The sequence below is a fragment of the Beta vulgaris genome, chromosome 5, assembly GCF_026745355.1.
Source record: "Beta vulgaris subsp. vulgaris cultivar EL10 chromosome 5, EL10.2, whole genome shotgun sequence".
Classification (NCBI taxonomy): domain Eukaryota; kingdom Viridiplantae; phylum Streptophyta; class Magnoliopsida; order Caryophyllales; family Amaranthaceae; genus Beta; species Beta vulgaris.
In genome coordinates, this window is record NC_079206.1 from 27,023,785 (window position 1) to 27,095,873 (window position 72,089).

At 35.4% G+C, this 72,089-nt stretch overlaps 4 protein-coding genes and 1 long non-coding RNA gene across 11 annotated transcripts in view; 1 reads left to right on the forward strand and 4 right to left on the reverse strand.

Moving 5' to 3' along the window:
- The first annotated feature begins 5,501 nt into the window (after positions 1 to 5,501).
- Positions 5,502 to 9,850, forward strand: LOC104893419 (uncharacterized). Its single transcript, XM_010679527.3, has 2 exons — positions 5,502 to 5,659; positions 7,742 to 9,850. The coding sequence occupies exons 1-2, from the start codon at positions 5,636 to 5,638 to the stop codon at positions 9,689 to 9,691; spliced, it is 1,974 nt and encodes a 657-aa protein (XP_010677829.1). The 5' UTR covers positions 5,502 to 5,635; the 3' UTR covers positions 9,692 to 9,850.
- Positions 9,851 to 10,840: 990 nt separating this feature from the next.
- Positions 10,841 to 18,397, reverse strand: LOC104893418 (uncharacterized). 2 transcript variants are annotated; one of them, XM_010679525.4, is made up of 10 exons: positions 18,264 to 18,397; positions 17,325 to 17,583; positions 17,010 to 17,214; positions 16,564 to 16,654; positions 16,297 to 16,442; positions 14,118 to 14,361; positions 13,896 to 14,000; positions 13,558 to 13,740; positions 12,510 to 12,714; positions 10,841 to 11,474 (listed from the first exon to the last, which is right to left on the reverse strand). In XM_010679525.4, exons 2-10 carry the CDS (start codon positions 17,545 to 17,547, stop codon positions 10,987 to 10,989), a joined length of 1,890 nt encoding a protein of 629 aa, XP_010677827.1. In that variant the 5' UTR covers positions 17,548 to 17,583; positions 18,264 to 18,397; the 3' UTR covers positions 10,841 to 10,986. The 2 variants fall into 2 exon arrangements, with proteins under 2 accessions (XP_010677827.1, XP_010677828.1); XM_010679526.4 differs by having other exon boundaries at positions 17,325 to 17,578; positions 18,264 to 18,373.
- A 6,338-nt stretch (positions 18,398 to 24,735) lies between these two features.
- On the reverse strand, positions 24,736 to 27,473 carry LOC104893416 (uncharacterized). The gene is made up of 3 exons (XR_790065.4): positions 26,751 to 27,473; positions 25,923 to 25,984; positions 24,736 to 25,270 (listed from the first exon to the last, which is right to left on the reverse strand). It is a non-coding gene; the product is annotated as an uncharacterized LOC104893416 (long non-coding RNA).
- An 847-nt stretch (positions 27,474 to 28,320) lies between these two features.
- On the reverse strand, positions 28,321 to 32,009 carry LOC104893417 (hypothetical protein). Its single transcript, XM_010679524.4, has one exon. The coding sequence runs from the start codon at positions 31,636 to 31,638 to the stop codon at positions 28,522 to 28,524; it is 3,117 nt and encodes a 1,038-aa protein (XP_010677826.1). The 5' UTR covers positions 31,639 to 32,009; the 3' UTR covers positions 28,321 to 28,521.
- A 30,881-nt stretch (positions 32,010 to 62,890) lies between these two features.
- Positions 62,891 to 72,089, reverse strand: part of LOC104893415 (probable cyclic nucleotide-gated ion channel 5) — a 20,557-nt gene continuing 11,358 nt past the window's right edge. For all 6 annotated transcript variants that reach the window (XM_048644666.2, XM_048644665.2, XM_010679520.4 and 3 more), the window contains 2 exons: positions 71,533 to 71,769; positions 62,891 to 63,922 (listed from right to left, as the gene is read on the reverse strand). In XM_048644666.2, the coding sequence (XP_048500623.1) occupies positions 63,227 to 63,922; positions 71,533 to 71,769 (933 nt within the window). In that variant the 3' untranslated portion in view covers positions 62,891 to 63,226. The remainder of the gene's footprint in view (positions 63,923 to 71,532; positions 71,770 to 72,089) is intronic.

Here is a 72,089-nt window from a genome sequence, read left to right on the forward strand (position 1 = left end):
GTGATTTCCTTTGTGTCTACCACTGGACTCACAAAATGCTCCGGGAAATTCAAGACTCTTACTCTCTGCACCAGGATAATGTCATAGAGGCCACTGTCTCTACTCTGGATTCTCAGCAGCAACAACAACTGATGGCCATTAAGCAAGCTGATACGGGGATCAGGAACAAAGTAGATGGTGTTGTCTCCAAAATTTATTCTGTGGTCACCACCTCTTTAACGCCCAAGCCCTAATTTCTTTTAACTTTGAAAATTGGACAAGTTTTTGTGGCTGTAATATTCGTTATACAATTTTTTTTGTTCTCTCTTTATGTGTCCTTATGAGACACATGAAGCACTCTAATCTCTACTATTTTCTGTTTACTCTTGTGCTCTGCATATTGATTATTCTCTGCTGTCCATATTGTTGCTTTCTACTTTTCGTCTTTTCTTGTGTTTGGATGACTAATATTATAAGATACATGTTTGAGCTACTTGCTTGCTGCCTAGACTATTGACTCTCTAGTGCTGCAGGTAGGGGTGATAATGAGCCTGACAAGCTCGCGAGCAGCTCGGGCTCGGCTCGGTCAAAGCTCGGTCAAAGCTCGGCTCGAGCTCGGGCTCGGCTCAAGACTTAAACGAGCCGAGCCGAGCTAGGCAAGGCTCGGCTCGTAAAGCTCGTGAGCAGCTCGTTTATTATTTTATATTAAAAAAAATATTTATATTAAAAAATATTTTATATTAAAAAAATTTAATACTAATTTATATTTTAATTTAGATTACAAATTATATATTTTAATTTGTGATCCAACTTCACCTCTACTCCACTAGGCACTAAAGTCCCACATTGGTTAAGAAAACAAGGATCAACCTTATTTTCTTTATAAATAGCTATTACTCCTTACTTCAACTTAAAATTTAATTTTGTATCTCCTTGGTTGGAAAACAAAAACTATACTTTATTTCTTCATAGAGGGAATGAAGTATATTTTTAAATAGTTGATTATTTAACTTAAAATATTTGATAATTTTTTCTTTAGCAAAACATGGAGTCCCACATTGAAATTTTAACAATGCTAGGAGGGATTCCAAGTTATAAAAGCATATGTAAACAAAACAAGGGTATAATTAGTTTTTTTATTCTTAACAAAATATGGAGTCCCACATTGAAATTTTAGCAATGCTAAGAGGGATTCCAAGTTATATAAGCATATGTAGAATGAGTTTGTTTATCTTAAACAAAACATGGAGTTCCATATTGAAATGGGGATAGTGAGTTTGTTTTTCTTTAACAAACCATGAAGTCTCACATTGAAATCTTAGCAATGCTAAGAGGGAAATCAAGTTATAAAAGCATATGATGGGTGAGTGAACAAGCTCACCTACTTCGAGCCAAGCCGAGCTCACTAGTCGAGCCTAAACGAGCTCGCGAGCCGAGCCTAAACGAGCTCGCGAGCCGAGCCCCAAATTTCCATCACGAGCCGAGCTCGAGCTCGGCTCTCCCAAGCTCGACGAGCTCACGAGCCGAGCCGAACCTGGGAAATTTTAAACAAGCTCGAGCCGAGCCCAGTGCTATTCGGGCTCGGATCGCTCGATAAGCACCCCTAGCTACAGGTTCATCACTTAGTTTTGATAATGACAAAAGGGGGAAGAGATGTTATTGGTATAAGTAAATTTTTTTTTCCTTAGTTCCTATGCATGTTATTCTCAATCCTGTTCTTAGTAAATTCTGATCTTGTTCCCAGTCCTAGTTGAGTCTAGGTACTTAGGCTGTGTGTTTTTTTTTACTAAAAACGAGGGCTGTTGAAGTAGGTCCTAGATTTTAGGAACTACAACAACCCACAACTGCCCACCTACTTCTAAGGCGTGTGATAATGGCTGAAGTTTCGGAACCAACGCATAACTCCCAACTAATTCACAAACGGCTAGAATATGGAAGAAGTGAGGCTGAAATTCAGCTCCCACTATGTTCGTGGAGAAGATCATGGGAAATTTGTTATCTACAAATAATTGTGTGTAAAGAAATTAATAGTTAAGCTTTCAGAATTTTATTGTAATATTTTCAGTGAAAGTGTTTTAGGTTTTATTTCTTCTTTCATTATTATACACTGTATTAGAGATTGGGTTGTGTGACAAAATCTGTAATCATTTCGAGAAAAAGAGAAAGAGAAAGAAAAGAGAGAAAAAGAAAGACTTCGAGTAAAGTCAAGAGAGAAAGTCACTTGTTTAGGGGGAACAAGGTGACAGGGAACAAGTTCCTAGAGGAACAGAGAAGGTCCGAGTTTAGGTTGTACAAAAGAGAGTCTTTTGGCCTAAAGTTTATTAAAGAGAATTGAGTCAAAATCCCTCGTGGTCAAGGTTTTTCTTCCTATTGGGCCTAGGAAGTTTTCCTTGTAAAAATTCTCGTGTTCTTATTTCTTTCAAGTTTATGCATTTATTTCTTTCTTAGATAAAGTTTCTTTTATTTCTGCAAAAAGATAGAAAATCTCCCCAACTACAATTCACCCCCCCTCTTGTAGTTGCTCAAGTGTTTGTACTCGACTAACAGTTTAATGCTCAATTTTTGTTATTCTTACATTGTTCATTTTGAAATAATAATTGAAAGTAAATAAAATGAATTAAATAAAAATAATAAAGTAAAACCTTGGCAAGTGAAAGCTGATAATGACGGGGTCTGTTTTAGCATCTGTTTCACAGCTTTAGCGTCCGACAATAATCGGACGCTAACTCTGAAATTTCGTATGCTAAATTTTTAGTGTTCGTTTAGCTGACGCTAATTGGACAACTAGCGACCAGGGGTTTTGCATCAGCCTTTTAGCGTTCGTTGACGGACGCTAATCTCTTTAGCGTCCGATCCCGTATTTTTAGCGTTCGATTTTGGCGGACGGAAAATAGTGACATTCTTGTTGTGTGGATTGCGCTTTAAAAATGATAGAAAATAACACTACGCGTGACGCAGAAGAGTGCGCCAAACGCACGACTCTGTGTGACTCATAATGCCATGTCAGGCGCAAATTGGTGCGCCTGATACAATTGGACATGTGCGCCAGGTGCACTGCCTTGCTTTTGACATGTTTTGATAACTTTTTTATAAAAAGTGTTTTAGCGATTTTCTTTTATCTTTTAACTCTGAAAATCCGATTTTTAATTATAAAAATATAGTTGTTAATATTTATTATAATAAAATAATTAATTATCATGAATAATTAATTATTGGGCTTTTTCAAAAGATTGGACTCAAAACTTTACTTATGGGCTCAAAATACATTTAATTATCAGGAATAGTAAATTGGCGTTAAAATAGGATTAAAGTAAACTTTAATAGTTTTGAAAATAGTTTTGGGGTGGAGTTTCGAACTTCTCTCTCCTTGGTCGGACCAATAAAAATCGCGATATATTTCATCATCGAATCATTAAATGGAGAGATACTACTATGCTTCTACAGTTAGCCCCATAAATCTAATTTAGTAAACCCCATAACACAATATCAGTAACCTCGACACAATATATGGATTCTTGGGCAGATATAACAACTAACACATATGTACACCTACCAGTAATCCCTTGTAAATTATTATGAGTAACCTCATACATGTATAATAAGTAACCCACCAGAATACAACCTTATTCGTACTTTATCAATAAACACTACAAAAAAAACTATCAATAACCCTTACAGTACACTATCAATAATACATATATAATATTATTAGTAATCCCTCAAAAAAAAAACCAAAGATGTACTTACATTATTATTATAAAAAGAGACGAAGAGAGTATTACTTAAGGAATGATTGTTATTATTATTATAAATATCGTATGAGTTTTAATAAATTAAAATTTTCCTTCCACACTTTTTAAAAAAATGTAGATAACTCAATCAATTAATGTAAAAAGGAACATGAGCTTGTACGAGACATGATATAACGCTCATTTTTAGCGGCCAATGTCCACTAACAAGAATAATATTGTCATTTTAGAATATTTACATACACAAACATAGATTGATTAAACAATAACAAGTGTATCAAACACATAAACAAGGATTGATTTATCAACAAACAATGTTTTGAACACACAAACAAGGGTTACTTTTGAAGGGAAAAACTGAACGAGACATACAAATCGATGTAAGTTTTTACTTTTTGGTAGAGATCTAACGTTTACTTTTTGACAAAAACTTGCATTTTTATATTTTTATTAAAAAAGTTTTTCTTCCCATTAAGGTAACATGAACAATAAAAATGAAAGGAGAGCGTATTGTGTCAGACCGTCCGACCATAATCTTTGGTCGGACGACTTTCAGTTGGTTTCAATTTTTTTTCAGTTGGTTTCAAAAAAATTTCAGTTGGTTTCAATTTTTGTTCAGAAGACCAAATGAAAGAATATAAATACCAACTGAAAGAATAAAAATACCAACTGAAAGAATAAAAAAAACCAACTGAAAGAAAAAAAGAACTAACTGAAAGATTAAAAAAAACTAACTGAAATAACAAAAGAACCAACTGAAAGACAAAAAGAACTAACTGAAGGAATAAAAAAAACTAACTGAAAGAAAAAAAGAACTAACTGAAAGAATAACAAAAACTAACTGAAATAACAAAAGAACCAACTGAAAGAAAAAAAGAACTAACTGAAAGAATAAAAAAGACTAACTGAAAGAAAAAAAGAACTAACTGAAAGAATAAAAAAAACTAACCGAAAGAATAAAAAAACCAACTGAAAGAAAAAAGAACTAACTGAAGAATTAAAAAAACCAACTGAAAGATAAAAAACAACTAACTGAAAGAAAAAAAATACTAACCGAAAGAAAAAAGTAAATTCCCCCACTCTTCATTCTAGCAACAGTAATCTTCATCACATCTTAATCAAAATCATCTAACCTATTCATCAAACACATGTCGCTTAGCTTCTTTGATCCACATCTCACTGTACCACATCAAAATCATGATTCCTTTTCTTAGGTTATGATGATTTGATCGGCGAATTTTCAGAAGATTGAGGTGCTGGTTTTGTGGAGGGAAGTCGAAAATCACGTCACAAAATTGAGGGGATCTATTTGATTCTTATTTTAAGAGAGCATATTTTTGGGTTTTAAAATTGTTTCCAACAAATTCAGAGTAAAAATACCAGAAAAATCTCCAACAAAAGAGTGAATTCACTGTGTAAAGAAAACAAAAATAAACAAACTAAAATTGTATAGTACCGGGCTCATCCCGTCTGACAATATGCATTGGGTCAGACGGTCTGACCCAATACTTTCACAAATGAAAAATAATTGTGAGTAGCGAAAGTGCCCGCTCACTCGCTCTCAGAGCGTTTTATCACCGTTGGGGATGCTTGTACCGCGTAAAATTGTTCCCTACGGCTACGTTTTACACCAGGAGAAAAAGTAGCGAACAGAAACCATTCATGACTCAACCAGCACAGAAACGCGACATTAACCCCAGTGTTTCTATCACGTCACCCATATTGACGTGCCAACCAAACAGAGATCCAAATATCCAATGTCTATGTCGGTAACAACTAAAAATAACACTTTTACTGTTGCACTTGCAAATTGCAATTGCACCCCCAAAATCTATAAATAAGCCCTTACTTTTCAGTTTAACATATCTTCTCTCTCCAAAAATCACAAGTCTTAACAACCCAAAGCCATGAACAAAGAGGAAAATCAAAAGGTTTGACTTTTTTTAACTCAGTTCTTCATGTATACTATCGGTTTTGCTTCTTTTCATTTTGATGATCTTGTATAATTTTGTTAGGTGGGTGTGATTTTTTGTAATTGCTGTTTTTGGTTTCAATATTGACTTTACCTACTAGTAATTTTCATCTGGGTGAATCCATGTTTAAACTTTTAAGAGGAATTCTGTATTGGGGTTTTTGATTTAATTTTCTTAAGTTGGGTTTTTTATGTGTCTTTTTGTTTTTGATTTTTGTGGGTTTCATGTTTTGATCATCTTTGTTCGTTAATTAGCTCATTCTATCTGTTGTATCAGTCAATTGTAGCTCCAAGCATATTTTAACTGAAAATTGATCAGGGGTTTTCAGCCATAGAGTAGTAAGATAGATTTACTCTTCGAAATTAGGTCTGATGATGTGCAATAAGCGAAAATGCGAATACCAGTTTCTTTTATTTGAAGCAGCAGCTGCAACTTGTATAATTTTAATCACCTAAGCTTGATTTTCGAATTATGTATCTGATAATATGAGCAATGATCGGTTTATATAATTATATCTTACGTGAATAAATCTCTTCGTCGAGGCCACATTATGTATCCCTTTTCATGATACGATTTAATACAATATGATCTGGATAAAGATGCCAAGATTTCCTTAAATTTCTACAGCCTTTCATGATAAGATTTCAGACTTAAGGCTCCGTTTGGTAGGGCGTAAAACATTTTCAGTGTAAAATAATTTTCATGGAAAACAATTTACAATGGAAAACACAATTCCAAAATTAGTTTTTCGTTGTTTGGTTCGATGTAAGAAAAATGATGAAATGAAAGGAAAATGAAAGGGAAAGTAAGGAGGTAGTGAGAGGAGTGTACAAGAGAGATAAGGAAAATAGTTTTCCCTTCATTTTGAAAGGAAAATGGTTTTCCATCATTAGGAGAGTAATTTTACTCTAAGGGAAAATGGTTTTACACTCTTTTGCCAACCAAACAATGTAAAACTGAAAATAGAGGAAAACAGTTTTCCGGGAAAACGTTTTACACCCTATCAAACGGAGCCTAAGTGTGAGATGCTGATGATGTTTTGCACCCAATACTTTTTTCTAAGGTTAAGTGTTGAAATTTTGATGTATAGAAACATTTGAGATGGTAATGATATTGGCCTATTGCCTTCAATATAGCAAAGCTTTTTGCATCTTTATGAGAAAGATCTGCAATAGTCTTTCATTTTGGGCAAGCCTACATTAGACTTCGTGTGTAATGCAATTTGGTCTTCTTTATGGCCATCTTTTATTCTCTAACCTATATTGGAGCTTACTGCTTAAGTAATATATTCTAAAAACATCCAAACCTCATGATTTAGTCTTCGTTTCACCCGCAAATTGATTGTGTGATTTTGTCACAGCTGATTAGTCACCATCATTTCCCCCTCCAACCTAGACATCATAATAAAACACATTTAGCCTATTATTTAATATAAGGTCTTGAAATTTTGGCAGATAATATACTGCTCGAAGTAGTCCCTTTTCTTATAGTAACAATTTTTGTAATGACTTTTTCTTGGTGCCTTTTTTTTATAAAAAAAAGATTATATTGCTGTGTATATTCTGTTTTGCTTATGTATGGCCCCATACAAGTAACACGTTTCTATGTTTGAGCCCTGGTAGTTGGACTATGCGGTTTTAGTATGGTGATGTAATTGATATTACATAAAATTTTCTTGATTTGGCTAGACTATAGTGAGTTTTACTGTTAGTTTCGTGTTTATTGTTCAGTTTGCAATTTTTTGTGTAGAGTTTGACTGATCTTTTCAGTCTGTATACAGTCTTTGTTTTGGATGTCTGTAACCATCGATTTGACTGCTTTTGAAAGTAAGAAAGGTTATCTTGATAACTACTAATGAGAATTATATTTTAGCTGTTTTGTATCTGATTTCAGTTCAATCAAATAATTCTTTCCCTCTCTTTACTTTCCCCTTGATAAATTTACACTAAATATTGTATAATGATCTAAATATGTATAGCATTTCATCTTCATGTTACCCTGCTTATTTGAGATTGATGTTTGGTGAACATTTTTCTGCAGGAAATAAAGGTGGGAGATACATCTGATTTTGTCATGGTTGAAAAGGAAGAATTGCAATGTAAAGAAGCTACCCATGATTCAGAAAAAGAAACACTGAAAGAAACTGATGTTCCAGTACAAATCAAAGTGCGGGAAGCAGAGACAGAGGAGAAGAGTAGCAAAGGTGAACAAGAAAATGAAGAGACGACAAATGTAGACAAGGAGAAAAATGATGGTTATTCTGAACTAGAAGAGAAAGAAAAGAGAAGTGAGAAGGATGCTAAGGAAGCTGAAGAAAGTAAAATTGAGGAGCAACTTCAGTGCCCAAAGAATATAAAAGAAGAATCAGAGCGAGAGCAAGAGATAGAAAATGATACCAATAAAAAACGAAAAAAGAAAGAAGAGAAGCATATAGGTAAAGATGAGGTTGAGGACAGGTCTGCAGATGTAAAACAGGAGAAAAAAGAGGACAAGAAAAACAAAGTAGAGAAGAAAATTGAGAAGAAGCAGAAGACAGCCAAGAGTGGAGACGAGAAAGCAGAAGAATCAGGGGAAGAATTAGAGAAGGACAAAGACAAGAAAGGAGACAAGAAGAAGAAAAAGAAAGACAAAGAGCAAGAGGATGCAGGTTCACTAGAGGCCGAGTGCAAAGATGGAAGAGTGAATGCAAAAGACGAAAAGGAAGAGAAGAAGAAAAAGAAAAATGAAGATGAAGATAAAAAGAAGGAGAAGAAAAAGAACGGGGAGGATGGTCAAAAGAAAGAAGTATATGAAAAGGAGAAGGAAATGAAGAAGAAACAAAAGGAAAAGAAGCCTAAAAGTGAAGATGAACAGAAGAAAAACAAGGATGAGGTTCTGGGAAAGTTAGAGGAGCTGGAGGAGAAGGGATCTAAGAAAGCTAAGAAGAAGGAAGTCAAGGTTGAGAAAGCAGAAGAATCAGAAGAAGAATTAGAGAAGGAGAACGACAAGAAAAAAAAGAAGAAATCTCATAAGCATGAGGTTGAAGAGGAAGCAAAAGACAAAAAGAGTGGGAAGAAGGAAAAGACGGACGATGGTGAAGAGAAAAAAGTGAAGGAGAAGAAGCTGAAGGAAGACTGTAAAGAAGGGTCAGAAGAGGAAGAGAAGGAAGAAAAGAAGGAAAAGAAAGATAAGAAGCACAAAAGCAAAGACAGAGATAAGGAACACGAGGATAGTGTAGGGTCATCAGAGAAAGAAAACAATAAAGATAAGACGAAGATGAAAAAGGTTGATTATGAGAAAGGTGGAGAATGCATAGAAGAGAAAAAGGAAGAAAAGAAGGCGAAGAAGCACAAGGATGGGGATAATTTGGAGGAAGAATCGGAAGGTGAAGCAAAAAAAGAGAAACTGAAGAAAGATAAGAAGCTTGATGGTGAATCTCATGTGGAAGATGAATCAGCAGAAGAGACCAAGGAGGCGGAGAAGCAAAAGAAGAAAGACAAGAAAAAACCAAAGGATCCTAAGAAATGCAAGGATGAAACTACCACAAGGGAGAAAAACAGTGATAAAGAATCAAAGGATATTGATGAACAGGACCAAAAGAAGGAAAAGAAAAAGATAGAGAGGGCAAAGAGTAAAAAGGACGAGGAAGAAGTCAAAGATCTTGTGAAGCTAAAGAAGAAGCTGGGGAAGGTTGAGGGAAAGATAGAAGCCCTTCTTATAAAAAAGGCTAACCTCTTGTCTCTCGTTAAAGAGGCCGAGGATAAGAACCATGAGTTGATCGAAAAGGTCAAAGAAGTTCAGGGTGCTACAGCTTCCACAATTCAAACAGTTCAAACAGGGCAGATGAAGGAGGTGGCGACAAAGAGCAATGATCAAACTTTACAACGCGAAAATGTTGTTGTACTTGTAGCTAAGGATGTAAGTGTTGAGAAGGAAGAGCATGGCCATATTGACCCTCCTGAGAAGTGTAAAAATTTAGCTACAACTGAAGGCGAAAGTCAAGCGATGTAGGATTTTGTTCAGCTATTGCTTGTGACGAAAGCGATGAAGATGGTTGGTGAGACACTTGTATTCTATACTCCGTGTTATGTGTATTGTGTGTGTTTACTTTTTATGAAATATATATTCAATGATGTTTCATATGAATAGAATATTGATAATTTTGCTGTATGATCATCGTGAGTTACTCTTTTGATTTTCCAGCCGATCATTATGACTCTAATTTTTCACTGCGACTGCATCATGTGGCATTGAGATCTCAACAAACTTTTGTTTGCCCATTCTTTAGTATCACATTTGACCATTACATGAATTTATTCCAGAGTTGTGCATAGCACCTAATGGTTTTTAATTACATGCCATATTTTACTCTCCCTACAAACTCTTAAGACTTTATTCAGCACCGTGTGCGCATGTGCTATTGAAATATGCAGGATTGTATTTCATGTATGTACTTCTGAAATATTAAGTATGGAAACTGTAAAACGTGATAAAAGAATCTAGTGTTATTGCATAGCAACAATTGATGTGATACCGCCAAAATTTTGTGTTATTTGATGCATCTCAGAACTTGAAATAGCAAACTAGTTGTGCATTGCTGCCTCATTTATCCAAAAGCAAGATGAAGTGTTTCTTAGCTTAGGATTATTGTTTATATCTTTCAACTTTCACAATGGATGGCGTTTTCATGGTTTGCATGCATCTGTATGATTTACGAAGCACATATTTAATCATTGACTTTATAGTTTTTTGAGATTCATTTTTGCATCAAAGTTCAAACTCGATGCAGTATCAACATAGTTCACTGGATCCTTATTCTTGTTTTCTACTTTCTTTTTAGTTTTCTCTTGTTGCACTTCCCATTATACTTCATCCCTTGGCCCATGCTGAATTTAGCGAAGATTGCAGAAATGTAGCATGGAGCAGCTCTTGTTGTACTTTTAACGTTAGAGATGCCAGATTCTCATAATACCAGTAAAATAAGTCAGTTCTCGTCATTTCTCTGTTTAATGCTTGCTTATATGTGTTCAAACATATCTCTGTTTTTTAGGAATGTCTGATGCATGATATAGTATGCACCTTTCTGTTGACAATGAGATGCTCGTGTTTATTTCTTCTAAATATTAACTACCTAAGCATTTAAAATAAGCGGACTACCAATTCAAGAAAAGATCACGTTACCTATCCATGGCACAATACAGATCTTTCCTTTTGCTATATCATGATATTTATTGTTCACAACAAAAATGGGAAAAATAGAAGAATGACTAGGTTTTCAAACCAAGGCCAAAGGCTACCTGAGGATTCTAGTATATCTTGCTAGGCTCTGTGGTAAGTCCGAACCCGAATGGGAAAAGTGGGTCATAATGTGGATCACCTACATTCATAGGAAGCTGATCAACGGTCTTAAACCAAGTCCTAGTGCTCTTGCCTGTGAAACCATAATCACCAAACAGAGCATCAGCAACACCCTGACCCTCTGTTCCTGGTAGCCAAGCAGCTACAAGGGCGGTCATCTTTGAAACATATGGCTCGATTACGACAGGCCTTCCTGAAACGACAACGACAACGCACTTTACTGCCCCACAAACATTTGTTATCGTGCTGTAGCCTGGGTCAGCTATCGTTAAGTTCAAGCTGTCACCAAATGTCTCGGCATAGGGGTGTTCGCCCACCACGACAATGGCATAGGAGAACTTGTTGGACTTGACAAAGTTGGTGTCAGGGTTCTGTTGGTACACTACTTCTGTCTTTGGATCGACTGTGTTCTTTATGGCAGTGAGGATTGTTGTCCCTGATAAATTTTGCAACACTGTTGTTAGTCATCTATGCACACCAAAAAGCTTATTTAAACACAATCGTAGCTTAATAATTAAGGATTAAGACTACCACAACTGTTAGTTTCTGTACAGGCAGTTGTCAGAATAGTAGGAGAACTTCCTAGTCAGGCACCTTAAGGTTCTTTATCTCTTTGCAGAGGTTCCTTCAGGATATCTATCTATATCGAGGTATGCCATCATATCGTACTCCTTCCATTTCAAAATTATTAGTCGACATTTATGATTTATTTTTATAGAATTACAATATTAATATATATGACTATTATTTATAGTTAAAATACCAAAAAAAACAAAACAAAAATGTTGTGAATATAGGAGTAGTTATTAGAATAAACTTGAATATCATATTAGAATTGGTTCTATTATTCATGAGAGTTGTGCCTTTGTAAATTTGGACACTTTTACGATATCAGTTTAGGAGGTGAAAGAGTAAATAACCGAGTTTTCAACTAGATGATTATTAAGTGGTCGTAATAAATATTAACATGAAAATCTAGTGATACAAAATAATTCTGAACTCACATTTTTAATTCTAAAGATCATTATGAGCTGCTAAGTTTCCTAGTAGTCATATTTCGAAACCTAAAAATTTTCATACTAACAACTATCTTTTGGTCTTATAAAGTGACAGGGTGCTGAACAGTATAATGACCTAAAGATATTCATCAGAATTCAGAGCTTTAACTAAAGTTTAATTCATCGAGCGCAAATGACTTCACTCAGGCCCTATCGTTGAATTATCTTTTCCAAATCCTTGATTTTGTGAACAGTGGACACTTCTACTCTTGCACGTCACAGTCTCACATGACTTCAAATTAAAAAAAGTCAAAAGCTTAGAATATCCCGCTAGAAAAAAGGTAAAAAGTCCAAGGCACGTGCAGAAAGTTAATGCATCCACATATAAATTAAAAGAAAGATAAGTGCAAAGATTAATATATACACATGTATTTGACTGTTGAGTGTGGAGTGTTGTTGAGAAATAGTGATACCTTGAGTGAGGTTGTTTCCATCAAGTCCTTGCCATTGAATAGTCCATCCACCACATTGGTAACCCAGATTATCAGCATGACTTCCGGCCACAAGTATCTTAGCTGCTTTCTTAGGAAGGGGTAGCATTGGCTTTTCACCCACCTTTTCATTCTTCAACAGCACCAGTGATTTCCTCACTGCTTCCCTTGCTATTTCTCTATGTTCCTGTTTATTTAATAAGAGCTATGTTACTTAGACTCTTGGAACGAGTATTGGACATGGATATATATACAATGTAGGACTCGCTAAGACTCGAGTATTAGAATACATGATTTTGTACAAAATTTGTATTTGTACGAGGACATGTCATTTTAAGTTCCTGAAAACAGTTTTTAATAAAATAAATCCAAATAATAAAACATGAAACTAAAAGGATATTAGGTGCTGATGAGAGCTCATTTCTATAATGTCAATTAGATTGATCAATTGATGCACACTAATCAATTATATTATGTAGGCTGATTGGACTCTCCTAAGCCAGTAAAGCTCCTCTTGACTTCTATCTAGTCTTCTTTGCCCACTGCCCTTCCACTTCGGGTGTAAAAAGGCATAAATGTACTTTTGATGGGCAGTGGTGGCCGTAATAGTAATGAATTCATAGGCAGTTAACTGAAGGAGGTCTCTTGCCAATATCAGTGGCAATGTTTGTTTTATTCTCTGCCAAATTAATAACACCCTTTCTTCATATTTTTTTCATTGCCACTGTAGAGGTGGCATTGAGTGGTAATAAATATTTTTGAAGAATATCATGAGCATGGACACAAGACTTTTGTTACATATCTACATATAAATTCATTACATTTACTACCATATATTATCTAGAACCAAACATTGTCCGAAACGTAGGTCTGGTGATGGGTATTGATGCTGTGCACCATTAACTTCGGCACGACAATGGTGTCTAGTGCAGTACCAGAAATCCCAAGTCGAAGTAACATAGGGGTAGAGAATAAATTTATGATGCTTCATGGTAGTACGAGTCTGAGAAAATAAATGAAAAGTACAAACCTGACTTCCAAGCTGGTGGACTAGACTTGTATCAGCCAATGGGTGCTCAAATAAACCCATCTGAAACTTGACCCTCAGAATTCTTTTTACTGCATCATCAATTCTGCTCATTGGGATATGCTTTTCTTTCACATGGAAGGTTAGGTCATCAATGAATTCTGTATAATTGTGAGGAACCATGACCTGCATTGTTATCATAAAGTTTTTGCATTAGAGCAGCTTATCCCAATACTAAATGAAGAATAGGTATTTCTCTAGTTGCGTTTCTAGTGCAGTAAGACCACATGAGCAATGTTACTCGATGTGGAATTCAATGACGAGAATTGATGAGTACTAACCATGTCAATGCCGGCATAAATTCCAGCTTGTACAGACATTGAATAGTTAGTATGTGGTGGTGAAGTGATCCTGTCAAGGCCTTCCCAGTCGGAGATCACAAATCCCTGCAAATTGTTCATATTCAAGAATCATGATGTAAGTAACAGAGATGTAACACACTCTTATATGAACAGTCATTTGGAAGAAAGTTTCTGTTTGATATATTTGGCTGAAAAACGTACCCTGAATTTCAATGTGTTCTTAAGGAAACCGGTTACAAGATTATGATTAGCATGCATCTTAACACCATTCCAGCTCGAGTAGGAAACCATGATTGTAGAAACGCCGTTGATAATTGCGTTATAATAGCCTGGCATATGAATGCTGAGTAACCCATGAAAGTCTATAACTGTGTTATTCTCGTTAATTCCCGTGGTTGTGCCACCATCACCAACGTAGTGCTTAGCGCAAGCAGCAACCTTGTTCCTGAAAGTAAACAGATGATCAAGACAAGAATAACATAACGCACTCTCAAGCAGTGGAAGGTATGACCGCGTGCCTGTTGAAGAATGAGTCGGCTACTATAGGAAGTGACTTGGTTAAGGGAACCCACCGGACCATAGCAAAAGCGGACTCTTCATAGGGCAAAATTGTCACTGCTTATGGACCGGAATCTGGGTTATCTATCCTGACCTCAATCGTCACCGATGTTTTTTTTCCTGCTCTTCTTTTATTTATATGTATGAGTAATCAAGTTACTTATGTTGCTAACGTTTACATCTTTGGAAATGGAATTAATTCAAATGATGTGATTCGTCAGTCCCCAGTGAATGTACAAAGATAAACACTATGTTGTCTATATTAGCGCGGTTGTTGTCGACTTGTGCTAATGCTATAATACTCAGACATGGGTACTCAGTATCGGACGCAGATATGCGTTCGGACTTTGCTATTTTATGAAGAAAATTCAGGACTTCAACAAAAAATTAAGTGCCGAAGTATCAAATATCCGATATGGTATTTGAGGTTAGGTGAATAGATATTTGACAAATAGTTTTTTTTTTTTTTTTTTTTAATATTTAGATTTTAAGCAAGTTGGGATATTTTATCTGAAATCAATTTTATTGAGTTATCTTATTTTCTTTCCCGTGTAGATTAGTGGTGGTCCAGATCACTTCCCTGTCAAGCCACCAAAATTGGTTCCTTATGTTTGCTTCACTTGACCACTAAGGGCCTGTTCTCTTCGGCAAAAAACAGCTGAACTGAACTGAACTGAATTGAACTGAACTGATCTGAATTGAACTGAACTGAATTGAACTGAACTGAACTGATCTGATCTGAACTGAACTGAACTGAATTGAACTGAACTGAACTGAAATGAATAGTGTTATGTGAGAGTAAAAGTATTGTCAAGAGCTGAACTGAACTGAACTGGTCTGAACTGAACTGATCTGAACTGAACTGAATTGAACTGAACTGAACTGAATTGAACTGAACTGAACTGAATTGAACTGAACTGAACTGAACTGAACTGAAAATAAGCTGGGGAGAACAGGCCCTAATTAATTGTGTCCTACATCCATTTTCTGCCCACCTTCTTAGAAAGTCAGAAATACATGCAAGGCATCCTTGACATCTACTGAATAAATATCTGCTGTCATAACTCATACTCTTCCGTATAATATTCTTTTCTTGCATTTAAAAAGAAACGGAGGAAACATGAGACTACGAAAGCAAATACTACATATAGAGGATGAAAATTGTATTGGTGATATTGTAAGTCTTGTATTTGGACTTTAAAATGTATTACGACTTATTACTTTTTCACTTCCATTAAATAGAAAGATCACCATTTGTTGATTTCATCACCGTAATCAAGTTATGTTTGATAAAGAATGCTATTAGATTCATATTTGCTAAAAATTATCTAGACTTGGCAATTAGCAGCTAGTTGATCGCATTATCTGACATCATTTATATATTTTTTTTTTTTGTGTGTTTTAAAAGGGTGAGTAAGACAAGGCAGTTGAGGAAGATGACATTTGAAGATAATATCATAGTCAGAGAACCGACAGTTGAATTAAGGGTCTGTTCTCCCCAGCTTATTTTCAGTTCAGTTCAGTTCAATTCAGTTCAGTTCAGTTCAGATCAGTTCAGTTCAGATCAGTTCAGTTCAGATCAGTTCAATTCAGACCAGTTCAGTTCAGCTCTTGACAATACTTTTACTCTCACATATCACTATTCATTTCAGTTCAGTTCAATTCAATTCAGTTCAATTCAGTTCAGTTCAGTTCAATTCAGATCAGATCAGTTCAGTTCAGTTCAGCTGTTTTATGCCGAAGAGAACAGGCCCTAATTGTTAAATGACCAAGTTGAAGGACGCAAAGTTTGAAAAGATTAAAGTTGGACAGAAGCACTTACTGTCCAGAAACAAAGGGAACACCCTTTCTGGAGTTGTGTGGGATTTCACCCTGTAAACCTGATATTATTTGAGTCATCTCTTGGACAATTTTTGGCTCTTCACTATAACTCTCATAACACCTCCCCCATCTAGGATCTCTGCAAACCTGTTTCATAGTAGCATATAATATAATGTTGCAGTTGTACTATGATTGAAGATCTGAAATATTTTTACGAAATCAAATCTACCAATCCCACTTATTATAACTAGTTTTATTTCAAACGTACCGCGATACAAGGTGCAAAAACATATGGAATGCCAGTAGCTCTAACTTCTAAAGCAGTTGCAGCACCAATTCTTTTAACAAGTTCAGGGTCCCTGATTCATAGAAAAATCACCACAAAACTGTAAGATTTCTATCACCCAATCTTTGGGTTTCAAATAGCTAGATCGTCACAATATGTGATAATTCCTCTGTCACGAAATTATGCTCATCAACTTTGATAGGGTTTCTTTTACTAAAGTTTTAGTAAAAAGCATAATCATGCGAGATCTTACTAGATTTGTTTTGTTAGATTTGTTTTAATTGTATACTATAAATATCATCTACTCTATAATTTTTAATTGTACGTAATTTTATATACTAATGGTCTAAGGTATGTAAAGCGAGACTACAAACATAAATTGTGAAGAAGATTACGGGCACTGAGAGAGTAACGTAAATAAAAGTTACCTAGTAGCTCCCAAGCCTACATTGTGAGGGAAAATGGTGGCCTTGTAGACATTGTTGTGACCATGAACAGCATCAATCCCATAAATCATAGGAATGCCAAGACGAGTCGAGAGAGATCCAGTTTGGAACTCATTAACCATATTGATCCAACTCTCAGGAGAAGCCTTCTCAGCAGGAACACTTCCTCCTCCACTTAGTACACTCCCTTCAGTCAACCAACAACACCAAATTAAATTTCCACATAACCAACTACTGACTAAGAATCAATTAATTAAAGAAAACAAAAGAGATTAGCAATGTCAAATGGTATTGTACCAATGAAGTAATTCTTCATGACTTCACCAGAGGCAACACTCCTTTCAATTTGAACCATCTGCCCAATCTTTTCCTCGAGGGTCATACGACTCATAAGATCCCTGATTCTAGCACCTAATGGCTGCTTAGGATCTTTGTATTTCAGATATTCTGCATCTGCCATTGATGTGCAGTAACATAATGACAACAAAATTGCCACCCAATAGATGGAATACTTGGCCATGTTGTTGGTGAGATACTTACTTTCTTACTCCCTTCACTTGAAAAATGTAAAAAACAAAAAAATGAGTTACAGAAATGATGCTCAAACGTTCATGAACATGGGTTTCTGTATGATTATTTACTTTGAGATCTCATTTGAGCACAAGATGAAAGCATATATAGAATCAAATAATAGCAAGATATAGCAACCTGCATCATCTTACCCCACATTGTATGTAAAGAAGGCTGCATAAATCAACCAAATTATACAGAAAAAAATTAACATTAAAGAAATGGGACCAGGAATTGAAGTTGTTGAGTCTACATTCAAAATGTTACAATATACAGATAATACAGTAAAAAAAATTCTCCTCTGTGATCAGACCCTTGTTTATAACTACTTATAAATTCACAAGTACAAGTAATTTATAGATTAATATGCCTGATAGAGAATACAATTCTCTTCAATTTAGGATGTAGATTAACAGGAAAGATAATATTTACAAGATATATCCTAAAATGAAGAGAATTGTATCCTCTATTAGGGACAACTTGATCTAAAAGAATGAAAAGTATAGAAAACAATCACAAATATAGTCCATTGTGAAATATGACTTCTTATATTTGCCATGATATGTCACTAAGTAGTGCAAGAGATTTAACTTAAAGAACAGTTTGAAACAGCACATGAAAGAAGACTTGTTAGATAAGGTAGAGAAGTTGGAGCAAAAAACTTACAAAGGAGGGAACTTTCTGGTTTTATCTACTTGTTAGTCGCACTCGATTTTGTACATAAGAGAAAGAGAGAAGAAGAGGGAGAAATTTAAATGAGATGTGAGTTGGAATACTGTTGGATGGCATGGGATACATGAGTGGCACGAGTATATATAGAAAGTTTTATTATCAGCTCATCTGATCTCATTGTTGACAATTCCAATAAGGATTACTAAATTTGGAATTACATCATTACATGTGATGTGATTTAGATTAGGCCTTTTATATTCAGATGGAGATTAACAAAACTATCAACCTCACTTTACTATACACAAATCAATCCAGTAAAATACCTGAAATACCCCTTACAACTTCATTCACCATTTCACCATCTACCCATTTCTCTCAACTTTCTCCCTCTACCATTTCTCTGGGGGTTTTGTTAGGGCTATACCACCATAATTTCTAACAATGTCTCCATTTTCAATGTGATTTTTCCATAACAAGACAGTAAATTGAGTGATTTCTCCATTTTCATCTTCCTCCTTTCTCCATTTTCGTGGTTTCTCCCTCTTCATCTTCCTCCTTTCTCCATCTTTCTCCATTTTCGAAAGGATGAAGCTTGCGGGTGGTCGAAATCAATGTGAGTTACGATTTTGAAGGAAATTGCGAAATTTCATAATTGGGTTCTCTTTTGTTGCGAAATTGGTGATAAATGGTCCCAAATCCGTGATTTATATCTGCGAAAATGCTTTATTTATGTGAAAATGCTTCAATTAAGATTTTTTTTCCTTTCCTTCGCGAACATGTATGTACTTTTAATGGTAGTGCTTAAAAATTAAAATATGATCATTGAACAAGTGTTGTATGTTATGTTGTCTGCGTTGACTTGTTTGATTTGAAGTCTAAATTCAAGTTGTTAGAGGGGAAGCAGTGCATTTTATTTTTGCCTATAGTGGTTCATCATAATATTGGGTCTCCTTCATTCATTTGTATTTTTGAAGATTCGCACAAATTCAATTCCAGTACTTGCCTTTCAGAATTTGGGAATAATTAGTTCTAAACTGAAAAATCTTAATGAACTCACATTGTCTCAAAGAAGGGTGTCAAGAGGCTCTTTCATTTAGGGGCCTGGAAATTGGTTTGGTTGTTATTTGGTTTGTTAGAATTTCATATAAATTGAATGAAATAGCAATCACTATTCCGTGTATATTGAACAAAATAATTAGTCCGATTTCATGTAACTGGTATGAAGTAGTTCCTCGTGTTTCATATAAATTGGATCAAATGGTTGTTATTGTTTCATTTAAGTAGGATGAAGTAGAAAGGAGGAGGAGGATAGAATATTTTAAGAGAGAGAAGTGTTTTTTTATAGAAAGTTTATGATAGTGAGGGTTTTCTGGGTTGCTTTAGTAAAGTTGGTTGCGTTTAATAACCCAAAAAAAATACCTTTCTTATTATGTTCATTATGACATTGTATATGGGATAGGGATTATGAGGATCGAATAAGAGAGTTGGATAAGGATAGAGAACTTGTAATAGCCTATACTTTAAGCAGGTTTAATAACGACTTTATAAATGAGATTTGATAAGTATAATAGCTGATATTTTCAGACACGTTTTAGTCAAAGTTAGCTATGTTCATATTAGTAAAGAAATTACTTTAAGAATTATTATTTATCGTTTAAAGTAAGTTTCAAGCACAAATAAGTTAGTTTGGATTTTATATAATAGAGATATTGAGTTAAGGATTTTAAGCTTTGAAATAAAGAGAAACCCATTTTTAGTTACAATTTATCTCTCCTCACTCATGTCATCTACTCTAGATGCTAGAGCATTACTCTCTCTTCTTCATAACTTCTCAATCAAGTGCCAAAGTGTATTTTTTTCATAGATCAATTGTTCTCTTCAAGATTTCAGTTTAATTACCCAAGTGGTTAAGAATTGGGAGAGACCCCAAAATCAAAATAAAACCCCAAACAATAATTTTCTCTCTCCTATGATTTTATCCCCCCGTATTATACATGTTCAATTTCTGCATTCTGGAGTCGTAATATGCCAAAATGTATTGCATGAAAGTTGTAGATCTCGAAACATTATTGAACTTAGATCCAAAAATCACTCGATTCGGAGTTCGGAGCTATGAGTTACGACCTTTGCAAGTTTGGTGTTACTACCTTCATTTCTCTCCTCTGTTTTTTTTTTTTTCCGACAATCTGTTGCCTCAATTATCTATAACATGCAATCTAATTGTGCTCTTTGTTGCTGCATCAAAATTGTAGATCACTTCGAGCTAATGAATTTGGGCACAAAAATCGCTCAATTCGGATTTTGGAGCTATGAGTTACGGCTTTACACAAGTTCAGCACTACTGCTGTACTTTGTGTTGCCGCTGCTGCCGTGGTCAGCTTTGTTTGCCAATGTTGTCATTGCTAACTTGTTTGCTTTGTTGCTGCCATTGTTTTGGTCTTCCTTTTCATATGAAGGTATATACTAATTTTTCTTAATTCCTCCTCTCCTTTGATTCCAATTCAAGTATGGTGCAATTGGATTTTATATTCTGATTTTAGAAATAAATTTGGTTCTCAATTTTGTTATTGATTAGAAAATATAGTTATGATAAGAGTTGTTAAACTTAAAAATTGAATATTTTATCTTTCTTAATGGATTGAAGCTTCTAATATGAATTAATCATCTTAAGTAAGTTTATAAAAACTGATTTTTATAAATTATGTTGTTAGATAATACTCTCTGAAATCAGAATGATATTAATTTGAGATAGAATTGATGTTGTGAGTTGGATTAGTAGAATGGGTTGTATATAAGGGTTGTGGTTGGTTAGTTAATGGAAGAGTTTAGAAAGTATGAGTAATTCAATTTGTTTAACTAAATTGTTGTGAGAATAGTTAATAATTGTTGTCAAATTATTGGGAATCGTTTCAAGGTACACACATGTCCTTCCACCTTTGAATCTATATCCGTGTTTTATGTGATTTCATGGGCTGAGCTTAATAAGCCTTTTAAATACAGAATTATTCAAAGTGTTATTCGTGTGTTTACAAGAGTTGTTACTACATATCTGGTTTTACGCTATGAGCAAAACCTATATATGTGATGAGTTTTACTAAGTGATATTTTTATGAAGAACTGATTGGAGGTAGTTGAATCCTTCAAAAATATAGATGTGTGATATTATTAAACCTACTTGTTTCCATATCGAATTTATAATAATTTCTTATGCTTAGTAAGTTGATCTTTTATATGAAAGTGTAGCTATGTGAATTAAAGCAAGGATCTTTAGTATATCTAACTATATAAGTGGTTTTACAACAAGTACTCCGATTTACGATCTAAGCCGGGACGTCGACTCGATATCTTTATGAACTCGCTTTCGATTTAAACTATAGTTATATCTGAAAGTTTCAGAGAAAAAGAAAAAAAAATTGATCAAGGATGTTGAGTTAAAATTTCAGGTTTAAGACAATTGTGAAAACAATTGTGATATAAGTTTTATATGGAATTCTGAAAGTACGAAAGACTCTTTATTATGGTTTGAGATTTTGATTATATATGCTCATGAACTTTGAAAATTATGAATTGAAATTATGAGCAAATATGGACTCGTGAAATTATAAATCAAGTTTTTCTAGTTCTATTAATGACGAGGAGGATCTTTATTCCTACTTAAATTTTTATGAAGAAGTTCTCATAGGAAAAAGTCTCTCAAATTTGGGTCAATTTAATGAACATTATTTTCGGATTTAAGTTCGGAAACACGTAAGTCTAGTAAAACAAGTTATATCTTTATAGAATATCGTGGATGAATTATGTTATATGGAGTTTGGAATCTAAGTTAGAATGAATTTGGTGTGAGATGGGTAGTTTTGTTTAAGAAATACAATTGTCGCTTTGAGGATAATTTTAGAAGTAGTCAAATATCCCAAGATTTACTTATGCCGTATAAACAAGGCTGAATGGTATCACTCGAATATATCTCCGGAAATAATATGGAGCTTAGTTATATAAGAATGAAGATTTGTGATGTCATATTTGAAGGATGAAGTAATTGTTGGGAGGTTCTAACTAAGAATAATGAAGATGTTATGTGGTGGACGTAGATTAGATAGTTAGGGAATAGTAAATTTGTGTGTGAATTTCAAAGGTCAAATATTAATTTATGAGTTAATGGAGTGGTTTAGATAGGTTTGTGAGTTCAAATGATGTGTAGGATTTGAGATATGAATGTCGTATCAGTGAAATAAAGGATCCATGTCTTGGTGATGGTTTAGAGGAGTTCAATTAGAAAGATATAATTTACAATACTTATGTAATAAAATATCATATCCGCAAAGGGGTCAAGTAAAAGAGTTTGGAGCATAATTTCTTCTATTGGATGAGTAAGATTATATAAATGGAAGTTGGAAAAAAATATAAATCTAGATAATAGAGAGCATGGTAATTAAAGTTATATAATAACAATACTAAGCGTTTGGTGTTAAGACTAATATGAGCTTTCAGTACAATTACATGGGAACGTATGGTTGTGAATTATAAATTTAAGAAAGATCAGGACATCGAGTTTAAGTATTGGGAAATACTAAAGTTCAGATGGAAAATTGCATCATAGAATATTCAATTATAACATGGAAATATGGAGTGAGATATTTTGACTTGCCATAGTAATTGTAGGTGATTTATGATAATGTAATAAGGTTATATTCTGACAATGAGAGTTCGTGTATTTGGGATAAGAAAACCTTTAAGGGGAAAATTCATATCATGAGAATTTTGGAATGCTATAATTTAGATGCTATAAGTTAAAGACGGAAGTCCAAGTACAAAGAGAAACTATTATGATGAAGGGAATTGCCAAAACGTGTTAGAGGATACTCCCTCCGTTTCCTAAAGATCTTCCCACTTACTGTTCCTACAGATACCAAGGAAAATCAAGTTGTGTGGGAGATGGTGTGAGTAAAGTAGGAGAGAGAAAGGGGTTAAGATAAATAAACAAATAAAAAGGGGTTAAAGTAAGAAAGAGAAAGGGAGTAAAATTGAATTAATAATGTAATGGTGGACCATATGATAGTGACATGAGAGGTAAATGGGAAATTTGTTTTGCCAAATAAGGAATAAAGCAAAAAAGGGAAGATCTTTTGGAAACACCCTTAAACGGAAAGAGGGAAGATCTTTAGGAAACGGAGGGAGTACCTTATAGTCTAAAAGTAAAATATTATAGGTTAATTGTACGAGCTTAGAATTGGGTCTCGATAATAGTTAATTATCTTATAAGTCTTTGAGAACATATCTTACATTTTGATTATGTTATGGGTTTGACTGCGGAGAGACATTTGATTTCGAATACATTTTATGTATATTAATTCCTTTAAAAGAATATTTGAGGTACGTGAGATTATTTGAGATTCGAGTCTGTGTTATAATAAGATTATTGAGGTTAAGGTATTTTGGATATGTTAATTACATTTCAACTTTATTTTGTTTTATATTAATTTACGGACGGAAGTTTAAGTCGTTAATACACTTTGGAATTGAGTATGCGATAAGAATTGAGAACAAGAGTATAAGTTTTGAAAGATATAAGTTTGTGTTATTGAGAAAATAAGTATTATGATATAGTTATTGTTTTATGGGAAAAATAAACAACATTTATGGAGCGAGATGCTAAATATGTGTTATGGAGCTGGTATTTTTCCTTTGTGTAGTCATTCCTAATTTGAAGTACCGAGCAGAAGTTATGTTCATTTGAAGTTTAGTGTTTTTGCTGCAATTATTTTGACAAAAGTTCCACATGTTCAAGTTAACTCAATCCTTTTAATAAAGTTTAAATGAGCCCAGTAAGGGCCTATATGACTTTTACAAGCAGTCTAGAATTGATTATTTCCTTAGATATTTACACCTAACTAATATGTGAAATTGTTGACGTAAAACAAAATATTTTAAAAGAAGATTCAAGTCTTGCAATGATTAGCGACATTATAATAGTTGTGATTCTTTTTCCTCTCCATGGATGATATATGTTTTCTTTGGAACACGTATGGTATTGATAAACTGTGCATTTAAACTATTTATGTAAATAAACTATGGATATAAGTGGGTAAAGGCCGATACCAAATAAGGTACGGTATGAACAACAACCCTTGGAGGATGAGTGATCTTCTTCCAAATCCTCGCTGGGTGGGTGAAGTCCAGCAAATAAATAAAAGTGGCACATGTCATGGTTAAGGCTTGCAAGCATAAATATTTAAACGGTAGAGTGACGGCCTCCATTAGTTTAGAGACAATCGGCTCCTTGTTTAAGGAGCCCTTCTCTATTGCTTCACAAAATTTTATGAAGTACTGTACTTAATTCAAAAATCAAACAAAAAATTATAATATTAGAAATCATAAATAAATTCAATAAAATTTCTATTTTGTTCATAGAATTTAACTTTCAAAAGTAAAAAAAAAAAAACAAAAAAACAAAAAGAATGGTGAGAGACTTAAGTGACAGAAACTAAACTAATCAAATTTTGCAACTAAAAACAATGATACTTTGTATGTCTAATGTTCAAATTTCGACTCTTATGCCGACGAAAATCGAGTTTCTATTTCGAAAAAAATTCAAACACGCATCGCGTGCAAAAAATTCTAGTTCATCAAGAAATCAAGGCACATATCACAGTTATTTGTTCTTTTTACGTTTTCTCAGTAATTGGTTCCTTCTTTGTGTAACCCCCCGACTTCTAAGCATCACTATTATGTTAATTAATTACAAAGATTAGCAGCGGAAGACCTTCCTAGCTTAGTCGGTGCGTCACTGCCGTACTCTCCACACAGGAAAGTACAAGACAACATTCTTTCATATAACTAAACCTTTATAATAATTATAGTAATTCTAGAAATATATGTAAATAGCTTAAGCATAGCTAATGTTACGTAATTTAGTGATCATAAACTTGGATTATATAACCGTCATAGTCGCATTAAAGTAATTTAATCCTCACTGTTACGTCATCCCATCTCCGTATGCATACCTAAAACAGAAAAACAAAACGTCATGAGCCGAGGCTCAGTAACATACTACTCTAACAACATAAATTCATTTCAATTCATTTTATTTGCAAACAGGGAGAAGAGAATATAGTAAAACCATTTCATAAACATACACTTCGAATCAGGAATTTAAAAGTCATTTCCGTTCATATTATCTCCATCATCACATTTCATTATCAGAAAACTACCTTTGGTTACTTTGGCGAGTACATAGAAGGCATAACCACCGAGGATATTCATCCCCCATCAGAAGGTGGCATATAATGTCAGGCAAAGCCACCGAGGACGTTGTCCTCCATCAGAAGGTGGCATATAATGCCATAATGCGGGTGCCACCGAGGACGTTGTCCCCCATCAGATGGTGGCGTTGCCGCCATATAATAGAATGACACGTGCACGACCCAGAGAACGTAGTATTGCCATTCACCATCTTTCACTTTCATTTATCATGTTTCGTTTCTTTTGAGTAGTTTTCAGAAATCATAATAAAGTCATTTCATAACATCATCAAATCATTTACGTAGCCAAACATTTCATATCCCGCACACCATATAAAACATAGCATAAACATTATATAAAATCACCATAAAACGTAGTTGGAAGGGGAGTGCGGGTGTTAGCAGTAGACGTTACCTGGAATCCTGCTGAACAACCTTGATAGTAGGGGAAGGCTTGTAATATGTCTTCCTTTTAATCTAATCAATTCACGGATTAATAAAAGACTTATTAATATTTTATTCGGAATTATGAGGTTACTGCTCCATTCCATCATGTTTCCATTTTAGGAGGTGTGTAGGAGTTTTATATATTAACGTCTTTGATGGTTGATAAAAAGTCGTAGGCGCCCTTTCCACTTAACAACTTAGCGCCTAAGTCGTAATTCATTATTCATGATTATAGACAATGTCTTACTATAATCATTTCGTATTTTATAAATTCAAAATGTTATAGTTTTGTTAACCTTTAATTCAAAACTTCACTATTAGTCATAGGGTCCCTTTAAACATATTATTCGTCATTTTATAAATTAGAACAGTGGTCATTGATCTTATGGTTCATGATTATACATACTCAATGACTTGTAATTATAAAACTCATACTAGAACTCTTTCGCTCTTGTAGTTTAATTAATATATACATACACAAATTTAACAAGTAAATTATGTTACTCTTTCGTTAATATTTTAGAGTTATATATATGAAATATATTGTTAAGTATTATCACATAAATTATCGTTTAATAATTTATTAGTCACAATCTATCTTATAATAATCAAATTAGAAGGATTATATATATTGAGTTTTATTATATTTTAGTTACTAGCTTAAGAAATCATAATTACTTAACCATCTCAAATAGTCTAATAATTTACTGATTTAGTAAAGTCAGCCCAAATAATTTATTGAACCTTTAAATCCAAGCCCAACAATATAAAAAACATACTTAAGTCAGGGGCTTACATACTGCTTAGCTTCAACTGATGAAGCACGACCAAGGAGGGCAGAGGGCTGCAGCGAATGGGGTCGGAGCTTCCGGAGACTGAAGGTGAGGCGAGGCAGCAGGGAGGTAGTGGTGGCACGGTGGTGGTCTGGCGGTGCAGCAGACCAAGCAGAGGAGAGAGAGAGAACGAATTGGGCGAGAGAGAGAACGAATTGGGCGAGAGAGAGTGAGGAGAAGCTGAGCGAGAGAGAGAAGTGGCGGTGCGGTGGATGGTTGTTGGTTCGCGCAGAAGCAGGCGACGCTACAGGTGGTAGTGGTGATGGAGACGGTGGTTGTCGGTGGAGGGTGGTGGTGCTACGGTGGTTGGACGAAAATAGAGGAGAGAGAAAGTTGCGAAAAACAGAGGAATTTGAGGGTGGTTTGGGTGGCGTTTTCCGGTGGTAACTCAGGAGGATTGAGTGTTTTTGTTAGTGATGACTGAGTGAGGAATGGTGGTGGTTTGAGGGAAGTAAACATGGCGATTTATAGCCATTATTGTGCTCCAATTGTGCCCAGATTGAATTGATGAAATTGAATTACAAAAATGGGTTATTGGGTGATTTAGGTTGAGAAATGAATTTTTATTTGAAGATGAGTTTGATTTTGTGCAAGAAACCCATTTTGGATTTAGAAATCCATGGGTGGGTTGTTTGTGAAAAGAAAACTGAAATGGGTAGAAGGAGAAGAAAACTCACGTTTTCTGTTTTTCTTCAATTTCTTTTTGTTTTTCTTTTCTCTTTTTCTTTTCCTTTTTATGCCATCAATTTGTTTAGTAATTAATTTGTTATTTATTTGTTTTCTTACTTTAACTAATGAAATCATCTAACATAACTTATTATTAAATAAAAATTTTAGCCGCTAATTATTATTATTTAATTTAAGAAGTTTAAATTTTCGGGATATTACACTTTGTGGTCATCATTAGTCTCACAGGCGGGTGCTAGTTGAATCATTGTAGTAAGGGCTTAAAGTCTAGACCTAAATTCGTTTTACTAATTCTGGTCATCATGCTAAACTTGTTGTTACCATTCTCCTCGTCGAATCGGAAAGCTAGCTTATCATCTTCAACCTGACATTGCTCAAGTCGATGTTAAATAAGGTTGATTTTGAGAATTTTCAAGCATTTATTTCCATGAACGCTTTTGTTTAACGGAACTTCTAACAATTTTTAAATCATGTTAGTATTTTCCATTTGTTAATTACTTTGGCGTTTTAAACCATATTAGTGTTAACTTGTCTTAAGATATTGGTATCATGGTAAGGGGTTTCCATGGAAAGAGAGAACTTCTTGTTCTTATTCCTTTGGCTTTTGCATTTATTCTATAAAAGACACTATTGCTTCTCTCTTTTGTTGTGTTCCTTGCCTCACAAGTTGTGGGTTCGATTCTCATCAAAAGGGGTTGGAACGGAGGCTTTAAAATAGGTTGTATTTAGGTATCTTGTAAAGAATGTAAATGTAATTTATCTTAGCAATTTATTTTTAAAAAAATTATAATGCTTCTATCAGTTTTCCTATCTCTTCTTTCATGCACCAACAAGAGGATAACAGAATAATGGAAATATTATAAGATTACAAGTGAAGACATACTTTCTTTCTTTTTGATAAAAAGTGGAGACATACTTATAGATCACAATTACTAATCATGATCGAAATAAATAAAGACAACATATTTATAACATACACATTTAAAGTAAGATTCACTTCTAAAACATCAAAAATATAGATGGGTATTTGAAAGTTACATTAGTAATCTATAATATTCGATCAGATTGCGAGGGTAATCTCCTTATGAAATTGATTGCCGGAGAAGGAGCACGATCCCTAAACATTGGGTGGCGTAGGTAATAGAAACCTGAAGCCAATGCTACCATCTTTGATGGAACCAAATACAATATAATAGCCACAACAAAGCACAAGCCAACAAATATCCCGGTGGCACGAGGATCCCGCCATGTCACCAATGCTTGCACACGTTCTCCTTGTGTTGCTAGATCACCCAATACCGTTTGCACACGTGCCCCTAGTGTACGAAGCTTATCATAACGTGTACGAACAATCTCTGATGGTCTATTGCTTGGTATTATATCAAATTCTTCATCAAGCTCATCACGATCAATATTTTCAGCTAATGAAATCTTTGGATCAAAATGAGGGAGTGGGTCTCGAGAACGGAACCTATAGTTCCATGCACCGATCACAAAGACATAGAACGCTAATGTAGGAATGATGAGGTCAGGGAACCAAACTAGCACTACTAGCAATGCATGCACAAGTATGGTGGATGTGGGGTTTTTCCATGTTCTTGTATCCTCAACCCATTTCACTATATCTATCATACCAGCAACCAAGTTGATTATTCTAAACCAATTTGCACGAACCTTTCTCATACTAAAAGTGTGGGAGTCTGCATCCAACATATAACGAACAATTTCCTGACGAAGTGGTGGCTCTGATCGTGATAAATGTACAACTAATATCTTCACAGCTGCATTCCTTAGCATCTCCTGTTGTCCCAGGGCTAGTGGCTTGATATGGTGCATTAATGGTAATAACGGTTGAGAGTAGACATTTAGTACATCTAGACTAGGCATGCTTCTCACAAATCTTACGGCCAATTCTATGTCACCCATCTTCTTCAATCCCATAGGAGTTAGTGAAAGTAAGGGATATGTATTTCGGTACACTCTTCCAGTTTGAAGAGTGGAGATACGTACACGTACTTTTCCAATTCTTAAATCCGGATGCATGCCTTCGAGTGGTTCTTCACTTTCAAAAATTCCCGAACTATCAAACACTCCAATGGTTAGAACTGTACATGGGTCATAAACTTTCCATGTGTATTGTTCATTCCACTTTGGATCCAAACAATCGGACACAGTACGAGTACGAACCCACTTTGGACCATACTTGGCTATAGCATAAGCATCAGTAGACCCTTTACCGTTCACCGCCTTGGCAGGAAGAAGATTCCGACACCCAATGATCCCTAACTCTACCATCCCTACAGCAGCCTTCCACAATTGTCTTGCTGTGGGGCGATAGTCACTGCATACATGAGCGGCTTCCTCCATCACGTGATACCCACCATCAAAACACAACCTCAACTGAACTCTTGCTTTATACATCTTGTTTCCATCACAACTAGGATCATCAAAAGTGAACCACTTGCCTAGCACGTTTCGATCATCCACACGCCTCTCAATCGTTGTTAAAGCCACCCGAGCAACGCCAACGACAATAGACCCCTTTGGTCCCCTATGCTCCAATGTCAAGACCAATTGATCCCCAAATGGCTCAGCTGCTACAAACATTAAGTCCTCATTCCAAATCGGGGAGCCGTTACGACTAGCTGTCGGCTTAGTCTTGAAAATTTGAAATCCAAGTTGGGCCTTGACTTGAAACATAGACTCCTTGGACCCAAACAAGATATCTTGAGCTTCCAGTATAGTTGCTCTTAAGTACCACAACTTTGGAGACAAGTAGACCTTAGCCCTTGAACTCACACTTCCAGTGGTATCCGTCTTCCAAGCATCAGGAAATGAGTCATCTGCCTGAGTACCCACCCAGGTTGCAAGCATCAAGTCCCCTGAGTGGGCCCCACCTCCCTCCAACCTGTACCATTGTGGGGCCAAGGGACTATCTGGTGGGTCCCGTAGCGGAATCTCCGTCGTATCAAAACATATCCCGCCTAAAAACTCCCTCATCGACAACCCTTCCATTGGATCCGCCGCTTCCGGATGAGGTGGGTCCCACACTGAGACCTCCAAAATAGTAGACGAATCCGGCGAATCGCGGGCAAAAGCAAATGTCTGGCCCCACTCAAAGAAATTCGTTTTCCGGGCAGGCTTGGAAACCACACGGTGGGTGGAAGCAACTATCTTCACTACAGGACATCCATTAGTAGGAAGCGATCTAGCCTTAACAACACGAACAAACAGGTAATGCATCTTCTCCACCAGATCAAATGTTGTCCGCTCAATAGGAACACTCTCAAACGACGCCGTCGACACTGATCTCGAGATCGCCGGTGTTGGCGGCATCGACGGCGGTGGCTTCAACCCAGCGTCGTCAGCAAATTTCACTTCAGGAATTGTACCCGAAACTGCTGAAGCCATCATTTCAACCTCTGCTGCTGCTGCTGCTGGTGGTGGGTCCCCCATCAGCGTTGATGGTTCTAGCGAAGGTGGTGGTGATGGTGGTGGTAATTCTTCCTGCTCTATTTGATCATCACCTTTTCTCTGCTCATCCTCACGTTGTATTGTTGGTCCTTCACCCACCTCATCACTCCCTACCACTTCCTCAGGTAACTTAGCAGACAAGTCACCACCAGATTCCGTTGTCGGCGCCGCAGAAGCTGACGTGTCAACAGGGGGTTGCTCTTCCGTCTTCTCCTCCATCACAGGAGATTCCTGCTCCGGCAGAATCTCCGGCGGAGGAGGAGGAGGTGGTGGTGGGGCCTCATCGGAGTAATAAATTTTGAGGCCAATATCTCCCTGTATCCAACTTAACAAGTACTTCTTCTCAAGAGGGAAGTACATCAAGGCTTCCTCGCCTTTTTTAACGAACTGAAACGAGGCCGAACTTAATCTAACCCTACCCAAGTGGTTATGTCTACGGGTGGGGCCATAATTCTTGTCGTGGTAGACCTCAACTTCAAGGGTGTCACCGAACACGGTGGATGGTCCACCCATATTAAACTCTAGGGCTTCATTCCATGCCGGGTTAAGGTCTCGGACCACAGTTTGAGTCCGTTTTCGCTGCCCGTAGAAGTCCACCACCACGTAGGGACTAGATGTACCATGCCCATCTTTTGGTAGAAGGTTTTTTGCGTCTACAACTTCTACTATTAGTTTCCTCACCGTTGCCATTCTAAACTCTAATATGGCTGCCCAATTTATAAATTACAATTTTGGGAAAGGAATATAATGTAACAAAGCAAAGAATATAATGTAGTGGAATATTTGTAGTTATGACGTCAAAAATGGGAATTATATAAGCTAAGAATATGGGAGAGGAAGAAAAAAAGAGGAAGAGGTGGTGTTGGATGAACTGGGTTTTTATAGGGGAGGTCTGATGTCTGAGGTCTGATGTCTGTTTGTATTTTGTATGTGTTTGTGAAAGGAAAAGAAAGAAAAAGAAGGTTTAATAAAAATGAAACGGAGGGTTAGCTAGTATTACCTTCATGTGCAAGTATCAGAGTTACCTCATCTTTTACTTTTGCTTTCTTTTGGGAGGAAAATATATCACTCATATTGAGGGTAAGAGTGTCTTCATATGTTTGTCTCTTTGTGTATTCCTTTCATTTCCAATTATCACTTATTTACTTTGCAGTATGTTATTTTGTTTCCTTTTCTTTCCAATTATCACTTATTTACTTTGCAGTATGTTATTTTGTTTTTTAAAGTAATGCATATGAGTTCTAATATCAGTTTCTGAGGGCAAAGAGTTTCATGATATATATACACACGGTATTAGTAGAGCATACTAAATTTCACCCAAAAAAATTAAATTTTGTACATAGAAACTGATTAAGTAAAACTCACTCATTTATTCTATATGTTAATTCTACATATCATAAATTTCACCCAAAATTATATAAAAACAATATTTTATGGGATATTGGCCGATTAAATTTCGTTATACAACTATACATTATATTGTTATACTTCTTCTGTTTCGTTTTAAATGCAACGAATGAATATTTTGTATATTATAAAAATACTCATTTGTTGTATTTAAAACGAAATGGATGAAGTATTTTTTATTCTACTTTTTTGGGCCCCCACTGGAAACCTCTTAGTAAGAACAAGGAGTCTAATGAACCAACACCTCTTGTAGGTAAACCCGTCCAATTACATAGGTCAAAACTTGAGAGTAGGGGTTCATATTGTGAATAGAACTATAGAAGCACCCATAGGCCATATAGTAGTAGTACCTTGTTGAATGGCAACTTTAATTTTCAAAAGAATTCTACCTATAAATTTAGGATTAATCTTATCTACATTGATGTGTATTCTAATTTTTACCACGACCAAAAAAGTTAAATGTTTAGTTAATAAATAAAAGTTGATGAAACTAAAGTGCATATTAAATGGAGTATAGTAAGCTAGACAGAATTTTTATATAGAAAAAGGAAAATGAAGACTGCTTTATTGAAATAAAATGGTCTTTTGTAAACTTTATGGTTGGCAAAAGGCAATGGCTTGGCCGGCTTTAAGATGCAAAATGAGTGCCTATTGATAGAAGAAAGGGAGGTGGAATGTTGCTATTGTAGTATTATATTGATACATACAAAAGCTTTTTCTCCTTCATACAGAAAAAAAGGGAGCTTTTTTTCCAGAGATATGACCAACTTTTGTGTCACCGACTGATGTTGGTTGTCTCCTCCAATCTCTTTCAATTTTCTTCTATTGGGGGTATATTAGAGTAGTATTAAATTTCAATAAAGCAAAAATTGGATCCAATTCTTCAACACCCGTTTTCACACTTCTATCAGTTCTATGGACGAGTAAAACATCTCTCGTGATACTATGTTATGCTGTTTAATAAACTAGACATTCTTATAGTATTATATGTCATCATTTGAGTGTAATGTATTAAGGATCTATAGGAAAACAAGTTCGCTTTGATGGTAGAAAAATGTGGGATTGTCTGATCTCAAGTACGTGTTTCGTGGCCCTGTGCTAATCCAACAAAGTTAGGCCCTTAAAAGAAAAGAGAAGACTTGATTTTTGATAAAATCTCAAAATATATGCATTAAGTATAATAATGTATGAGAAGAAGGCGTATTTCTTGTTAAAAAGTAATAGTCGTTTCAATTATGATTTTGATGACAGAGAAACTTCTCATGTATAGGTGATAAGGTCATGTGATATTTAATATTTCAACGTAAATGAATACGTATAGCCATAGGTGCCGAACAAAAGAATAATGATTATTAATTCTAAGAATAGTCACGCTTATACTAATATCATAATTACATGCCGATTTGGAGTTTATATATGCTTTAATGCAATATAAAATCAAATCATTAAGCTAATTAAGAATTAGTTTGAACCCCTAATTGATCGCCATGAATATGCACACTAGGATGGAATAGCAAATAGGAGTCTTACAAATGTTTAAAAATTTTCTCTCTAGTCTTTTTTGATGCATGCAGCAAATAGTACAAAAAGCTTATTACCATTGAGTAAGCAATAGGAGCATCTATATTTTCATGGGTTCTTCAATTATGAGAGGCTCCAAAAAATAATTTTTATTTGCAAAAAGGATTAAAAAAAGAAGAAAAATTTACTACTTATTTTTCATTATTAAAAGGATCGGAGATGACATCTTCCTTGAATTATGCCAATGTTGTGATTATAATGCGCTTTTTCGCATGACCAAATGATTAATTGGGAACATTAACACACGGTTTCTGCTTGAAGTAAAAAAGAAAAGCACGCAGTGAAACTGAGAGGACAATATTTCTTTCAGCGTAACTTTCTATGGCTGTATCATGTTTCATATAATAAACTAAACTAGTTTTCAAACTAGTGTAATAAGAGGCACGCACTACAAAAAAAATTGAATCTAGCAGACAATTTTGGCAACCAAATGTTGAAAAGTGGTTGCTAAGCTAGTGTTGTTGGTTGCTATTATAGATGAGCAACGAATGTATAATTTTTCGTTGTCAACATAACAACTGATTTACTTTAATTTTCCTTGCTATTATAACAACTGATTTGAATTTTTAGTAGCCAATATAGCAACCTAACAAAATTGTTATTGGCAAGCAAATTCCTATTTTTCGTTGCCAAGCTAATGTTTCTAGAGTTTTAAATGGTTGCTAATTAGCAACCAAAATAAAATGGTTGCTAATATTTATTTTGGGTACTAAAAATTTATATTCGTTGCTATTTTAACAACCAAAACTGTAATTTCATTGCTATTTAGCAACCAAAACTATAATTTCGTTGCCATATGTAACATCTATGAATACTTTAAGAACAATTGTTATACTAGTTATTTGAATAACGTGCATCTTTCTATTAGGGAGCTCATATGTTAAGATACTTCACAGTTAAGCGTGCTCGACTGGGAGTAATCTTGGGATGGGTGACCTCTTGGAAAGTTGGGATGGATACAAAAATTATTAAATTTGGTTGCTATTTAGCAATGAAAATTGATAAGTTCGTTACTAATTAGCAACAAAAATTAATAATTTAGCAATTGGGACTGGCCCTTTAGCAACCAACCATTTTGGTTGCCAATTTCATTGCTAACAACATTAGCAACCATTTTTGGTCACTTAGCAACGAAAATGGCTAGTTGCTAAATCTACTTATTTTTGTAGTGAGGATAAAATGTAAAAATCAAATATGTGCTATGATGGGTTTTTTTTTCTTTCTAATTATAAAACTGGCTCCATTTTTTGAGACAGAGAGCGTTTAGGGAGATCAGAAGTTTCTTACGGTAAATTTTTCAAGAGATGAGTATGACATTAGAATCATTATACTATCCATTTTTATAAGGGATTTTACCATCTTCCGAAAACCTGGTAAATAAAAAGTTACGCCTCTTTGTTTTATAGTGGGCCTTAACCAGACATTCTCTTTAAAATGGGCTTCCTAGTTATTACTGATTTGAATGGGTCTCTTATGACTTAAAAACCTTTATGTTTTAATTATTTAAAACTTAACATTAACACTAGTACAGAAAAGGCAATTTGCGTCGGATGTGAGGCGCCTATTTGCGTCGGACTATGGTGCGACGCCAAAGCCCTCGACGCAAATGACTCAGAAACGATCTGCGTCGTATGCGGAAACGACGCAGATGGTTCAGCTATTTGCGTCGCACCTTTACACGGTACGACGCAAGTGGTTCTCCCTTGCCCAACATAGAGCGGTATTGTGCGTCGCACATTACCTAAGGTGCGACGCAGATAAGTGATTTGCGTCGCACCTTGGGCTACGTACGACGCAAATTTCAATTTTTTTTAAATTTTTTTTTTTTTTTTGGAAAAAAAAATTGATTTTATGAACAGAATGAGGCTCTGTGCAATTGCAATCGTAGATTTGTAATATAAAAGACACAAAGTGCGACGCACACAAAAGGCAGGTCAACGATTAAAAAAACTGAAATGAGCGACGAACAAAAGAGAACAAGACAAATTCTTATTACCATATCCAAAGAGATACATTTCTCATTATGAGTACAAGAAATTCAGATCTTTTTATAATACATTTCTCATTATGAGTACAAGAAATTAAGATCTTCAAACAAAAATAAAGAAGGAACGATTACAGAAATTACAGAAATTCAAAAATAAAATTACAGAATTGAAAAAAAAACAAAATAAAGTTCAGACCTTCATCTTCAACCTTCTCTTATCATTTCTGCTTGCAAGACTTTCAGGACATGTCCCAATACACATTCATATTCCTTATCATATTCCTTATCATTCACATAAACAAACATCACTGCTAAGCAGCTTCTTTCCCCAATCGTTCCATATATTCACAAGTTAAAAATCATCATTCTTACAAGATAAATATACGAAACAAAACTTATTTAGAGTGTTGAGGAAAATCATTCTTCAACAAAGAATTTTTTTAGAACTAATCTCATCATGTGAAGTCCCCACTAAGAGTATAAAAGAATCTTTATTACATCAATTTATTGATTAAAAACTTTAGGAAACGTTATATACTAGAGAAGGAAATTAAAAATAAAAATAGTTCTTTCTTCGAAATCACTATGGATACCTAGTTGTAAACTATTGATTTTTAAAGAAAATAATTAAGTTTCCTTTTGATAACCTGAGAATAAACTGAAAGTTCGACTCAAATGAATTAAACTCTAAAATTGATGGAAATTGAATCAAAAATTCAAAATCAGTAACCAATGGTAACTTACCACCGGAGATTTGTAAACCGCAAACATCAGATTTCGTTGCACTCGCCGGAGGTCGAGTATCGATCGTCGCACTCGACGGAGGTTCGCCGCAAAACAGCCGAATTCGCCAATGAGAGAAGCGAAAGAGATCCCAGAGCCGCCGAATTCGCTAACGAGAGAGATGCGAAGCCGCCGAATTCGCCAACGAGAGAGATGCGAAGCCGCCGAATTCGCCAACGAGAGAGATGCGAAAGAGAGATGACAGATGAAGGTGAGAAAATGAGAAATAGGAGAGATGCGAAGGAGAGATAGTAGAAGGAGAGATAGCAGAAGGAGAGATGCGAAGGAGGTTTGAATGAGAGTGAGAGAGATGAAGGAGATAGGGTTTGAAAACGGCTAAAATGTATGGGTTGTAAGCTAAACCCTAAAATGCGCCTCTTTTAAATATGGGTAACTCATGATCTGCGTCGTGTGATGTGGCCCATACGACGCAAATCATAGCCCAAATTTAATAAATTCCAATATGCGTCGCACACACACGATAATCCGACGCACATTGTACCCATGTTGTGCGTCGCACCCTCCTCCCATGCGACGCAAATTAGCAATGTGCATCACATGAGAGGAGGGTGCGCCGCACATAACGCGCACCTGCTGGAGATATTGTTGTGATTTGCGTCGCACAGCTTCCCGAATTCGACGCAAATCCGAACTGTGCGTCGTTTCCGTGTCTGTGCGACGCAAATGGGGGGACGCAAATCGTCCTTTTTCTACTAGTGTAACCTGGCCCAATAAAAGATGACCCAAACTAAAATATGACACGCATCTTGCACGTGTTTCTAATTTTGGTTGTCTTCTCCATTAATATCCCTTTAAGGATTTCATAAAAACTTAAAATCTTTCAGACCAATTTAATTCCTTTGCAAATTCACACACATTACCAAATTTAAATTCACATGTCAAAGGAAAGAACTCACCGTGAAAATAAAATTCGTGAGGCACTGGCCAAAAAGGTTGCTACCATGCAATCTAAGGTAACTCGTCAATTATGCAACGCCATAAAGCTGAACATTAGGAACTATAAGTCCCAAGTATTTTGGTATGTGAATAAGCGCACTGATACTCCTAATACGCCTTTGGAGGAGAAAATGGTTGCTATTGGACCTGGATTTCCCTTTAGAATGAAGAGCCAACAAGTTCAACCTATTTTGGAGTAGTGCTACCAATTCTTGGATCATATCATTTTAGAAGATACTAAACCCATAACTAGGGGTGCTTATCGAGCGAGCCGAGCCCAAATAATACTGGGCTCGGCTTGAGCTCGTTTAGCTTTTCATGGGCTCGGCTCGACTCGTGAGCTCGTCGAGCTTGGGGGAGCCGAGCTCGGCTCGAGCTCGTGATTAGAATTTGCGGCTCGAGCTCGGCTCGTGAGCTCGTTTAGGCTCGGCTGATGAGCTCGTTTAGGCTCGGCTCATGAGCTCGTTAAGGCTCGGCTCGTGAGATCATTTAAGCTCGACTAGTAAGCTCGTTTAAGCTCGAAGCCCAACCGTGTAGGCCCACGTCAATACTAAAGCAATACTTTGGCGGTAAGCCCAATCGTATAGGTCAAGTACAAAGTAGGCGAGCTTGTTCACTCACCCATCATATGCTTTTATAACTTGGTTTCCCTCTTAGCATTGCTACTATTTCAATGTGGGACTCCATGGTTTGTTAAAGAAAAACAAACTCATTATACCCATGTTTTATAACTTTGCTTCCGTCTTAGTATTGCTAAGATTTCAATGTGGGACTCAATGCATGTTTTGTTTAAGATAAACAAACTCATTCTACATATGCTTTTATAACTTGGAATCCCTCTTAGTATTGCTAAAATTCCAATGTGGGACTCATGTTTTGTTAAAGAAAAAAAGCTCATTATACCCATGCTTTTAAAACATGGTTTCTCTAGCTAAGTTTTCAATGTAATTCTCTTTGTTTTGTTTAAGATATAAACAAACTCATCCTACATATGTTTTTATAACTTGGAGTCCTTCCTAGCATTGTTAAAATTTCAAATGTGGGACTTCATGTTTTATGAAAAAAAAAATCATATTTGTACCATTAACACTCTTAAGTGCATTTAAATAGACAATTATCAAATATTTTAAGTATTAAATAATCAAATATTTAAAAATATATTTCATTCCCTTTGTGAAGAAAATAAAGTATAGTTTTTGCTTTCCAACCAAGGAGATACAAAATTAAACTTTAAGTTGAAGTAAGGAGTAGTAGCTATTTATAAAGAAAATAAGGTTGATCCTTGTTTTCTTAACCAATGTGGAACTTTAGTGCCTAGTGGAGTGGAGGTGAAGTTGGATCACAAATTAAAATATATATTTTGTAATCTGAATTAAAATATAAATTTGTATTAAATTTTTTTTGATGTAAAATATTTTTTAAATATAATTTTTTTTTAGTATAAAATAGTAATCGAGGTGTTCATGAGCTTTACGAGCCGAGCTTTGCCTAGCTCGGCTCGGCTCGTTTAAGTCTCGAGCCGAGCTTCAATAAGCCGAGCTTTGACCGAGTAGAGCCCGAGCTCCTCGCGAGCTTGTCAGGCTCATTATCACCCCTACCCGGAATGCTTCCTTTCACTTCAAGGTCAACTTTCCATTTACACTGACCTATATCTACTAAACCTTTTAAAGGTTAGATTTCAGGAGTGGAAGCAAGAGCGTCGTTTTTGCGCATGCAACCTTTTCATGATAAATGGACCACGAACAAGATACTGCCTTTCTTGATGCTAGCTTCCTGTGAAACCATTCCTTTTGATGGAGCCATCTCCAGTGCCTTATTGGCTTGTTGGGACCCTGTCGTCAATTTTTTCTTGTTTAGATGGGGACCGATGACTGTAACATTAACTGATATTACCCTTATCACTCGAACTTCTCCAACGGGTAAATATGAGATTTACCTCCTTATCTTCCATCATGTGAAGGAAGATAATCAACTATAAAGTCAGTGTGTATCAATCTTCCGCTAAATTGCTAGTCCTTCTGCTAGTGCTAGCAAGTGTGGCTTTCAAAGATTTATTGACTTCTTCACCAATAAGGATTCAAGTGAAGTTGTGACTCCCCATGAAGAAGTATTGTTTCTCACTTTTGCATTTTATAAATTGATGATGTCTAGAGTTGGAGGAGTGGTAACATTACGGATATCTCTAGCTTTTAACATATCCAATACTTCTGAAAAAGTGGCCTTAGCTCCTGTTTTATTAGGAAAACTTTAATGGTGCCTCTTTAGGAGTAGAGAATCCTTCAAAGATTTTGGCATTCCTACCTCTGAATCCCCTATATTCTCTACTGATAAGGGATTTGGACCCTTGTGGCTCTTGACTTGCTAGGGTCACTTATATTTTTCCAGTATAATGATGATCAACCCTCCTTAAGCTTTTGAAGCATCTAGGGGCTCGGATGAAAAAGATCTTTTGTTTGATCCACTTTCATTCCTTTCCAAGCTTGAAGAATGTAGCTGTTATGGTGAAGCCACATTTAATCTCATATCCCCAGATGAGGTGTGGCATCCAAGTATGCTTTTCTCATATTTCTTGGTTTTCTCTAACAACCCTGGCACCTGGAATATCTTCCCAGGTAAGCAAGTTGTTTTTATTGAAAAGGACCCTTGGCGCCTTTATGCAATGCCTACTTGGCTGCAATCCATAGACATTCACTCTGGCTCCTTATGGAGTGGGAACTTTTGGAGTAGTATCCTTAGGTCCAGACTTGCTAGCAGTTGAACCTCAGTACTTTGGTTTTGAAGTTTTATAATCCACAACTAGTAGCTAGATAATTTACATGTCTCCAAATGTTAGTCATACCTTATTTCCTGACCCGCAATGATCCTTAGAAGTCAAGGGGTTGTTTTGAGGAAGGCAAAGCTCTTCGAAGAAACATTTTTAGTCTTACCCTTACATCCATTACTCCTTGAAAATGGGTTATCAGATCTGTTTGAGGCTTCCAGACATGGTGGGATCATGTGTTCCTAAGTGACCAACAATGTGCTGATGCTATAACACACTTTGAACATCAACTCTTTTTGGGCTGAGAGTGATCTCTTTCTTTAGTTATTTATAACTTTTGAGAGGAATAAATCTTACTTAATCTCTTTCTGCCTTCTATTACTTTTTAGCTAAAGCTGGAAAGAAGAAATTAAAAGTCCTTGAGGGAATGCAAGTGGACTCTAGATATGGCAGACTATACTAGAACATTATAAGCCAACGAATCCCTGAGCCTGCTACTTCAGAAGATGAGGATGATGCTGCCAATGATCAAGTGGTTTCTTATGGGGATGTCCAAACTGTAGAGGTCATTCAAACGATGGGACCAATGGAGCAAATTGATCCTTTCAAGAGGGCTGCAAGGAAAAGAGATTACAACTGTCTCCCAACCTTCATGAGCACTACTACATCCCCAAGACTAGTGGAGCAATCTGAATTTGTTCAGAAAGCTACCAAGAAAAGAGATATTAGCTTTCTTTCTGCTCCTAAATCCTTGAGGCATTCCTATAGGAAATGTCCTAAGATAGAAGCATCTTCTGAAGTCCAGCATTATGATATCTCCTCTGATGAGGATGATGCAAAGACCATGCATATCTCAAATCTTCCCAAAAATCAAACTTTATGGAGTTAAAGCATGTATGTATATATACCTCCTTGTACTCTTTTGTATGAAGTTTCATTATGTCATTAACCTGTATTTATTGTAGGTTCTTCTAGTTTCAAAGAGTTTAAGAATCTTGGTGATCCGTCTTTTGAAATGCCATCAAATCTTAACTTTATCAATCAACCTTTTGTAGATGTTCCTACAACAGTTGATCCAGGACTAAACATAGAAGGTGGTTCTTTTGATGAACTTGTCATCACGCCTGCTGATAAACTTGTCATATTGCTTTCCACATCTACACCGAGCAATCCAGTTAGAGTCAAGAGTTATCCCTACTTTGGAAGGACAAGGTGCCCCCCCAGCTAGAAGAGAATATGCATCCTAGCATGGAATTTGCTGAAGAAGACCTACTCCAGTAGGGCAGTGAATATCCTTTGGATTTTACTCCCTTGAATGTTGAGTTCCCAAGCTCTCCTATTACTCCAACGATTGTTATAGTAAACCCCTCTGTTATTAGAGGTGAGGTCCCAACAGATGTTATTCCTTTAGATGTTACACTCTTGAGGAGCAATCTTGAGCTTTTGACCACCTCTATATCCAAGGCTTCATCATTAGCTTCACAATCCTTTTTTGAGACCAGTTTTGCCCTTCTTTCCTCATGATTTCATTTTAGACTTCCTCGATATGAACCCATATCCTCATAAAACCAGACTTCACTATCTTGTTAGCTTGGCTTCTCTTCTTTATGATGGAGAGGGAAGCATTACTCAAGAGACAAGTGTGATGAAAGAGTCTGATGGAGGAGAGGAGGTTAATGTGAATATATCCATCATTATAAGGGATCAACCTGCTTTTAGTAACGCTGATAATATTCCCAATGCTGAGCTTTCTGAACACATTAAACAAAAAGACAAGATATGGGACCTCTGCCTGACTCTTTCAAAAAATCCTCATGATCAACTTTTGGACAAACTTTCAAGTAGATTTTAGAATCCCTGATCTCTCAAGGTTGTGAGTAATGGATACCCTGCCTTGATTATGTTAAGGAAACTCTTCTTCTTCAACAATATAACTTTGACATAAGAGTTCAATCTCTTAAATTCTCAGCTCATAAACTCCAAGAAAAGGAGGCTTCTTTGGAAGCTCAAGCCAAATCCTTTAGAAACTTCAATGCACGGATCCAAGATTTTTTGAATTCTTATGATTAAAGGCTAAAGTCTCTTTCTGAGGAGAGGCAATCCTTACAGAATCGTTTGGGTGACATTAACATAGAAGAGATCAACATCATTTAATGAGAAGTCTTCACTCCAAAGCTCCATTGATGTTGAAAAGGGAAAGCTGGACTAAGGACGCACCAAACTTGTCAATTTGAGACAAGAGATGTTTAAAGAAATGGTTGTACAACAAAGCTTGATCCTCCAAAGGGAGAAACTTTGTAATGCTTGGTCAGCCATTAAAAACCTTAATTCAGCTGTTAGACAATGTTGGAACATTTAAGATTTATAACATTAATTTTTAATGTTGTAATCTTAGTAATCCCTGGATGTTTGAAACAATTCTGCATGTTTTTGTTGAAACGCAAGGTCATGTTCCCATATAGATGGATGATATTTTTTTGAGAAATTTTCCATGTACGGCTCAATCTTTTACATTACCATCTATATCTAGGTATGCATTTCCATATATTTTCTTATGAATGATAAAGGGACCTTGCCACTTGGGCGACCATTTCCCTAGTCGCAGATCTTTATAAGCTGCTTCTAGTAGAAACATTTTCCATACTTTATCTTTTTCTTGAAAGTCTTTAGACACTACTTTTTTATTGTAGGCCCTAGCAATCTTTTCTTTTTGGATTCTCATTTTAGCCAAGGCTTCTTCCTTAACTTCTAGAGCATCCATGACTTCAATATTCATTGTATGTGAATAATCATCTCCTGATAATCCTATTTCTTGGGCTACCCTAGATAACCTTATATTCACTACAGCAGGGATTACTGGAGTGTGTCCATAAACTAAGTTAAAAGGAGTAGCTCATGTTGCTCCCCTTTTAGAGGTCATATAGGCCCATAGAGCATGTAGCAACAATTCATCCCACTTCCTTGGATTATTATCCACCATCTTTGAGATCCCTTTCACTATGATCTTATTGGTAGCCTCAGCTTGACCATTTGCTTGAGCATAGTAAGGTGTTGAATGCAACTTAGTAATCCCAAGTTGAGTAAGATAGTCCAATAAGTCTATGTTTCTGAACACTGTGGCTTGATCAAAGTTATAGTTTCTGGAATCCCAAATCTTGTAAAGATCTTTTCTTCCAAGAAATTTATTACAACTTGTGTATTGATCTTGTTGAAAGCATGAGTCTCTACCCATTAAGTAAAATAATCAGTCACCACTAGGATGTACGAATGCTTCTTAGAAGATGCAGGATTAATTTCTCATATGGCATCTACTGCCCATCCTCTAAATGGCAAAGGTTTAAGGATGTACTTTAGTTCTGGGGCTGGCGCCCTACTGATGGGTCCAAACTTTTGACATCTCTTGCAACCTTTTGCATAATCTTTACAGTCCTTTCTCATAGTAGGAAATTAGTAACCATGTTCGTGCAACAACCATCTCATTTTTAAGTCGTTTTATGGGCACCACATAGTCCTTGATGAATTTCTGCCATAAGGGTTAGAGCTTCTCCAACATCCACACATTTAGAAAGTAATCCTTCTGGATCCTTTTTGAGTAGCTCACCCAATTGCATGCAAAACTTGGTTGCAGTCATTTTAACTCTATTTGTCACTTTTATCACAATTGGATTCTGGAGATATTGAATAATTTCATTTCTCCAGTCCTCATCCTCCCTTAATATTGAACTCTATAGACTTCCAATATCTTCTCTGATATTTCTTTATCAGTTCCATTAAGAGGATCTAGGATCTTTTCCCGAAGAATAATATCTTCATTTTGTGAAGGTATCTATTCTCTAGCAGAAGCTATTTGGGATAACCGATCTTCTATTCCATTTTCTTCCCTAAAAATGTGCATGAAAGTAATCTACTTAAATTGTTTAGACAAGTCTTGTGCCTTCTTGCTACATTCCTGTGATACAGATCATGTAAATTTAAATTCCTCGGTCATTTGATAAATGGTAGCTGAGAATATATACCTTGGCTTTTTTAACCCCCAATTCTAATAATAATTCCAATCCAATCAATAAAGCTTCGTATTCTGCTCTATTGTTAGTGCATGGACCCTTTAGGGTTACTGGTAACTTGGTTGGAATCCCATCAGGAGATAGAATATATATTCCAGCTCATGCTGTCTCTCTGGTGTAAGATACATCAAAGAACAATACCCATGGAATGATGTCCTCATCAATGATTCCAGATTCACATCAAGGATGGGTTGCTGAGAAGTCAGCTAGATCTTGACCTTTTACTGCCTTTTGTGGCACATATACTAGGTCAAAATTGTAGTAGATGTAGACTCCACTTATTTAACCTACCTTTTATGAAAGGTTGGGATATCATATATTTTATGACATTTGTTGGAGACACCACTTCAACTAAAAAGGCCATGAAATAATGTATGAGCTTCATGGATGCATCATATTAGCACAAACACCATTTTTCTGCCATGGTATACCTTCGCTCTGTGTCGTCCAAGATTCTACTTAGATAGAAAATGGCATGCTAATGTCCCTTCTCATTTTCTTGAGTAAGGAGACTACCAATAGCATCTTCACAGGCTGATAGATACAGCCTTAATGGTTTTTCATTTTGCCTTGTAGGGATCAATACAGGAGGACTTGCCAAATCTTGCTTGATTTGATCAAAAGCCTTTTGATGCTACTCATTCTATTTGAAATTCGATTCATGTTTTAGTCTCAGTAATGATGAAAACTTTTTAGTTTTCCCAATTAGATTGGCCATGAATCTTCTAACATAATTGACTTGTCCAAGGAATCTTTGCAGTTCCTTCTTGTTGGAAGGTGGCTTAGCTGTCAATACTACTTTTTGCCTTATTTTAGTCAATTTCCATTCCGTTTTTATGGATGAGAAATCCTAAAAAGTTACTAGCCTTAACTCCAAATACACACTTAATTGGATTCATTTTTCAGTGATATTCTCTCATTCTCGTAAATGATTTAAGCAAATGTTCTTATGTCTTGGAAAATCATTTGATTTTACGAGTATGTCATCCACATAAAATTCCATAATCTTGCCAACCATATCTTTAAAGATTGCGTCCATGGCTCATTGGTATGTAGCACCAACACTTTTTATTCAAATGGCATGGCTACGTATTCAAATAAATCTAATGATTCTGAAAATCTAAAAGTTGTTTTATTACAGATTTTTTACCGTCAAAAGTGTATGTTCTCTTTTGCCCAAATTTCAAGTCCTTTGGCGCCGAAAATTCTTTCTTCTCAAGGGGGTAACACTTATAAGGTACCCCCTAAATTATTTCAGCCACGTTCACTTCTTGTGCAGTTTCAAAGTGGAAGGGCTCTCCATTCTGAGTAAAGAAACTCTGGTATCTTGTTGCACTCTCAGCTTGTAGGTTTATTTCATAACTTACGGCCAATTCTGCTAACTCGACAAAATCACCAAAGGCATGACCATCAAACCTTTTATGAAACTGAATCAGCATTCCCTCTTGAGCCATTTGCATAAATTCTCTTTCAGGAATGCTAAAAAGACACCTGATCTTAGCCATTTTGAATATAGTTGGGTAGTCTTCTACAGACTCTCCTAACTTTTGTTGGATTCTGGCCAAGTCACTTAAAGTCACTACAGGTTTAGTGCGTGCAAAATGATTTGTAAATCGCACTTGCACGTCTTGCCACGAGTGAATAGAATTTGGTGGTAAATTTGTGTACTACCAAAAATCTGTGTCAGTTAGAGACATGGAAAACATCCTTAATTTTTAAAACTCATTGTCAATTGTTTGCCTACACTGGCAATTGGACCTAACTAAATGTTCCTCAGCTGATACTCCATCATTGGATGAGAATAAAGTAAAGTCATGTATCTTACATGTCATAGGAAATGGGTTGGTTCTGTCAATCAATTCAGGGTAAGGCTTTTTACCTATTTGCCTATGACCTTTCCTAGAGTTATCACCTACTAGTCTTTGGACTAGTGCCTCAACTTGCGCTGCTAAGGGATCCTGATTCCTCCCCGGATATCCCATATTCTCATTCCCCATACTTCCTGATTGATCATACGTAGGACTAGGGTTAGGAATGAAAGGTTGATTTTGATAATATCCCATAGGGACATCCTAGGGATGCACATAATTAGGATTGTTTGTTCCTTGCGCTATTTGTAGCTGGAACGCGTGCCCATTTGTGGGTACTCCCTGCTGGTAAGCTTCAGTTGCTTGAGAAAATGGAGCTTGATTCTGACCATAACCTAGAGCATTCCCATAATGAGACGTCCCAATGATAGGTGGTTCGTAAGGCATATAAGTAGAAGGTGAAGGGTTCCCAGCCATAGTTAATTGATTAAGAGGCACATATGCATGAGGTGAACTGTTGTTGTTTGCAAAAAAGCACCTTGCCTCTGTCCTCTAGGTGATGGTCTAGATTGGTGTGTGTTATCACCAAACTGTCCACCACCCATGGAAAATGAAGGTTGGTGACGTCCTGACGCCTGGTGCCAGCCTGGCTCCACGCCCGCTACCATTCCGTCACTTCTCTTAAAGTTCCCATGACCATTCTCTCCTAGGCTCAAGGGAATTGCCCTTGTTTTGCGCTCATGGGAGGAAGTTTGTGGATCATTTGAGACCATTGGATCTCTAATTTCAAGATGGGAAAAATGTACCCTTGATGGATAAGCTATTGGAAGATCTGATGTTACTCAACGATTTCCTTGTGTTCTATTTAGTAGGGTCTCTTTTAAAGCCTTAAGCAGCTTTTCATTTAATTGATAGTGTTTTTCAACTAGCGGTTCTAAATGAGTAACTACTTCAGTAGCAAGAGACGTTAACATTGCCTTAAAAGTTGCACTAATAGTATCATTGTTATCTACAAGTATTCGGTCAATTTACCTAGAGTTAATATCTCTACTCTCCTCACTTATCCTTTAAAGCATATCAGTAAAGACTCTGGCTGAGTCGTGGGCTAGAGTTCTATAGCTAGACTCAAACTGTTGTCTTTGACTCTCTCTGGCTTCCAATAATAATTGTTTTACTATCTCTGTAAATTTTTCATACAATTGATGTACAGATCCACGGCCAGTGCTACTTGGAGATGAAACTTCCCTTTGCGGAACTTGTCCATGTGACTCTCCTGAGACATGATGAATAGGTTCACCATCATCCTCTGGTACCCTAGTTTCTAAAGGTATTGAATCATTATTTTCCATGTTTTGGGAGATTGACTCAACTCTAGGACCTTCCTTATTCCTTCGAGAACGTGTATCCGACATATATAGAAAAATAACCATGGCTGTTTTGAACAGTTAAAGTGTAATAGTTATTCAAGAAGAAATTTCACAATTTGATTATGAATCTTTCTCCTCCCACTATGGTCGCCAAAAAACTTGTTGGTGCAAAATTAGTTGGTTAACTTTGTAAACAAGTAAATGCACACCCAATAGTTAGATACCGAGCGCCACAAGAGTCTTAGTCCCTTGGGTTACCGGTTTTTATTGGATAAAACCTTGCTAACGTGCTTTGTTGTAATATAATTGGTTAAACTACAAGGCCTAATTAATTCAGGCGAAAAACATTAAATAGAACAAGATGCGCAATAATTAATCTATTAATTAGATACAAGTATTCCCATTAAATCACAAACTTGTAGAATAACTTTTTATAACACACATGAGGATAATCCAGGCTGGACAATTAAAGGGAAAGCACAAAGATGATTACCTTCATGAGTTCCGGCTAAAATTGGATATGAACAAACTTGTCACTTAGTACATGCTCTAGATCTAAGAATTAAGCTATAACCCCAGAAGAGGGTTGGCCAGACTAGGCTAAGGCTACGCTAGAAAGAAAGTTGCACGTTGTTGTGTGTTGTGTTTGTTTTTCTTTACTTGATCCTTTATTCGTATTTATATTCCAACATGATACGTAAATCCCATGCATTTTCGGAGGGAAATGATTTGAATCATTTATGATTCAAATCATAACTGCCTTTTCTAGCGCTGGAATGACCACGTTCAAATACCCCATGTATCTTGCCTCATGATCAGATTGTTGATGACCCATGTCTTCGTAGTTGTTTGACCTCCATTTCCTGAACATTCCATTTTGGTTTCCTGACGTCTGTTGACTTTCTTTTATGGACTTTTGGTCCTTGACTTCTTGTTAACTTTCTTTCATGGGCTTTTTGTCCTTGACTTCTTGTTGACTTTCTTTCATGGGCCTCCGAATATGATTGGGCTTCTACATTAACATAAATATTAAACCCTTTGGGGCCTAATACAACGTACCATAATAAATGCTTAGTCATCATCTAAAAATGGTAGTAAAAAATTTGCCCCCCTTATTTGTGAGGTGATGTGCTCAGAACCCACAAATTATTAGCAAAGAGCTCCACTTAGTGATTATAGCCAATATCATTTAATAATATTCTGAATGTAGCTTCTTCCATTATTCTAAGATAGTCAAAATATGTTTCTCTAGGATGGCTAAATTTAGTTGAGAAGAACAATCTTTCCTGTATTCCCTCCCATTCTCTTCTAGCCATTGTAAAATCCATTGAGAAGGTTTGTTTAGGACATAATCTTATAGGATAATTTTGTAATATCCATTAAGGACCCACATCATGAATCATGATATTACGCCATATTTGGCACGCACATGTAACACTCCGATAATTCTCTCTTTCTCGAAATAACTTTATAATATAAAACTTAGAGAATTACCCAGGCATTATCGCCCGTGTGATAACGTATCGGCTTACTCAGAATTTTGCAGCGGAAAACAATTTACTAAAAATTAACTTTATTAAAACTTATTAAATAAATGACAAATGTCGGAAACTAAAACACATCAACTCAAATAAACTAATATCTGAAATAACATGTTCCTACGAAAACAACTTAACTACGCTAGATATATAAATAGTCTCTCCATTTCAGATTCCCAATGAGATGCATCTGCGAACCTGTAATGTCAATGCAATATTGAATCTGCTCACCAGAAGGATCATCACAGGATCAATAGGCAAAGCCATGATCACACACCAAACAAGCACGTAATCAGCAAAGTTGAGTACTACATATCAGACATAAATAATCCTAAACATGATACTACATAAAATAACATGCAGGGATAAATAATAATATAAGCATATAATAACTTGCAGATAACTTTTACTCAACTAGACTCCAAACATTATTTCTTCCTTTAAATGGAATAGTTATTGGACGAGTTGACTTATCTAATAATATGAAATACGGGAGCTACCACGTATTCCAGAAATGACCTGCGATATTGAGGAACCTTTGAACTGAAATAGGGATGGTGATCAATTCATTCCTAGAAAAGCCATGGGCTACCACCATGTACTCCAACCCTTAGTGTCCAACTCTAGACGTGCACCAGTCTAAAGTCTATAACTTATTCCCGTTACACTTTACGTTATTTACATGTTATTACTTGTGTTGACACTTACAGACAAGTAACACATAACTTATAACCAAACATTCATAACAGAACTTCTTTTATCTTTGGATTAACAAGTGATCACAACTTACAATCCAAGACTCCTTTAATTCTTTTTATTCTTTACTAACTTACTTGTTGAACCTAGCCAACAATAAACTTTACCTTTATATAGGTATAACTTGTAACTTACCAAACAAGGTCCACAGTCCTCATAAGATAATCAATAATACTCAAAGAATACATGCATTACATGATTCACTTTAACTTATATTAATTCGCACACGAATTAATAAATAAACTAACTTAACATGCTTGCATCAATGATTCCATACAAACATTATAATCTGATAACATAATCACTTCTAGATCACATGTTGCACACAGGCATATAACATGTAAAATAAATTCCAGCAATCACAATATATGAACAAATAGGTTCCTATACATGATAATATTAAAATACTCTTAGAACATGCTTTCTAAACCACATAGCACGTAAATAATGTACTTACCTTGTATATACTAGCCTGTAGGCCACTTTTAAGTCGTTAAAAGTCTCCTACAACGTAATCACCGCCTAGAAAATAAAGTAACGAAAATTAATAACTTGAACCAAAAATTACAGCAGCTTTAAAACGATCAAAACCCCCTTAAACACGTTTTAAAAACGTTTTTAGGTATCAAACTTACGTTATTTTTAATTCCTAGTATAGTACTACTATTCTAGCAATTAAAAATCCTTAAAAACTCCATAAATCAATCTTTTCTGAAATTACAGCACCTATAAAATTTATTAACCATCCTCAAAACATATATAACTTATTTAAAATTACGTACTAAATAAATCTAATACTTTATAATATATTTCTTTAGTTTTTAGAAATTAAAAACCCTAAAAACTCTTATTTCCATGATTAAAACTAAAAATAAACTCAACATAATAAATCTAAAATTTATTATAATAATAATCATGATGACCGAAAATATATGTGTATATAAAACAGTAATTTAATTAGCAAACACGATAAATAATAATAAAATAACATAAAAACTAGTCTTTTAATGGAATCTTAGGAAGGAAGAAAGAAAACAACCAACAACAATGGAAGAAGAATAGCGCCGGCCAGCACAGCACACAGCAAGGACCCGTCGGCAGCGGTTCTTGGTTCTTGAAAAGATTTGTGACGTTTCTTGTTGAACAAGAAATGTTACTTGAAGAAGAAGAAACGAACTTTGAGAAAGAAACGAACAACAATGGCGCACGAAGAGGAGAGAAAAAAAGTCGAAGAGAGGGAGAGAGAAAGTGACGTGAGAATTGGAGAAAAATAATGTGTAGGGTGAAATAATTTGGGTTTTTAGGATATTTATATAAAGGCTTCCCTTTATGGACTTAGGAAAAGAGATTATAATTAATGGAACTTGATGACTAATAAGATGGACAATTTAAGACTTTAGTCATCAAATGACTCTTTCCCTTTTTGGATTTTCGATTCCATTAAACTTCTTTTTTCAATATACTTTAATATGTAAAACATTTATTAGAACATGCTTAATTAAAATATTTCTAATTTTATTAAGCTATGAAAAATAATTTCATTTGACTTTTAAAATAGTCAACGCTCTTTAAAAGTCAAATCATTTTCCCAAACTCATTTGGATTTAAATACAACTATATAAATACTTAAATATATTTATAAAATTTCTTTAAAAATTGTGGGGGATTACAGCACATGTGTATTGTATTAGATCTCTTGAAGATGATCCATCCACCTTCTAAACACCTTTATGCTTTTTATATTTCCTTTGACAAAAAGCATTTTTAGATATCTCCAAGGCATATCAGGTTGCCATATTTCTTCCATATTTTTATATTTGGCAGGCACATGTCTATTGTACTAGATCTCTTGAAGATGATCCATCCACCATTCTAAACACCTTTGTGCCATTTATATTTCCTTTGACAAAAAAGCCTTTGTAGATATCTCCAAGGCATATCAGGTTGCCATATTTCTTCCATCATGGTCTTACCCCGTGATTTGCAAACTAATAAGGAAGTAACTTGATCATCTTTTTCAATTTTTGGAAATATCCATTCTTGCATTAGATCTAAATTTGACCCTAATTGGAAGGCTTTAGATCCACATATGTGTTTCGGATCCTGTTGTATAATAGGATTATTGCCAAAAAACTTCTTAATAGAGGAAGCCCATTAAATGGATTCTCTCTTCATAAATTTGTCTTTATCTTCGGATATGATATCCAATGTCTTATGATGATTTTGACGCTTTCATGGATATGGTGCATATTCTGGAGCATGTTGACGAAACATGGATAGGTGAGTGTTGTCCATCCTTAAATCTTAAATCTTTTGGAGATTGAATATAATATATATATATATATATATATATATATATATATATATATATATATATATATATATATAATATATATATATATATATATATATATATATATATATATATATATAATATTTTCTAGAACTGATCTCTTTTGAAACAAAGAGGAAATTTTCTGAGACTTTTGGGCTATTTTCATCATCTGGGTCGATGTCAGGATCACTCTCGTTAGGGGTGTCTGTAGTAATATGAGAGGTTAGTAGTTGAATTATGGCAGAGTCATGTTGTTGTTTTTGTTTTAAGATCTCTTATGTCTGCTTTAATGGTTTTGACTTCAGCCTAAAGATCCTGTATGGTCCTTTCTAGCTTCTTTCTAGAACTCCTCTTTTCTAAAATAGAGGTGAGGTTGTAGCATTGAAGTTTGACTACCATCTAGTTTTAAATTTTCTTTAGAGAACCATGCCCCCTTGATTTTGGTTTATTTCGAGGAACCATTGACAAACCCAAGGGAGGTAGAACTTCATTGAAAATAAACATAAGGCAGGAAAACGCCTTTCAATATTTGAAGGTTTATATTGGGTTCTGAAAGTATTATAGCTTTTTGTTACTTCAGGTTGAAGGATTTCGGTAAAAGAGCCATAGAATTTCCACCAATGTGTAAACCAAGATGGCAATTTTTCTGGCTGTATGGTTTTAGTATTAAAGTAGATTAACCATGAATGGGATAATCTATTGTAATATATATATATATATATATATATATATATATATATATATAGGGTTGGGTTCTAGTGAGAACCCTCTTATGGTGAGAACCGTGAGAACCACTTAAAATAAGCAAAAACTTCCTAAAACAAGCAAAAAAAAGTAACAAATGAGTAGAAACACAAAATGAGTAGAAAACATTAAGTTATCAAAAACGTAAAATGAACAAAAATGTAAAAGAAGAAAAACGTAATATGAGCATAAAAAAGTTAAATGAGAAAAAAAAGTAAAATCAGCAAAACATAAAATGAGCAAAAACGTTGATAAATGAGCATAAAATTGTTAAACGAGTAAAACCATAAAATAATTGAAACAAAAAATGAGCAAAAATGTTATGAAATGATCAAAATCTTCGTAAAATGAGGGAAAATGAGTGGTTCTCACAGTTCTCACCATAAGGGTGGTTCTCATATGAACTTAAACCTCTATATATATATATAGGTTTAAGTTCATATGAGAACCACCCTTATGGTGAGAACTGTGAGAACCACTCATTTTCCCTCATTTTACGAAGATTTTGATCATTTCATAACATTTTTACTCATTTTTTATAACATTTTTACTCATTTTTTATTTCACTTATTTTATGATTTGCTCATTTAACAATTTTGTGATCATTTATCAACGTTTTTGCTCATTTTACGTTTTGCTCATTTTACTTTTTTTTCTCATAGAACTTTTTTATGCACATTTTACGTTTTTCTTCTTTTACATTTTCGTACATTTTACGTTTTTGATAACTTAATGTTTCTACTCATTTTATTTTTTTGCTCATTTGTTACTTTTTTTTGCTCATTTTAGGAAGTTTTTGCTCATTTTAAGTGGTTCTCACGGTTCTCACCATAAGAGGGTTCTCACTAGAACCCAACCCTATATGTATATATATATATACATATATATATATATATACATATATATATATATATACATATATATATATATATATATATATATACATATATATATTATACAATATATATATACATATATATATATATACATAATATACATATATATACATATATATACATATATATACATATATATATATATATATATATATATATATATATATATATATATATATATATATATGAGAATGCATACTTATATGAGAAATGAGAATAAATTTTACACGCTATAACTCTTATGAATAAGTGATATAACTCTAATGAAAAAGTGATGTAACTCCAAAAATAAAATATTTGAAAAAAAAATTCAAAATTTTTTTTTTTTTTTTTGAATTCAAATTTTTTTAGAGGGATATAACTCTAATGAATAAGTATTGTAATTCTAAACCAATCATGTGATTGAGATTCATTCTCATTTCTCATGTAAGTAGCATTCTCATGTGATCTTGCCCCTATATATATATATATATATATACATATATATATATATATATATATATAAGGATATGAGTTTTTTCCATTTACTCATTTTCTTAACTGCTCATTTATGGGAAAAGTTTATTAAGAAAGTGTTAATTTATTTTGATGAAATGACATTTAATTGCTTAAGAACAATTGGATGATTAACAACATAATTAAGAAAATTACTATTAGAAGTAATTTAATAAATATTAAAATTAAAATTCATCTACTTGTAGATAAATTACATTTTTAATTAATTAAATGCGTTTATAGATAGCATTTGGAGATGCTCTCCACAAACAAGTCCTACCATAGCATAATATTCTTCATCTTCTATTTCTCTCCCCGCCATATACCTTATAATCGCAAAATAGTGGCCATGTTCAGGTGAGTAATTGAACTCGGCTTGGAAGATCATCCTGTGATAATTATTGTCCCATGCATATCTCCTGTTGATTAGGGTCGGATACATCAATGGGAAGAGATTCTTTGGGGCCCATAGTTTCCAAAGTTGACATACACATATGAAGTGTATTGTCCTTCCCTCAATTTCGCCTTGACTTTCTTCTACCCTCACCACCTTGACAGATGGTTGGGTACAAGTGAGAATAAGCATTTTGCGTACGCCCAATTCAAAGTTTGTGGCCCTGGGAAGTTAAAGGTATTAGTTACCTCTTTTCCCCACTTTTTGCAGACCGTCAGCAGTTGATCTTGTGATTTTTCTATGTGGGTGGTCAACAGATTCATGTTGGCAACAACTTTGGTGGTGCTTGATTCTGCCAACGCCAAGTCTTCTGGCTCCACTATGGGGTTAGCGCCAAAAATTCTTGCCATCTTCCCTTCCCATTATGTTGTCTTGGTTACAATGAAGGCTTCTTTGTCTTCATTAATGTCATCAAGAGCACAATGATGATTGGAGCAGTCATCATCAAATTTAGTCGCTAGATTTTCATGGGCTTTAATATCCATCTTTTTTAAGTTGTTGTGAGATGAAAGTGAAATGATGAAACCTGCTTATTTTCTTAACTGTCATTTTTATAATAACTTCTAGAGTCAGTAAATAACTAAATATTTGGACCCTTTTTCGAGAAGTTTAAAAGGATTTTTTACCAATTTGTTGGCAAACCTCATGATGATATTATATTTAGACCTTAGGGCCTAGATATTTACTTCCTTGGTTCATCATTCAATTTTATTGAACATTTGAGTTTATACACGTAATTTGGTTCGATGGTGGAAGTAAAATTTGAATAGGATTATTTTGTCATAATAAATCTAACAAAATATTTTTATTAATTATCAAGAGTCATTACATAGTTTCCTAAAGAGATATGCTACGTATGATAGATGCGACAATTAATCATAATAAAAAAAAACTTCATCCTAATACTTATTATTAAGTCCTAAGATATGGAAAGCTGATGATGATTTGTACGTGGGTTCTCGTGTTCATTCACATCAGGATCATTATCATCCGAATAATCTTCATCCAAAGGCATTGGAAATCCCATCTCCAGCATGGGTTCTTGCCATAAAAGACATGTACACTCCCTAGTAGAAAAAACCTTATATGTCACTTAGTAACAAATGCGGTTTTTGTAAAACCACATTTGAAAATATACATTAAAAATTGGAAGGAATGTTGAGGATACAATCTGATGCGGTCCACAGAGGGCCGCATCAGATTAAATAATCTGATGCAGTTTATTTAAAATTTGATGCGATTTGGTGGACCACATCAAATTTTTGTTATTTTTTGCTCAAAACCACATTTCCAGCCTTTGGGCCAGCACTGAATTATGCCCCAGCACGCGACGGCCCAGCACGCGAACAAATTATTTTTCGTTTTGTTTTTCCAAATTTTTTCCTTTTTTTACGAGATTTTTTCGTTTTTTTTTTTTGTTTTTTTACCAAATTTTTTGGTTTTTCTTTTACGAGTTTTCTTAGTTATTCTTTTACTAGATTTCTTCGTTTTTTGGTCTCTTGGATTTTTCGCTTTTTTTGTTTTTTCGTCTCTTGGTTTTTTTCGTTTTTTTTTACTAGATTTCTTCGTTTATTCGTTTGAGTTTTTTTTGGTTTCCCTTTGGTTTCTTCCACTAGTACAAAATTAATGATTTGCGTCGGACCTGGGATCACCATTTGCGTCGGACAACGGTCCGACGACACAGGTCTCGACGCAAATTTGAGAGTTAGCATCTGCGTCGAACAAGGACGCGATGCAGATTTAAGCTATTTGCGTCGCGTGAAACACGAAGTGCGACGCACAAGGCGCCAAAACAGCACCAACTTTTTGTCTTTTGCGTCGTATCATGAGCTACATGCGACGCAGATGAGCAAAAGGACGATTTGTGTCCCTTCTGACTCCTCTTCTTCCTCCTGCTCTTCCTCCTCCTCTCCCTCTGACTCCTCTGGAATTGCAGGAGGAGGAGAAGGAATGCGTCGCCGAGGCTGGTCAACCTCTTGAGGGCTAACCTCAGTGGTGATTCATGATTCCGTAGATGGTTCAGGATCCAATTGGAGAAATGTTATTTGAGAGAGAGAGAGAGTTTAGGGAGATGAAAAGTTCTTTGTGGTAAATTTTTCAAGGTGGTATGACATTAGAATCATTACACTATCCCTTCTTATTAGGGATTTTACCATCTTCCGAAAACCTGGTAAATCAAAAGTTACGCCTCTTTGCTTTAAAGTGGGCCTTTAATCAGACGTTCTCTTTAAAATGGGCTTCCTAGTCATTACTCATTTAAATGGGTCTCTTATGACTTACAAACCTTTACATTTTAATTTATTAATCCTTAACATTAAATTGGCCCAATAAAATATGATTCAAACTAAAATATGACACGCATCTTGCACGTGTTTTTAATTTTGGTTGTCTTCTCCATTAATATCCCTTTAAGGATTTCAGAAAAATTTAAAATCTTTCAGACCAATTTAATTCCTTTGCGAATTCATACACAATACCAAATTTAAATTCACATGTCTAAGGAAAGAACTCACAGTGAAAATGAAATTTGTGTGGCACTGGCCAAAAAGACTGCTACCATGCAACCTAAGGCAGCTCATCAATTATGCAACGCCATAAAGCTGAACATTAGGAACTATAAGTCCCAAGTATTTTGGTATGTGAATAAGCGCACTGATACTCTTGATACGGCTTTGGAGGAGAAAATGGCTGCTATTGGACCTGGATTTCCCTTCTAAACGAAGAGCCAACAACGTCAACCTATTTTGGAGCAGGTGCTACCAATTCTTGGATCATATCATTTTAGAAGTACTAAACACAGAACGCTTCCTTTTAATTCGAGCTCAACCTTCCATTTACATTAGCCTTTATCCAATAAACCTTTTAAAGATTAGCTTTCAGGAGTGGATACAAGAGCGTGGTTTTTGCGCATGCAACCTTTTCATGATAAATGAACCAAGAACAAGATATTACCTTTCTTGAGGCTAGCTTCCTATGAAACCATTCCTTTTGATGGAGTCATCTCCACTGCCTTATTGGCTTGTTGGGATCTTGTCATCAACTTTTACTTGTTCAGATGGGGACCGATGACTGTAACATTGATTGATATTACCCTTAGCACTCGGACTTCTCCAACGGGTAAATATGGGATTGACCTCCCTATCTTCCATCATGTGAACGAGTATATCAACTATACAGTCAGCGTGTATCAATCTTCCTCCAAATTGCTAGTCCTTCTGCTAGTGCTAGCAAGTATGGCTTTCAAAGATTTGTTGACTTCTTCACCAATAAGGATTCAAGTGAAGCAGTGACTCCCCAGGAAGAAGTATTGTTTCTCACTTTTGCATTTTCCAAATTGACGATGTCTAAAGCTAGAGAAGTGGTAACATTATGGTTATCTTTAGCTGTTAACATATCCAATACTTCTGAAGAAGCGGCCTTAGATCCTGTTTTATTAGAACAACTTTATAGGTGCCTCTTCAGGAGTAGAGAATCCTTCAATGATTTTGGCATTCCTACCTCTGAATCCCCTATATTCTCTACTGATAAGAGGTTTGGACCCTTGTGGCTCTTGACTTGCTGGGGTCACTTATATTTTCCCAGTCTAATGATGATCAACCCTCCTGCTTTTGAAGCATCTAGGGGTTCGGATGAAAAAGATCTTTTGTTTGATCCACTTTCATTCCTTTCCAAGCTTGAAGAATGTAGCTGTTATGGTGAAGTTAGCTTCAATCTCATATCTCCATATGAGGTGTGGCATCCAAGTCTACTTTTCTCTTATTTCTTGGTTTTTTCTAACAACCCTGGCACCTGGAATATTTTCCCAGGCAAGCAAGTTGTTTCTATTGAAAAGGACCCTTGGCGCCTTTATGCAATGTCTACTTATCTGCAATCCCTAGACATTCACTCTGGTTACCTATAGAGTGGGAACTTTTGGAGTAGTGTCCTTAGCAGGGGCGGATCCAGGATTCTAGATTAGGGGTAGCGTAATGTAGCGATAGTACAAAATAATTAAAAAGGCTAAAATTCTAAGCTATAAATCCAATAAAACATCTAAATATATTTATGAAAGAAATTGCAATAGTTCAGATCGAGTTCAAAAACATTTCACCACTTAAAAAATTCAATTGAGAAAAACTAAGCAACCCGAAGTGATGACGATCCTGCCATTAGATAAACTATTTTTTGATGGAGAAGAATTTTTTTGGCTTGGTTGAGTACTTGAGTTGGAGGAAGACACTTGATTAGAATTATCTTCATTTGCATTAGAGATCCCTTCTGGGAAAAAAATTATAGCTCTTAGATTTTTCTTTATGATTCTAAATTGCATTTATACTGATTACAAAATACCCAATTAATCAATTGAACAAGAATTCACTAATAAACCCAACTAGTCATTACTTGTTCCCGTTATAATTCAAGACTATAATACGAAATAAGCGAACCAAAATTTACAGCACAACAACAAAAATTGTCAATTTAGAATTCACTTATCACAAATTGTCAAATTTACAAAACTATAGATCCACACATCATAAACTCACAAATCAACTGACAAAACATTTAAATTCTTAAATATTTGCGAATTTGAAGAGGATAAAAAAGCAAAAAACAAACAAACCTTATCAGACCAAGGGTCGTGGAAAATATAAGCAGCACGCTTGTGAACTATACAAGGACTACGATGTTGCCGTCGTTCAAAACAGTCGCGTACGGTGGAGATTTCCGTCATTGATTGCAACACTCTCCACTTCTTCCATGAATTTACACCTCCTGTAAAAAAGAACCAGAAAAATTCATCATTATATATCCCGAAAAGAAACTCCAAAATTTTCAACTGAAATAATCACATTTGATAATGAGAATTCTAAAGAGAACCACTGGCATAGCATGAGAGAGAAGAGGCAAGGACTGACTACTGAGGTCTGAGGAGAGAGAAAAGGGGAAAAGAAAGCAACCTCTGTCCTCTGTCTTTTCCTTTTCGCTGTTGGCACGCAACATGTTTCTTTTCTTTCTTTTTGATTTTTACAAAAGGATACTCAATTTTTTTTTTTTTAAAAGTAGGGGTAGCACGTGCTATCCCTTGTTACTACGTGGCTCCGCCACTGGTCCTTAGGGGCATCCATATTTTCATGGGTTATTCAATTATGAGAGGCTCCAGAAAATAATTTTTATTTGCCAAAAGGATTAAAAAAAAAAAAGAAGAAGAAAAAATTACTGCTTATCTCTATTATATAAGCCAAGGGAGGAGGTATGGTGTCCTTATTTAAAATGACTAGAATACCCTCTAATAAATTAAAACATTTTTCTTATCATAAATTTAAAAATGAGAATCAATGCAACTTGCCATATGGAATAAGTCAAAAATAGAATATGTAATCACCATTAATAACTTGACTAGATTGACACAATCAATTCACGAAATTAATTTAAAAAAGTTAGTGATATATGCTGACAATATAATACTTCGTATTTACAAAATTCAAACAATATAGTTTATTAATATTACAATCGTTAAATACCTATGCTAAAACCGCTGACAAATAATTATTAAATCTCGACCAAATTTATCTAACAGTTAAAAATCGGCCACCTTTAGTTCAAAAAGATAATAACATCTAAAAAAACCTCAATAATTTAAAAAACTACCAAAATAATTTTAGATTAAAAAAATATATGCCTAATAATCGTACACAAGATGTCGACGCACGCACGCATCGCGTGCATATACGACTAGTTTTTCATTATTAAAAGGGGATGACATCTTCCTTGAATTATGCCAATGTTGTGATTATAACGCGCTTTTTGGCATGACCAAATGATTAATTGGGGACATTAACACACGGTTTCTGCTTGAAGTAAAAAACAAAAGCATGCAGTGAAACTAAGGGGACAATATTTCTTTCAGCATACCTTTCTATGACAGTTTCATGTTTCATGTAATAAACTAAACTAGTTTTCAAATCAGTGTAATATGAGTGTAAAATGTGAAAATCAAATACATGCTTATGATGGGTTTTTTTCTTTCTAAATATAAATTCTTCCTCCCTTTTATTTTATTTTTTCTTGCTACTCTCCATCTAATTTCATTCGATAATATTCTTCCTACTTTCTTTTATTCTTTATTTGTGTCTTTCTAAACTTCCCTTGGATAGCAAAATATACTCAACATGTTGAGTTGTCATCATCATTGATATTTGATTTTTTTATAAGGACATCATTGATATTTATTATGACTAATATATTTGTTTTATGAAAGACTACGACTATATTATTATTGATATACAAAAGTGAAAGTATTGTGTCAGACAGTCTGACACAATACATTTGATCAGGCCAGAGCTTAAGAGAAAGAAATTAATCAACAACGGCAGCAACTCACTACCACTCCTCTCTCTCCTCCAAACCGCTTGCCACTCCAACATCCTCTTCTCAGCCTGCTCCCTGCCGATTCCGACGTCTCCCACCGTAAATCTTCGTTCGAATTGTGGAGGAGCTGGGCTTTGATGTTTGTGTACTTTTAAGATGATCCTGATCATAGTATTGGAGAACAAGAGGATGATGATTGATGATCTGATGATAACCATCTGATTTATTTCTCCATTTCTCCTCGATTTTTTTAGCGACAATAACAATTTGATAATGATCGATGATGATCATCAATGATGCTATGGTAACTTGTATTCGATGATGACCGACATCTGAGATGTTGTGGTTGCTGATGTTGTTTCGGTCCATTCGGCTTCTAAACCGGAAGAGATTAAAGTCAGAAAAAGAATCCACACAAACAAAGACTCAAACAAGACCAATACACTGACAATTTTCTTCTTGATTGAAACATTAGAGGACAATGGTGACATAGGTTGTGGTGGTGGTGTTGTTTCTTTCAATTCTTTTGTTTATTGTTTGAGTTGAATGTTTTCAGTTGGTTTTATTTTTCTTTCATTTAGTCGATTTTTTCTTTTCAGTTAGTTTTGTTAATGCTGATTATGGTTTATCTTTTGTATTTTTAATAGTGGGTCTGATTCAGGAAAGAAATCAGTTAAATATCAGACTAAATGAAAAAAACAAAGTGGATGCATCAGATTTTTATCACCTGATGCTAATAGAATTGAAATACAACCAATAGGGTTGGAGTTTCAGTTGATAGCATCAGGTATTCTTTCAATGACGCTATGGTAACAATACTCTTTCAGTTCGTTGGTCAATTCTTTCAGTTGGTTGGTTTATCCTTTCAGTTGGTTACTTTATTCTTTCAGTTGGTTATTTTATTCTTTCAGTTGGTTATTTTATTCTTTGTTTTAGTTCCTTTATTCTTTCAGTTGGTTCCTTTATTCTTTCAGTTGGTTGTTGGTCAGGCTGGTTCGACCACTTCCATTGTGTCAGACGAGTCTGACACAATACCTTCTCTATACAGAAATACAATCTAAATATCAACTGAACATACAATATTGCTAGTATTCATGCAATTGTAATTGTAAACTTCATGAAAAACCACTTTCATAAGCTTTAGTAAGTTTAACTAAGTTTAAATTAACTAAGTTCGGAAGAATTTATGTAAACATTATACACCCTTAAGATAAAAAAAATAACATACCCTAATTTGAGATAAGTTATACTTCCTCCAGTCCCATTTTATTACAACACCTACTATTTTTAGTAGTTTTTTTTAATTAATGCAACATTTCTATACATGGATACCCATACATGAGACTACTCATACTAAACAATTTTCTCTCCTTCAACATAAATATTAATACAGTGCCCCACTTCCAACTTTCTCCTAAATTTCCATGTCAAAGGCAAGTGTTAGTAATAATTTTGGAAAATAGGAAGTAATAATTTTAGTTCATTCTATTTCAATTAGATGGATAAAATTCTTACCCTGGCAAAAATAATACTCCTCTTACTCTCTCTTGGGGAAGTAACGGAAAACGTTGTAAACCAGTCTATGATAAGCGTGGATTAGAAAAATGCATAATTGGAAAGTTCAGTTCCAAAATATTTTGCCTACGATTGAAGCATTAAACTATAAGAAACAGAAAAATTAGGATTTCTTCCTGGCAAGGAGAAAAAAAGTTAAAACATTTGACCACGTAAAACCAGCTACTGATAGTTACCAAATTTCTATACAGAAATATTAGGATTATCAACCATACATAATAGTTAATACAGTGATACAAATCCTAACCCACACGTACAAGTTTCATATCTTGCCGACTACCAAGGCCATGCAATAAATTCTCTCCATAGTAAATTATGCATATTTCGTATGTATAATACACAACCAATCACCTTTAAGGAACCACCAAAAAATGTGAGCAGTCAGAACTTACAGTAACCACTTCATCAAGAGACACAAGATGTTAGTCTGCATCCGCTGAAAAGTCAGGCTCTGGTGGTTTAGGCGGTTTTACTAAAACACTAGTACCCCTGGAAAGCCGATTCCGGTGGACCCCACGAAGGGCATTAGCTGCAAATCTCGATGCCAGAATGGTGGCTCCGAGGCTGTATGTACCACCACCACTTCCACCACTCTTCAATGATGCTTCAGCTTCTTCCTCCTCCTTGCGGCGCTGCTGCTCCATCAATTTCCTCTTCAAATAACGGCGCCAAGCAGCTTGAATGAAGCGAGCAGCCCATGTTCTCCATTGCTGTGAGTAGAACCTGAAGGTATGTTGAACTTGTCTACTGTGAAGGCGCCTAAATTGACTCGCCACAAATTTGAGCTCCTCAGCTTCAAGGGCAAAGGCTTCAACTTCTGTGATGGCTCTCACTGTTCGAGTAGATGATGGGAGGTTAGAACCTGATTTGGGATCTAATGCCCATGTTAAAAGCTCATCTCCACAAAAATCACCCTCTTTTAGGAAACTGCGGTTCAAAAATCCACTTCGCCCACCATCTGTGGTCTCACTCTCAAGGCGACCACGAATAATGAAGAGCATTTCATCAACTGGGTCACCTTCCCGAAGGATGTAAGTTTTTTCAGTGTATAAGCTTGGCTTCAAACGCTCACATATAGCATCCAGCAGCCTCTCGTCCATATTTTCAAACAAGGGGACCTAAACAAAGGTCAGAGAGGTTGATTAGAATTTTGTGGAAAATACATGAATATCAGTAAATAAAGCAACTGATAGATAAAGAAAATAGGATTTCAAAATAAGTTTAGAAAACCAAAATACAAATGAAATCGCAGAAGTTAGTGTCCAATACAGGGACCTATGATGCAGCAGCAATATGGAAATCTATAATAGCCTTGCCAACAAATTAGACAGAAGAAAAGACCCAACATAAACAAGATGTTTCCCTATATTAGATAAGATACTCTACATATTAATTTGACGCATACACACACTGGATGCATATATTTTTGTCCAAATTCCAGTACATACTATTTAGCAGAAGAAGCAGCGATGGTACCCTCTATATCACTTCAATATACATTTCTTTACACTCTCAACAGAGAACAACTACCCTCTCCTTCTGTTAAGACTACATCTTCTACTACTGCTCACACTAATGACTCAGCACCACAGAAGATATTATTAGTGTCCAGCTCAGATTAGTAGTTTGTTATAGCTACAAATAATTCTGTTAGCAATCAGTTAACAGAAAGTTAGTTTGTTATAGTTAGTTAACAAACTTGTTTTACAAGCAACAACTCTTAGCTTCTATTCTATAAATACTAGAAGCTACATTCTCATTGTATTCATTCACAAATAATGAAAGCTGAATACTAAACTTTCTCTCTCTATTCTTTTCTATTCTCTCTGAATATGATCTGATTAACATTGCATCAATTAACATGGTATCAGAGCAACTGAACCACGATCCTGACGCTTCCTGGTTTGCAATTCTGAACTTCTCTCTCTAAAATTCATTCTCTGAAATTCTGAAATTCTTCTCTGAAATTCTTGATTGATCATTACATCAAATTGTCTGAAATCTGCAAATGCTCATATAATCTTTCTCTGATTGAACCTTAAATGTTTCTGATGATCATTCCTCTCTGAAAATCACAAAATTGATTCTGAAATTCTTGTCTGATTACTCTTATTTGATTGATTTGTCTTGTTTCTGAAATCTCTAAATCCTCATATCTCTGAAATTGTCATTCTGAAAATCATTCTGAAAATCTATCTAAACCTCTGAATTTCTGATCAAAATGCCTGAAACAATCAACACTTCATCTAGTAACAATCTTGAATTAACTCAAGATCTCCTACTAGTGCTATTTTCTTCATCCATCTGATAACACTTCAGTTCAATTGGTTTCTCCTACATTTGATGGCACTGGTTATGCTGACTGGAAAAGAATGATGATCATTAGCTTATCAGCTAAAAATAAAATATGTTTTGTTGATGGAAGCCTTGATAAACCTACTGAAGTTAAAACACTCAAAGCATGGCAACGATGCAATAACATGGTTACAGGCTGGATTTTACGATCTCTAGATGCTATGACTGCTAAGAGTGTTTTACATCTAATGACTGCTAGAGAGATCTGGAAAGATCTTGAAGAAAGATTTGGCCAATCTTCTACTGCTCAACTATATTCAATTCAACAGGATCTAGCAACTATTTCTCAAGAAAATGATGATGTTGGTGTCTTCTTTACTAAGATGAAAGTTTTATGGGATGAACTGGATAATACTAACCCCTTACCTTGCTGTGAATGTACTGGTTGCACTTGTAATTTGACTCAAAAGTTCCTCAAGATCCAAGAAGGATATCAGCAAGTTAGAACCAATATCCTCATGATGCCACAACTTCCACCCTTATCTCAAGCCTACAGATTAGTTCTTCAAGAACAAAGGCATAAAGAGCTGAGTTCTCTTCATACTTCTTCCTCTGAACCAATGGCTTTTGCTGCAGACAGACAAAATTTCTCTATGAATCGAAACAATTACAAACAACCAAATTTTTCCAACTCTGGCTTTCATTCTTCTAAACCTCCTTATTCTTCTGGAAACAAACCTGTTATTGGCAACAAAAGAGGTTCTTATTACTACTGTTCTCACTGTAAAATTCCAGGACATAGCCTTGAAAGGTGCTTTAAAGTCCATGGATATCCAGCTGACTATAAACCACCTCAGAAAAGGTTTGCTGCTGCTATTCAAGGAGAAGATCTTACTGATGATCTTCCATCTTCTTCTTCAGAAGTAATTCAACCTGTCTTGACCATGGATCAATATCAGAAACTCCTTGATATGCTGGGCCAATCAGGAACTCAGAAACAAGATCTCAGCAAAGAACCTGGTGATGGTAAGACTAATGTTTGTTTTGCAAGCAAATTTTGTCTAACTACTCAATACAAATCAGGTTGGGTTCTTGATAGTGGTGCAACAGACCACATTTGCCATGATCTTTCTCTTTTTCATTCTTACAAAGTCATTGATAATCCTGACAACACTATTACAGTACCTGATGGCAGAAAGATACAGATCACTCATATTGGCACTATCATCCTCAATGATATTATTACACTCTCTCAAGTGTTATATGTTCCTGGCTTTCATTTCAATCTTATTTCTGTGCCTAAGCTGTGTCATGACTTCTCTGGTATTGTTACCTTCTCTGCTAATCAATGCACTCTACAGGGCCCTTCTTTGACAAGGCCATTAGCTCTTGGTAAGCTGTACTCAGGTCTTTACTATGTTCAAGATCCTTCTTCCACCTCTGATGATATTGCTGCTGTTGCACCTGATGCTGCTGTTATTAATACATGTGAAACATCACAACCTGGTTTCATGACATGTATTCCTACCTCTCTTACTTCTTCCTATACTGTTGATGATATCGAACTCTGGCACTTGAGACTAGGCCATATGCCATTTTCACAAATGGTTGTTCTGTTTCCAGAATTCAACTTTAAGCTTGTTAGTGATTCATTGTGTCAAATTTGTCCTAAGGCTAGACAAACTAGATTGACTTTTCATTCTAGTATTTCTACTACTTGTAAGCCTTTTCAACTCATTCATGTTGATACTTGGGGACCTTATGTTCATCCTACTAATAATGGCTGCAGATTCTTTCTTACTCTTGTTGATGATTACACAAGAACCACTTGGGTTCATCTAATCAAAATTTAAATCTGATGCTGTGGATATTATCATCAATTTTGCTGCTTATGTGAAGACTCAGTTTCAATCTACAATTCAAACTATTAGAACTGATAATGCTAAAGAATTATGTGAAGGTTCTATTCTTCACACAACAAATGGTATTATTCATCAGAGAAGTTGTGCTGATTCACCTCAACAGAATGGCATTGTTGAGAGGAAGCACAGACATTTGCTAGAAACTGCTCGAGCTCTTTTCTTTCAAGCCAAATTGCCATTTCATTTGTGGGAGAATGTGTTTTATGTGCTGCTTATCTCATAAACAGAATGCCACTTTCATCTCTTAACAAGTTTTCTCCACATCAGAAGTTGTATGGTGTTGTTCCTGACAAATCACACTTCAGAAGCTTTGGTTGTTTATGCTTTGCTTCTACATTGAAATCTGGCATATCAAAGTTTGATTCCAGAGCTGATACTTGTGTATTCCTGGGTTATCCTCCTAATCAGAAAGCATATAAGTTATATCATCTGGCTACCTAAGAAAATAATTATATCTAGGGATGTTGTTTTCCATGAACAACATTTCCCATTTCATATGTTCTCCCTCTCCTTCTAATTCTACTTCTTCTTTTCAATTCTTTCTTCCCACAATAAATCATGACTACATCTTTTCTGATCCATTTGTCTTTGCTCATGATCCACACAACAACAACAACACTACTTCTCCACCTTCTCCTTTCTTCTACTCCTATTCTTTCTTCAGATTCACCTCTTTCACCTTCTTCTTCTCCTCCTACTGCTGATCAGTCTTTCACTTCTCCTGCTACCCTCCATAATTTATCTATCACCCCTTCTGTCCAACCTAGACACACTTCCAGATCTCACCACCCACCTTCTTACTTAAATGACTATGTTTGCAATACTACTTCTTCTTTCTCTTCTCATTGGTGTAACTTAATAAGTTATAATTCTCTTCCTTCTGCTCACAAAGTTCTTCTTTCTCACACTTCTTCTCTCATTGAACCTACTACTTATTCTCAGGCTGCCAAAGATCCTCTTTGGCTTGCAGCAATGGACAAAGAATTGCAGGCTTTGGCTTCCAACAATACCTGGGACATTGTTCACCTTCCTCCTGGTAAAACTCCTATTGGCTGTAAGTGGGTGTTCAAGATTAAACTCAAATCCACAGGAGAGATTGAAAGATATAAGGCACGATTAGTTGCTAAAGGTTATACACAGCAACATGGCATTGATTTCCTGGAAACTTTTTCACCAGTTGTAAAACTATCCACTGTGAGATGTGTTGTTGCATTGGCAGCTTACAGAGGCTGGAAACTTTATCAACTTGATGTTAATAATGCCTTTCTTCATGGTGATCTCCATGAGGAAGTGTATATGAAACTCCCAGAAGGCTATCCTAATCCAAGAATCAAGTTTGCAAACTCAAAAAGTCCTTATATGGCTTGAAACAAGCCTCAAGGCAGTGGTTTGCTAAGCTAACCTTTGAGCTTACTCAACAAGGTTTTCAGCAATCAAAGAATGATTATTCTTTGTTTTTAAAGTCTAATGGCTCTCTCTTCACTATCCTAGCTGTTTATGTAGATGACATTATCTTAACTGGGAGTGATTCATCTACCATTCTTCACATCAAGCAACATTTAGACAGAGTCTTCAGCATCAAAGACCTGGGCATTCTCAGTTTCTTCCTAGGGATTGAAGTTTCCTATCTTTCACAAGGCATTGCTCTTACTCAAAGCAAGTTCACCAAGGAACTCTTGTCTACTTGTGATCTTGACATAACCAAGCCTGCAGTTACTCCTCTACCTATTAACCTTAAACTTGCTGCTACTGATGGTGTTCCCTTGGATGATCCCACAACATTCAGATGCCTAGTTGGGAAGCTTAATTTCCTTACACATACTAGGCCTGACTTGGCTTACTGTGTTCAGACTCTTTTCAGTTTATGAACTCTCCTACTTCAGCTCATATGCTTGCCTTGACTCATGTGCTACGCTACATCAATAACACTGCTGGTCAAGGAATTCTCATGAAAGGTGCTGACAAACTCACTCTTCAAGCCTTCACAGACTCAGATTGGGGAGCTTGCCCTGACTCAAGAAGGTCTATTTCAGGCTATGTTGTTCTATTTGGCTCTTCTCCTATCAGTTGGAAGTCCAAGAAACAGGCAACAGTATCCAAGTCCTCTTCAGAGGCTGAATATAGAGCCATGGCACATGCTACTGCAGAAGTTACTTGGTTGATCAGGCTCTTGGATGAGCTGCGTGTTTCTCATTTGCAGCCTGTTGCTATTCATTGTGACAATCAGTCTGCTTTACACATTGCAAGGAACCCTGTGTTCCATGAACGCACAAAGCATATAGACATTGATTGCCACTTCACACGCGAGAAGCTCATGGAAGGCTTAATCTCTTTAACCTATCTTCCTACTAGTGCTCAACTAGCAGAGTTTTTACCAAGATTATTCCTTCAGCTCGTTTAATCAGTTGCTGTCCAAGCTTGGCATGTTTATCCTATGCCTAGCTTGAGGGGGGATGTTAAGACTACATCTTCTACTACTGCTCACACTAATGACTCAGCACCACAGAAGATATTATTAGTGTCCAGCTCAGATTAGTAGTTTGTTATAGCTACAAATAATTCTGTTAGCAATCAGTTAACAGAAAGTTAGTTTGTTATAGTTAGTTAACAAACTTGTTTTACAAGCAACAACTCTTAGCTTCTATTCTATAAATACTAGAAGCTACATTCTCATTGTATTCATTCACAAATAATGAAAGCTGAATACTAAACTTTCTCTCTCTATTCTTTTCTATTCTCTCTGAATATGATCTGATTAACATTGCATCAATTAACACCTTCAACACGCAACTTCATTTCTTCACAGTAATCCTATTATATACTCCCTCCGTTTCCTAAAGATCTTCCCTCTTTCCGTTTAAGGGTGTTTCCAAAAGATCTTCCCTCTTTTGCTTTATTCCTTATTTGGCAAAACAAATTTCCCTATTTACCCTCTCATGTCACTATCACATGGTCCACCATTACATTATTAATTCAATTTTACTCCCTTTCTCTCTCCTACTTTAATCCCTTTTTATTTGTTTATTTATCTTAATCCTTTTCTCTCTCCTACTTTACTCACACCATGCCCCACACAACTTGATTTTCCTTGGTATCTGTAGGAACAGTAAGTGAGAAGATCTTTAGAAAACGGAGGGAGTACTAGTTCTTTAAGCTTGAAAGTTGAACATCCAAGGTATAATTTTGGAATTACAAAATTAGGTAATTGGATGGAGACTGATGTTATACTGAAATTGGTGATCCATATGGATCAAGGTAACTGAACAGCAAGCAAAACAACTAATCTGCTACAATTCCAAGGCTGTGAAGCTTAATATGCAGAGTGATTCAGCCTTTTTTTATAAAAGAAAGAAAAAACACCACATAACAAATAAAAAACGAGTGACACACACCTAATTCATATGATTGTGAAAATTGTAAGATTGAAAACTTCCTTGAAATCAATTGCTTCCAGAGATTATAAAGTGAATTTACTATTCTTCACATATGGGTTTTTCATCCTCCATTGTTTATTCGCATATAAAATTCGTGCCCTAGCCTCTTGCTTGCTTGTTTAGCTAGTCCGATTACTTGGTGGTGTGCTTTTCAATGATCTGATATCCAACATGTACCTTAAACCTTCCTACTCAAAATAGGCATTACTTTTGGATTGCGAAGATATAAAGAAACATCCAATCAATAAGCTAGGCTTCAAATAGAACTGTTTTCTTTTAACCCATTTCATGGTAGCCCTCAAATATACTAGAGACAATTTCACTGGAAGTTTCTAATACAGGAGAATGTATAATCCAAATATATAAACCCAAACTCTTTCAAAAGCACATGATGTTTGACCTTTTTTGGTGTGTACAAGTGCAGATTTACAATTTACATAATAAGTTATTTCTGGGGTCAACACGTTAATTTGAAGAGTCGTTTTTAATTATTTGATTTATTAGATCTTGAATTTTGATAAACTTTTGGGTTTCAACAATGCATGGAAAAATATAAATTTGTGTAAGAATGAATCAAGGAAAAACCTGTGGCTGTACCGAGACTACCAACTACCAACTACCAGAAAAGACCTCATGATAGTTAATATGGGTCCTCACCATCCAGCAATGCATGGCGTTCTCCGAGTCATCGTTATTAATCTAATACTAGCTTGAGATCTCCAAAGAGAACCCATCTTCCAAGAGATATCATTAAATTTTTCACAGGAAGAAGATACTAACTATATTGGACTACAAGAAACTTCATATATTGCTCCTAATGACCTAATATTTTCTAGGACATCTCGTCCTTCTTAACTGACTCTGATGAATCACCCAGACATCTCTCATTGCTTTCTAAAAGCATATGAAACTCCCACCAAAGCAGAGATTAGGCAAAACTCAATATCAAATGTCACTGCAAAACTAGAGAATCATGTTGTTTGGAAGAACGAAAAACCCTAATTTATCATGTTTAAGTAACAATATAATAAGGATATAAGCAAGCATGTGAATAAACAACATTGGCAAGGAAATTACCCTCCTCACTAATGCAAGACAGAGATGGCGCTTTATGTCCCTTCTCAGATCCTTGGGTAAACTCCTGACCAAGTTCTCTTCATCAACTCCACGTGTTTCTAGCCATTTGTATTGATCATAACGTCTAACACGTTCTCTCAGTTCCTGCGGCAGCAGGCGATGGTGCATCCATTGCTCTGAATCACGCCTTTTGACCCTCATCTCTTCAAGTCGAATTGTAAGTGATTGAAGATAAGTCTGCAACAGCCCAAAAACAAGCAAAGAAATGAAAAATGTGAACATTTCAATAGCCAGAGTACCCTTTATGAAAGAGAGAGCACAAGGATTAACCTTAACGCCACCCCTCTTTTGAAAAGAACCCCCCCCCCCCCCCCCTCTTCCAGGAAAGAAGAGAATATATGCAAACATTATAAAAGCACACCACATCAAGAGTTAAATATGTATTAACAAAAAATCCAATAACTTTTGTATATCATGTTTTACAAAACCACCAAAGGCACTGAAAAACAGCACATGTTGGACTTGTGTGTGTCGTTCTGTCATATTATTAGATCAGA

Bases quoted from the DNA above. Each gene is read 5' to 3' on its own strand.
- LOC104893419 (XM_010679527.3), top strand. From the start codon at position 5,636: ATGAACAAAGAGGAAAATCAAAAG. The intron at 5,660-7,741 runs GTTTGACTTTTT...ATTTTTCTGCAG, and splicing joins ACAAAGAGGAAAATCAAAAG to GAAATAAAGGTGGGAGATAC.
- LOC104893418 (XM_010679525.4), bottom strand. From the start codon at position 17,547: ATGGCCAAGTATTCCATCTATTGGGTGGCAATTTTGTTGTCATTATGT. The intron at 16,655-17,009 runs GTAACTTTTATT...TCTATGAATCAG, and splicing joins GTAGGCTTGGGAGCTACTAG to GGACCCTGAACTTGTTAAAA. The intron at 16,443-16,563 runs GTACGTTTGAAA...ACTATGAAACAG, and splicing joins TTTTTGCACCTTGTATCGCG to GTTTGCAGAGATCCTAGATG.
- LOC104893417 (XM_010679524.4), bottom strand. From the start codon at position 31,638: ATGGCAACGGTGAGGAAACTAATAGTAGAAGTTGTAGACGCAAAAAAC.